The sequence below is a fragment of the Staurois parvus genome, unplaced genomic scaffold, assembly GCF_062004578.1.
Source record: "Staurois parvus isolate SC_StPar_1 unplaced genomic scaffold, SC_StPar_1.0 ptg003814l, whole genome shotgun sequence".
Taxonomy (NCBI): Eukaryota; Metazoa; Chordata; class Amphibia; order Anura; family Ranidae; genus Staurois; species Staurois parvus.
The window spans coordinates 1-51,937 of record NW_028321610.1 but is presented as its reverse complement, the minus strand read 5'-3'; the positions used below and the strand labels follow the sequence as shown (position 1 = coordinate 51,937).

Sequence of the window (51,937 nt, the reverse complement as noted above, 5' to 3'; positions counted from 1 at the left end):
AGTTGTCAGTCCGCCCTTGGACACCACGGATCCTCCTTTAAACTAAAATGTTCCAAAGCCAACATCGGTCATTTCTTAAATATTCTATTATTTTCTCCTAAATATTTTCTTATAATATAGGCAAAGAGAAGAAGAAGCAACCAGCAATCACTGCCCCCCGCAGAGTCCGAGTGCCTCCCCCGTGTTCAGGGGGTTACAGACCGCTCAGATCTCAGCCATGGACTGGAACCCCCAGGATTACATCGCCATTATTACTCCATCTTTAACATTGCCAGAGAAAACCCAACAGACCGTCTGTATGAGATCCGCAGCTCATTATCCCTCAGCCATACCTCACATTGGTGTCCTGTATGATGTTTATTGATCCCCCAACATGTTCCTCATCCATCTCTGAAATCTCTTCCCAACCACATCCTCATTTATCACACCAGCCTGGCTTGCAGTGGCCGTACCGGGGGCTACGGAGTGCGGTCAGCAAGAAAGACGAATGTTAAACTAGCAGCTTATCATCTGTCCTTTAATACATCGACATTTATCATGTGGATCATACAAATCCAACTGGCTTAACCACTTCCAGTCCGGACGCTTTCACCCCCTTCCAGTCCGGACGCTTTCACCCCCTTCCAGTCCGGACGCTTTCACCCCTTCCAGTCCGGACACTTTCACCCCCTTCCAGTCCGGACACTTTCACCCCCTTCCAGTCCGGACACTTTCCCCTCCTTCCAGTCTGGACACTTTCACCCCTTTCCAGTCCGGACACTTTCACCCCTTACAGTCCGGACACTTTCACCCCTTACAGTCCGGACACTTTCACCCCTTACAGTCCGGACACTTTCACCCCCTTCCAGTCCGGACACTTTCACCCCTTACAGTCCGGACACTTTCACCCCTTTCCAGTCCGGACACTTTCACCCCTTACAGTCCGGACACTTTCACCCCCTTCCAGTCCGGACACTTTCCCCCCATTTCAGTCCAGACACTTTCACCCCTTCCAGTCCGGACACTTTCACCCCTTCCAGTCCGGACACTTTCACCCACTTCCAGTCCGGACACTTTCACCCCTTCCAGTCCGGACACTTTCACCCACTTCCAGTCCGGACACTTTCACCCCCTTCCAGTCCGGACACTTTCACCCCCTTCCAGTCCGGACACTTTCACCCCCTTCCAGTCCGGACACTTTCACCCACTTCCAGTCCGGACACTTTCACCCACTTCCAGTCCGGACACTTTCACCCCCTTCCAGTCCGGACACTTTCACCCCCTTCCTGTCCGGACACTTTCACCCCCTTCCAGTTCGGACACTTTCACCCACTTCCAGTCCGGACACTTTCACCCCCTTCCAGTCCGGCCAATTTTCAGCTTTCAGCGCTATCACACTTTGAATGACAATTACGCGGTCATTGTTTAGCATTTTTTTGAGACAGATAAAGCTTTATTTTGGTGGTATTTATTCACCACTGGGAGTTTTATTTTTTTTGCTATATAAATAAAAAGGTCCAAAAATTTTGAAAAAAAGTGTTTTTCTTATAAACTTTGCAAATAAATAGTATTTTATCATAAATCTTGGCCAAAATGTATTCCGTTATCTTTTTAGTAAAAAAATAACCCAAATTAGTTTATAACCAAAAATTATAATTTTTAAACTTTTTTTTAAAATTTTTATATTATTATTTATGTTTTTTTTTTACATACTGTCACCCTAGCAGTACAGGGTCACCATGGTGACACTGTACTACTTGTGGGGGGTGATGAAGATTTTTTTTTTTTTTTTACACCGATTGCTTTTACACCCATAAAGGCTGTAAAAGCAATAATTTCTCCTTCTCTCTGGCTGCATTCCTGCAGCCATTGAGAACTACTGTGTGAGCTGTGATTGGTCACAGCTTGTCACATGGTACAAGGCTGTTGTGAATAGCCCTGTACCATGTGATCTCTGTGATCATTCACAGGATTTCACACGTAGTAAGCAATGACGACAGAAGTGACATCTTGCTTTCTACTCTGCATGTGATCACTGATTGGCCAATCAGTGATCACATGATCGGGACCTCACACAGAGGTCCCATCCGATGATCGGTGTTCCACTGTGTCCAGAGGACACAGTGGACACCGGATTGCGGTGCTGCGCTCCCAGGGAGATTGTATGCCCCTTGAGGGTTAGGACCCAGAGGCAGACTGACAACTCATGGGGCCCCCAAGCAATAGGGGATCATGGGGCCCCTGTGTCCTTGCCCAAACTCAAAAAAGCCTATGAAATAGGTACCAGGGGCATCTCATGGGGCCCCCTACTGACCCTAGGCCCTCGGCAGTGCCCGAGTTTCCAAATGGTCAGTCCGCCCCTTTTAACCCATTGTGCCATACAAAGTTCCACTTGAGGTCCATGCACAAAGGTCATGAAGAAACTTTATATAGCTACAGTGAAGGAAATGCGTATTTGCTCCCCTGCTGATTTTTAATGTTTGCTCACTCACAAAGAAATGATCGATCTAAAAATCGAATGTTCGGTGTCAGGGGTGGACTGACAACTCATGGGCCCCTTAGCAATAGAGGATCATGGGGCCCCTGTGTCCTTGCTCAAAATTAAAAAAAAGCCTATGAAAAAGGTACCAGGGGCATCTCATGGGGCCCCCTACTGACCTCGGGCAGTGCCCGAGTTTCCAAATGGTCAGTCCGCCCCTGTTCGGTGTATTGTAACACTGAGAGACAGAATAGCAACAAAAAATTCAGCAGTATTTGATCCCCTATCATTCTGCAGGATTTCTGGCTACCAGGTGTCTTTCATACAGGTAACAAGCTGAGATTAGAAGCAGTCTCTTAAAGGGAGTGCTGCTAATCTCATTGTTACCTGTATAAAAGACACCTGTCCACAGGAGCAATCAAACAATCAGATTCCAAACTCTCCACTAGAGAGAGCGATGCTGACCAATTAGAACCTCTCTGGTCTGTTCTGTCGTCCCTAGGGAAAGAAGAGAATGAGCAGCAGGCTTCCAAACCCCAAGACCGCTGCACTGGGCTGCATGGATGGTGAAAATTAATCACCCATGGGCAGGGGTGGACTGGAAACTCAGGCACTGCCCGAGGGCCCGGGATCAGTAGGGGGCCCTATGAGATATCTCTGATACTTTTTCATAGGCTTTTTTGAGTTTGAGCAAGGACACAGGGGCCCCATGATCCCCTATTGCCTGGGGGCCCCATGAGTTGTCAGTCCGCCCCTGCCCATGGGGGTAAGTGCAGTAGGGACCAGGGGGTTGGGTGTAGGATGTAAATTTAGTTTCTCTCTTTTTCTGAAAAGGCGAACACACACTTTAAAGGAAAACCAGTTAAAGAAACATGAGAGCCATCTATGGCTGGGCCGATGTCGCAAATGCAAGTCGCCTATTACTTCCATCTCACAACTTTTATATCTTCTTAGGAAAAGGCGCACCAATGCATGTAACGTGCATTACCATGCAGCACAGCGATGCCCAAAATCTCAGATAATAAGAAATATTCACAGATAATAAGAAATGAGGTAAAAAATGAGCAACAAAACCAGGGCCTGGTGGTGGGAGTTGGGAAGACCTGGTCTGGTAGCAGTTGAATGATTACAAAACTAGGTCTGTTAGCAGTGCAAGTTGGTAAATTAAATCTGGCAGATCAATACTTCTCTAGGTTACAAGGCATCAGGCTGTTCATTCATCGATCGGAAGTAGAAGTCATTCCTGAAAAGTGACAGGCGGCACAAAATGGATGAATCCAGGCCAAGATCACATGACCCCCGAGGCCAAGAAGTGGGTATAATGCTTATCCCATTCCAAAATCAATGATCGCACTGCGATACAAGCCCCTAGTTACGAGTATTCTCCGACCCGTTTACGTGGAATATAAACAATGGATTGAAGAACAAAGAAGGTTGTATAAGGATTTGCAACATAAAATGTCAACTTACCTACGTCAGTCATTTGGAGGACAGTTTTGCTGGTGCTGCTTGAAGGATTCCTTTCTTATATGGAAGCAGGCGGACTCTGCTTTGCATACTGTTCCCCTTCTAGCAGATGCACATGCTCAAAGACAGAGGGCTGTGCAAGATGGTAAGGGGAGGAAGGGTTAAGATTGGCTCTACATTGCCATATGCTAGGGTGTGAGGGTCCTGTCCACGGCAAACGTTCTGGCATTTCTGCCAGTACTCTACATGACCGCAGAAGTACACATCAGCCTCAGTTTGGTGCCAGTCGGCCTTAATAAGGAGGCGCATCATTTCCTCAAGTTGCTGGATGATCTCTAGCTCCCCGTGCCCTGTTCTTGACCTGCGACTTCCTGTTACCGACTCGGCTTGCTCCTGGACCTGTCTACTCTACTTTACCCCTGATCTGACCTCAGCTTGGCTTACGGATACTCTCTCTCTCTCGCTCCTCTGTGTATGACCTCGGCTATCCCATCTGACTACGTCTGCTCTGATTCCCACCTGGTACCTGACCTTGGCTTGAACCGACTACCCAGTAAACATCTAAATCCCGGAAGGGCTTGCATACCATGCACAGGCGCCTCCTGTCTGCAGACCTATCTCCGTGCACCAGCTGTGCTTCTGAGTGGACCACCAACCAGCACTCCTACAGGTGACCTGTGCAACTTTGGGCCAGACTCCCGCTGTCCCACTCTCAGGGGAGTCCAGAACCTAGTCGCAAGGGAAGCCCTCTCTCCATTGGCCTCCATCACCAGGAACGTGATATAGGGATCTGCAACTTTTAAAACAAAGGGCCAGTTTAGTGGCCTTCAAAGTTTAGGGGGGCCGAATTGTGGCAAGTGGGAGTAGAAAATGCCCTGGCATCAGTGGGAATAAACCATGGCACAGGCTTCGAGGTCAGTGGGAGTAAAAAAAAAAAAAATTAAATTTGGTGCCAGTGGAAACAGCGCCTCATCATTGGTGTCAGTTGGAGAAATAAATCCCCACCATTGGCTTCAGGCAGGAACAGCGTCTTGTAGAGGCTGAAGGAAAAATGCCCCAAGGAAGCAAAGTGCCACACCCGGCCCACAGGCAGCAGTTTGGAGACCACTGCCATATGCCTTTAATTTTACATACTTTCATATCCATGCTTTTAGCACCAGTTGACTATATACATGACAACATTCAATTTCTCCTCCATCCGTCTTTCCATCGGGAACCTGACACCAATGTTTTGAGCTGCCTATACATGGGGCACTTTGGTAGAGTCTTTCGATTCCATTTTTTGTTGAAATTGCAAGGCAATCGAAGACTTGCAATGGTGGTTTTGGTCAACTACAAAGAGATGGGATAAAATTGTGTCCATGTGTTTCATTTGCATTGACTAATGAAGACATTTTTGGGAAGGTGGGCGACCTTGCCTGCATTCCCAAATATATTCCCCTCTCACCTCCCTTGCTTCATCCACACAGCCCTTGAACTGATTATTCTTGCCTCCACCTCTTGACTACTCATTGGTCTGACGCACACCTTTCGCAGAACAGGAGTCCCCCTCTACCCCCATAGACACCCCTCATGATTACTGTGACGGGAGTGACTTTGGGTGGGGGGGCCCATGGAACACAGCTCACTTTGGAGAGGTGGGGAGACCCCTGTCTCAGCTCCCCATATCCCTCCTATGTGTAAGTCACCCTGTGCCTGTTAGGGGTGCAGGGTGAATTGTCCTGATATTGTGTAGACATGTATAGGAAAGAGGTGGGGGTTGTGGATTGTTTGATGTTATGTGATTGCTTCCCATTGTTCTCTTGTGTGTCTTGCTTGGGAGAAAACTATTATGGGATGTATGTGTTTGTGTATTGGCTTGGTTGGGGTGTCTGTTAATGTGCTTCTTGTTGCTAGATTTGGTTTGCTCCGCCCTGTGTCCTTAGGCAGGGAGGGGAGAATTGTTCCCTTGAATGTATATATCTTGTGTCTGTGTTAAAATAAAGCAGTCTATTTCCTGGTTTAATACAAGACTAGTGTTGTCTCGTCTTGTATGGTCAGCGGTGGTGTCCGTGGATCTGTGTTCGGACAGGGAAGCGGGAGGATAACGGAAATACCCAAGTGCAGTCGGGGTCCGGGTCCATTACAATTATCATTTCTTTGTGCCTATTTGACAGTATATCCACTATGCCTAGATTACGGATTGTTTTGATGTGGCCACTTAATCCACCCCCAATAGTGACTACTCATGCTTTGACCCGGCAGTTCCTGCGCCCGTCCTGAGACTATTGGCCATGATTTTACACTACGTTCACTAAAACCCAAAATTTCCGCATCAAACCAGGCAGGACAAAAACAAAAAATATGACTGTTTTCAATTAAGTTGTCTTTTTTTTCCCTTTCTGAATTTGGACTTGAAAGTAAACGATTGAACCCACCCATTATCTATTACAGGCATTTACATAGAGATGACAGTTTTCGCATTGCTTTACATACTGTACATTCACATCGATCGCTGCCCTCGAGGAGCTTACAATCTAAAGTCCCTATTTGAAACACATATGCTGGGGGGCCAATTTAGACAAAAGCCAATTAGCCTACCAACGTGTCTCTGGAGTATGGTTGGAAACCCTTGTAACCGCAAGGAGAACATGCTAACTCTATTCCGTGTACTAGCCAGGGCTGGACCCAGCCTGTCTGATGTGGGGGTACAGCAAAAAATAAATAAAAAGTCAGGGGGGTATAGTGTCCACATGCTATCATCATATCCACTCATCTCCTCTCTTAGTTCCCTACATCTCTATGTGGCTACAATGAAAAGCACATGTACAGTTGTGGCCAAAATTATTCAACCCCCACTGAAATTGAGTGTTTTGGCCAGTTTGACATTGCTTTTGATCATTCAGTCATCTTGCTTACATTTACATTAAAGAGGCACTTGTAGGTCAGACAAATATAACATAACAGTTATAATGAAATAACCACAAATGTCTTTTCTGTGCTCACAGCATTATCAGTTTTATTCAACCCCCAAGTGACATTCAATCTTAGTACTTAGTACAGCATCCTTTTACAGTTATAACAGCTTTTAAACGTGAAGCATAGCTTGACACAAGTGTCTTGCAGCGATCTACGGGTATCTTCGCCCATTCTTCATGGGCAAAGGCCTCCAGTTCAGTCACATTCTTAGGCTTGCGCACTGCAACTGCTTTCTTTAAGTCCCACCAGAGGTTCTCAATCGGATTTAAGTCTGGTGACTGCGATGGCCACTCCAAAATGTTCCAGCCTTTCCTCTGCAACCATGCTCTAGTGGACTTGGAGGTATGCTTGGGATCATTGTCCTGTTGAAAGGTCCAACGTCTCCCAAGCCTCAGGTGTGTGACGGACTGCATCACGTTTCCATCCAATATCTCCTGGTACTGAAGAGAATTCATGGTACCTTGCACACGCTGAAGCTTCCCTGTACCTGCAGAAGCAAAACAGCCCCAAAGCATGATTGACCCTCCACCATGCTTCACAGTAGGCAAGGTGTTCTTTTCATCATAGGCCTTGTTCTTCCTCCTCCAAACATAGCGTTGATCCATGGGCCCAAACAGTTCTAATTTTGTTTCATCAGTCCACAGAACACTATCCCACAACTTTTGTGGTTTGTCCACATGGCTTTTGGCATACTGCAGTCGACTCTTCTTATTCTTTGGAGACAGCAAGGGGGTACGCCTGGGAGTTCTGGCACGGAGGCCTTCATTACGCAGTGTGCGTCTTATTGTCTGGGCTGAAACTTCTGTACCCACATCTGACAAATCTTTTCTCAGTTCCTCAGCAGTCACACGGGGACTTCTCTCCACTCTACGCTTCAGGTAGCGCACAGCAGTCGAAGTCAGCATCTTCTTTCTGCCACGACCAGGTAGCGTTTCAACAGTGCCCTTTGCCTTGAATTTGCGAATGATGCTTCCTAAGGTGTCTCTTGGTATGTTTAACATCTTTGCAATCTTCTTATAGCCATTGCCCTTCCTGTGAAGAGAAATCACCTCTTCTCTTGTCTTCCTGGACCATTCTCTTGCCTTCACCATGTTTGTAACCACACCAGTAAATGTCTAGAAGGAGCTGAGTATCACAGTCATTTTAAAGCTGCCTAATTGGTGCTTATTATGCTTGATTGCTGCTCGGTGACATCCACAGGTGTTTTCAATACCTGATGGAAAGCACCTGTATGAACCTCTGTTCTTCAGAGTGGTAGTCTTTAAGGGGTTGAATAATTGTGGCAATGAAGAAACCACATAAGAACCATTTACTACTGTATTACATAAACAATTGATGTCATTTTAGTTGCATTTGGGTAGTTACAACGTCCTTGTAGGATTTGATTCTGAATACAATTCCAAATGTACACTATAGTCCCTAAACCCCTTTACAGCATTGGGGGTTGAATAATTTTGGCCACAACTGTATTAGGGAGGAGTTTCTCAACCTGTTTTTTTAGTCATGGCAACTTTTAAAGGTACATAAGATCCCGAGACCTGCCCCCCCCCCATAATGAACTGGGTGATAGGCACTGAATGATGCCACCCTCTTGTTGAGGGCCATAGAGGAGTTCACCCTTCATATCAGATTCCACCTATTACTTCAGGATCAATCCCATTTACATTACAGTCCTGTCCCCCCCATTACATCGCCTCCTTCAAATCAGAGTCGCCCCTATCACATCAGAACTCCTCCCTCCCCCCCATCACAACAGAGCTCCTCCATCACAACAGAGCTCTTCACATCACAGCCCCTCTTTTACAAACAGCAATGAATGATGCCTTGCATCCTGGTCCGCCCCCCTGCACCATGCAAACGACATGCAACATGAGGTGCATTGGAAAGGGGTAGGGCATTGTATAGCCGAGTGCCGCCAAAGCTGTGCATGCTGCCCCAAGCCCCTCTATTTCATGATGATGTCACTCCTCTTGGGGGGGAGCCACTGAAATCTGGGGGGCCAAGCCCATTCCAGCCCCCCCTCCCCCTCTAGACCCAGCCCTGGCCATGATTTGAACTGAGTACTACAGGGCAGAAGTGCTAACCACTAATCCCCTATGCTGCCACATATAACTGCCCATTTCTGACTTCACCATCGATGGCTTCTCGGCCTTTTGGCTAAGATCAAGTGTAGTATCTGTTCTTATCAGTGTCCAGTAGGGGTGCTCCACGGTCGTTCTAGCTTTGCCGGGATGACTGGTTGTATAGTACCCCTGCTGGTATGATGGGGATCCTGATGGTTATTACGGGGGGAACAGAAACCGTGGTGCCCACGAGTAGTAGCTAGGGCCCGGGAGTAATTCCCCTTTGGAACGTCAGAGGGACCCAGTACCTTCTGATTCGAGCGGATCTACCTCAAAATGGCCAGGGGCCAGGAAGGCAGAACGTCCGCAAACCAGTGCCCCCTGAGTGGTCGCCTCAGGGGTGCTCTTAGTAACACCTGGGTGTGGGACCCCACAGTGTGAACAGGCACATGGTCACTGTGTTTTCAACTTTATCTGCACAGCGCCCTCAGGACCAGGCCTTATGGCTAAGTTCGGGGCAATTTTTGCTACAGGCCTCAGGGCCTGGTCTGTGCACTATTTGGCACGACCACTTTTTTATTTTCTATTTATTTAATTTATTCACCTCCACGTTTTGTCACTTTTTCCTTACTTATGTGTGTGTTTTTCTCACAGGATGGAGGGTGTGGGTCCTCGGGCCTGCCCTGAAGTCTAGGGGGAGGATGTGTGGCCTTTTGGTTCCTTCCTCCCCTGTCCTGGGGGGGGTTTTCTTCGTGAGAGCCCCCTGACCAAGTACTGAGTGGCTGGCTTCGGCTGGCCACAAGGAACGGTGGTCCACCAGGCCTTTTGGCCAAGAGGACCAGATGGGAACCTTGTCTCTGTCAGGAGCTTCGTGCCCCGGGGGATCAGGGTAGAGGTCCATCCCCTTCGGGGGAAGGACAAAGCACACCCCTAAGTGCACTTTTTCATGTGGTGTTTTGCACTTGCACTTTTTTTGTGAACACTTACAGGTTTTTCATTTTTCGCACGTTTGCGGACTTAAAAAAAAAAAAAGAAATATCGATGGCTGATCCAGCTGGGGGTGGTGTATCGCTTAGTTTCTGGGGATAACTTGTGATTTGCACGTGCGAATCTTGGTGGATGGAAAGTGGTTGAAATGAACTGAATATATGTAGAGGAGAGAGACGGCAGCGCCACTCTCAGTGTAGACGGTTAAAATCAGGCAGATTTAATGGTAAAATTGCACTCACAAAGCATGGCCAAAGGACCTGCTGCTCCCACTGGACCTCCATTACTGCAACTTTACCATCAAATCTGCCAGATTTTAACCATCTACACTTAGAGTGGCGCTGCCGTCTCTCTTCCCTACCTGCATTAGGAGTATCTACAAGATCTTACAGCCAGCTGCCTCCTCGAACAAGTCCATACTACTACAAGCCCCCCACTACAGATGGACTTGGACACCACCTCCACATGGACCTTCTACTAACCCCATTGCTGATGGTCCATCCCCAAACGCACACAGGGTAGATGCATCTTAGCACTTCCTCCCCTCACTCACCCATATACTGAATATATAGCTAGCTTTACAGTTCCTGGTTTTCTGCCTTAAAGGAGAGCTCCACCCAAAAATGGGAAGTTCTGCTTTAAAGGCTGGCCCCCCCGCTCCCCATTAAGCATCAGCACCTTTGGGGAGCGGGTATCTGAAATGGACAGGTACCCGCTCCCACTTCCACTGCGATTGAACTAGCTTGCTACCTAACCTTCAGCTCCAGTTTGGGATTGATGAATAGAGTTTTTAAAGGGATTGCTCGCTAAATTCAGTATAAAGCGGAGTTCCACTCAACCTATCAAAAAATAAAAGTCAGCAGCTACAAAAACTGTAGCTGCTGACTTTTAAAAAACAGCCACTTACCTGTCCCTCGGTCCTGTGGTGTGTCCCCTGCAGCCCGTTTCACCAGCCGTCCTGTATTCCAGGTGGCCGGCATCTGCAGTGTGGGCACCCGGCTGTGACAGCTTGCGGCTTCACAGCCGGGTACCCACTGCACATGCGCAAGAAGCGCTGCACTTCATGAATGGTCCTGTAGTCTTCTGGGACCTGTCACGTCGTAAAGACTACAGGGAGGGAGGGAGAGAGGACACCTTCCACTTCTGATCGCCTAGGCCAGGGGTAGGCAACCTGCAGCTCTCTAGCTGTTTTGGAACTACATTTCCCATGAGGCATTGCAACATTACAAAACTGACAGTTACAGCTATAACTTGCAGAGGCATGATGGAACTTGTAGTCCTGCAACAGCTGGAGAGCCGCAGGTTGCCTACCCCTGGCCTAGGCGATCGGACCGAAAGTGGGAGCGGGTACCTGTCAAATTCGGGTACCAGCTCCCCTCCCCCACTCCCCAAAGGTGCCAATCCTTAATGGGGAGCGGGGGAGCAGTCCTTAAAGCGGAACTTCCCCTTTTGGGCGGAGCTCCTCTTAAAGAAGCTCCGGCAGGCATTATACAAACTGTGGCGACTACCAAGCTGCAACTTACAGATTCTTAAAAAAATTACTCAAGAAGCTTGCTTCAAGTGATTCTAAAGTCTTGTTTTTTTTTAAGAAAAAAATAACAAATAAGTTATACTTACCTGACCTCTGCAGTGGTTTTGTACAGAGCAGCCCTGATCCTCCTCTTCTGGGGTCCCTTCTCTTCTCGCCCCCCCCCCGCAGGCTCTCCTGGCCCCTCCCTCCTGTCGGGTGCCGTCACAGCAAGCAGCTTGCTATGGGGGCACCTGCTGCTCCGTGTGTCCAATCACACACGGAGCCGTGGCTCAGCCTTGCCCCCTCTTTCTTCTCATTGGCTCACTGACTGACAGCAATTGGAGCCAATGGTCCCGCTTCTGTCTGAGCGAATGAGAAGAGGGAGTCCCGGGATAGCCGAGACTCCAGTGCACATCGCTGGATTGAGAGGGGGGCTTAGGTGAGTATTAGGGGGGCTTAGGTGAGTATTGGGGGGGCTGGGTGGTCCACAGAACACAGGTTTCTACCTTCATGCATACATGAAGGTAAAAAAGCCTTGAGACTTTAGATCTTCTTTAATTCCGATTAAAACTAAAATAAAAAACAAAAAAAAAAACAAAAGGGATGGCTTTGTGTACTTATCCTAAGCATGACATTACCCATTTTAAATAATATCCAGGTTTAGAGCGGATCCCTAGACAGATAAAAGGCAAACATTAGTGCAGCTCTGTAATCACTGATAAATCGAGTCATTTTTTTTAAATGCGGGCAGTTTAAGTACTCGTGTTAGATTTGGAGTCAGCCTCTTGCAGATCTTGTGTACAGCAGAGCTCAGACCGAGAGAGGGAGAAGCACCCAAGGGCATCAGGTGTGCTGCAGTGCAAGAAGCAGGCTGGTAGGAGAAGAGATCAGAGTGATGGAGATGAGCTCATTGTTGTGCTTCTTCTCCTTTCACTGTCCAATCACACGGGTAGGGGGTGATGAGGAGGCCTGTAAGTGAAAGTGCAACCGCAGCATAAAAAGATCAGGTCCCCTTCCCTACTCGATGGGACTGTAGTGTGTGGAAGAGCTGTGTAAACCTTGTGAATGGATGGACAGAAATATAAAACCTTTGACGGGGGGCGGGGGGACGACGACGACAAGGTCCCCCCATTCCCTCATCACAACATAGCCTCCTCTTTCACAAATAGCAAGGAATGATCCTGGTCCACGCCCCTGCACCACGGAAACAACTAATGAGGTGCAGTGGAAAGGGCAATGGCACTGCGTAGCAGGAGGCCTCTCTCTCTCTGCCCCCAGCCCCTCTATTTCCTGATACCAATGGTCTCATATGTATTCCATCTGTGTATTAAGCCCTCTGTCTGGAGTTTAGCTTAACCCTTTCACGTTGGCGCCTCCCGGCCCTTTAAGGGGTTTCTGACGCCGGGAGATGAGGTGGGGTTTAGGGTCATGTGACCGCAGTGACACGACGTCACGGCGGTCACATGATCGGGAAAGGTCCCGATCGAAAGAGGAGATCGGGACCTTTCCGTGAGTACCGGACGTGTGCTGGGAGCACGCAGGGCGCGCGGTCTCAGCGCGTCTTTTTTTAATAGAACGCAAATGTGCGGCCGCTCGGCGTCTAGGCCGAGACGCCGGGCGGCCGCACATTTGCGTGCGGCCGGCGTGAAGAGGTTAAAGGACAGCTCCACCTTTGTGGGGGAAAAACAGCAAATAAAAAAAAATGAATTTAGCATATACAATTACTACACACGTCATACTGTAACTGAATGTTATTCAAAGCCGCCTCTCCTTTTCAATCTGCAGCCGCTGTCATTTCTGTAAAATACAATATGGCCGCCTGGAGGTATTCAGGACAGAGATGCTGTAAGGAACGCCCCCAGAAAGGTCATTTCCTGCTTGTGCGATTGGCTCACTGATATTCCCAGAAGTCTGCACTAAGATACAAGTCAGATTTTGGGCATCCCCTGGAACAAAAATGTAATTTTGGTGAGATACGCCCAAAAGGAAAATCTCACCTAAAAAGAGATGCAGACTCTGCCACTTTCCTCATTAGAACCCTGTAAGTGCAGCTGCTGACTGATCAATATAAAGTCGCTCCAATCAGAACCACTTTGCACACGGACACAGATAAACAGCTACTTCTGAAGAACAACAAAAAGGTGGAAATCTTCAACAAAGGTTGTTACAATCCTTGCAATGTATAGAAAAGAATCACCTCCCTTTAAAATTAATCACATTTTGTTGCTTTGCAGCCTGAAATGAAGACAGACACAGTTTTTGTTTTATCCAGCTGTGCAACTTATTACATCCAAGTGAAAGATAAAACATCAGCATTTCAGAAATGAAAACTTTTTTTCGTAAAACAGAATCCGAGTTGGAAACAGGCCCCCCCCCCCCCGTGTCAATATTTTGTTGAACCCCCTTTTAATTCTAGCTTTTAGTCTATTGGGATAGGCCTCTACTAACTTTGCACATCTAGACTTTGTAATATTTGCTTGCTCTTCTTTGCAGAACTACTTGAGTTCAGTTCAATTTGATGGTGACCGTTTGTGGCCTGCAGTGATTCCACAGAATTTTAATGGGGTTCGAGTCTGGGCCATGCAAGGACATTCACCTTCTTCTCCTCCAACCACTATGAGGTCATTGTCGCCATGTGCTTTGGCTCATTGTCATGTTGGAAGGTAAACCGTAGATTGTACGCCCCTTGAGGGTTAGGGACCAGAGGCGGGACTGACAACTCATGGGGCCCCCGGGCAATAGGGGATCATGGGGCCCCTGTGTCCTCACCCACACCCAAAATAGCCTATGAAAGGTACTAGGGGCATCTCATGGGGCCCCCTACTGACCCTGGGCCCTCGGGCAGTGCCCGAGTGCACAAATGGTCAGTCCGCCCCTGTTATGGACTGATGTGAATGTATAATATATATATAAAGCTCTGCGGAAACTGACGGCGCTATATAAGTACCTGAAATAAATAAATAATAAATTCAATGCTTCCACTACGGGCTGCTAGGATCTAAGGGCCACACAAAGTACCAGAGGGCTGCATTTGGCCCTCGGACTGCAGCTTGGGCATCAGGGTCCTAGGGTGACAACACTCACTCACTGCACTGTCGTCACCCTAGGTGGTGATGGTGCTATATAAGTACCTGAAATAAATAAAAAATAAATAAATAAACCTTCTTCCCATTGACAACTTTCTGGCAGAAGGTAGAATATTTTCCTCCAGAATGTGACGGGATTTTGCCCCATCCATTTTTCCTTCTATCCTGACAAGTGCGCCAGTCCGTGTTGCAGAGAACCCCCCCATAACAGGATATTCCCCCCCCCCCCCATAACAGGATATCCCCACCCCTCCCATAACAGGATATTCCCTCCTCCATGCTCTACGGTAGGAATGGTGGGATTTGGACGGTGAGCTGGATTGGATCTCCACCAGACATATCATTTAGTGTGGAGGCCAAATCATTCCATTTTCGTCTCATCTGACCAGAACACCTTCTTCCATGTGGCCTCAGAATTTTCCAGGTGCGTCATGGCAAAGCTCAGCGGTGACGGCATGTGGCCTTTCTTGAGGAGCGGCTTTTTCCTTGTACCCCTCCCATACAAGCCACGTTTGTGGAGGATTCGTGATATTGGTGTCACATGCACACAATGACCACCCTTTGCCATCATTTACGGCTTCAGAGTTGCTGGAGGCCTCTTGGTAGCCTCTCTGACCAGTTTCCTCCTGGCTCTTTCATCCAGGTTGGAGCGACGTCATGACCAAGGAGGCTCTGTGTTGTACCAAATACCTTTCACTTTTTAACAATAGACTTCACTCTGCTTCTAGGCATTAAAAAAACCTTTGAAATGTTTTTGTATCCATCTCCTGACTCGTGACGGTCCACAACTTTATCCCGGAGACGGTGCCTTGCCACCTATAGTTTGTTTGCTTCAGTTGCACTACCAGGGACTGAAATGCTCCAGGAAAGCTCTCTTCATGCTGAGCTAATCAAAATGACCCCAGCTGATCACAATTATTATTATTATTATGCAGGATTTATATAGCACCAACAGTTTGCTCAGAGCTTTACAATATAACGGGGCGGACTGACCATTAGGAAACTCGGGCACTGCCCGAGGGCCCGGGGTCAGTAGGGGGCCCCATGAGATGCCCCTGGTACCTTTTTCATAGGCTTTTTTGAGTTTGGGCAAGGACACAGGGGCCCCATGATAACCTATTGCCCGGGGGCCCCATGAGTTGTCATTCCGCCCCTGATAACGGGAGACAATACAGCAATACAAGAGGGATAGGAAGGCCCTGATCCTGGGAGCTTACAATCTAGGAGTTGAAAGCAAAAAGGCTTTGTGTGCTATTGAGATGGTGATTAGCTACACCTGATTGAGTCATTTTTAGGAGGGGGGGGGTGTTACTTTTTCCAAATGTTGGTGTTATATCTTTCACTTGGATGTTAAAAGTTGCACTGAATAAATACAGCTGGATAAAACAAAAACTGTGTCTGTCTTCATCTGAGGCTGCAAAGAAAAAAAAATTTGATTATTTAAAATTTTGCCCTAGAACAACAATATGCTGCCCATTCATACCAGTTTCGGAACATAACAAGGTACAAGGAAAAACAAAATTTATTCCTATAAGGTCATTTCATCATCATGACAATTTACAAATAATTAAAAAAAAGCCTCTCGATAAAACCACGCCGTTCTAGTACTCCTTTAATGTCAATAATATTTACAAACAGGACAGGTATAAACAAGGTGCACAAGGAAAGAGACCGAGATCCGAAAAACATCTGCAACAGTCTGGATGTTTGGCGATTCGATGGTGAACTTTCCAAAAGTCAGTGCGGCGTAGGGGGTGCTGGGATATGTAACAGCCGAGTCGATGGGGTGGAGAAAAAAAAAAATAAACATCTGGCAGCTGCAAAGTGGGCAGTATAGTGTCTTGGCACAAAGTTGCTATTAGAAAAAAAAAAAACAGAAAGTCCCAAAAACTGAACACTTTGGGGTGGGGTGGAGGGGTGTTCTGCTTCTTCCACAGCTTTGTAAAGGTCCAAGAAAGAACGTGAAGCTTCCTGTTCCATTGTGAGATGAAGAACGGACTTTAAATAAAGTTTTATAGAAAAAGTATTTTACAAAAATAGTCAGGAGTTTGAGGCTTTCCCCGAATCACAGAGACCGCTCAGGCGAGGAGTCTGTTGTGGTTCCTGTGTGTGGGATGGTGACGGAGGTCGCTCAGTTGTTCTGGTGGAGCCGTCTAAAGCGGTGGTGTCCTTCTTCTCCTCAGGGGTGTTGCTTGCAGTGGCTCCATTCTCACAAGCGATACATCCCTGTTGGGAAACATGACAACCTTGAGCTCAACTATATTCTTTCTACTTTTATTTTTTGACTAAGGGAAGCCTGAACAGGAATGGCACGGATACAACTAGCCAGAAACAATACATTTTAAAAGTTGCCCTTTGTGGCAAGAAATCCGGCGCTCTCTTAGCACTTTATAGCATATCTATTTAAAGCCCAACTCCGGACAAAAAAACAACAACAAATGCACGGGTCAACAGCTCATTTTTGTCTAGAGGATTGGAGAAAGCTTATACTCAGCCGATCCCCTGCTCCACCTGCAAATGGCACTCCCCCACAATCCAGCGATGGACTGTTCCCAACATTCCCAAGCCCAGAGCTGGTCTATGGGCTTGATGGCATCAGGAACAGTCCACCACACAGGACTGCTAGACCATGGGGGGAAGGGGGCATGGGAATATTTTTTTTATTTCTTTTTAAAGAACAACTCTCAGGTCAACGGTTTCAACATTTTGATCTCCAGGGAACAAAGTACATGTAGTAATTTGCCCCATGTTTCCACAAGCTTTGTAAGCCTAGCTATGAAGATGGGCAGGGCTTCACCCTCACGGGTAGCCAACAACGTAGCTAGCAAGGAGATCATTGCTAGATAATTGGCGCTTGTCCTGCCTCTTGTAAGCACTTTTCTGATACAAGCAGGGGCAAGAGGAATGCAGAGGAAGGGCACTTGCTTGGGACAAGAGGAAGGGCACTTACTTGGGACAAGAGGAATGCAGAGGAAGGGCACTTGCTTGGGACAAGAGGAATGCAGAGGAAGGGCACTTACCTGGGACAAGAGGAATGCAGAGGAAGGGCACTTACTTGGGACAAGAGGAATGCAGAGGAAGGGCACTTACCTGGGACAAGAGGAATGCAGAGGAAGGGCACTTGCTTGGGACAAGAGGAATGCAGAGGAAGGGCACTTACCTGGGACAAGAGGAATGCAGAGGAAGGGCACTTGCTTGGGACAAGAGGAATGCAGAGGAAGGGCACTTACTTGGGACAAGAGGAATGCAGAGGAAGGGCACTTACCTGGGACAAGAGGAATGCAGAGGAAGGGCACTTACTTGGGACAAGAGGAATGCAGAGGAAGGGCACTTTCCTGAGACAAGAGGAATGCAGAGGAAGGGCACTTACCTGGGACAAGAGGAATGCAGAGGAAGGGCACTTGCTTGGGACAAGAGGAATGCAGAGGAAGGGCACTTACCTGGGACAAGAGGAATGCAGAGGAAGGGCACTTGCTTGGGACAAGAGGAATGCAGAGGAAGGGCACTTACTTGGGACAAGAGGAATGCAGAGGAAGGGCACTTACTTGGGACAAGAGGAATGCAGAGGAAGGGCACTTACTTGGGACAAGAGGAATGCAGAGGAAGGGCACTTACCTGGGACAAGAGGAATGCAGAGGAAAGGGATAAGCAGCAGAAAGAGGAATGCAGAGGAAGGGCACTTACTTGGGACAAGAGGAATGCAGAGGAAAGGCACTTGCCTATTTAATATTTGCTGCTGAATTGATCATTCATTTGATACAATACATGAACTTTTCAATTCCATTCCTATCCTGAGAGGGACCCACTGGCAGACCTCCATATTACTATACATTACGCATAACCATTGCGCGTCTGGTGAGTGCGCACTTTATCCGTACCTTGCCTCTTACCTATCCCTTAAAGGAGTGATGTACTGAGATATTTTAAGTCACACGGAGCTCTTTATACCCTTTACGAACTTATATCATATACATGTGTTCCGTATTATATATCGAGGACTATTCATACGATTAGCGCTGCGCTTATTAATTCATACGTGAAAACACTGGGATTTAGATGAACAGTTTGCTATGGGACTTTCAAAAAAATCATGCAGCAAACCAGAGGCAGCGGTGTTGCCCCGCCAATCATTTTCTCAGCCTTGCAAGAAAAAGGGACAGCTGGAAAGTGGTCATTACTGGCAGCAAACACATTTTCCTCGTTTTTGGACACAATCCCCTATTGTGACTGGAGTAATTATAGTAGTCCTTTCTAAAAGTATTAAAGCGGTATTAAACCTAAAACCAAAAATGCATTATATTGCAGCTTACCAATCACTAGATGTGGTGTCTGCATTAGTTTTCTTTTCTTTGGCTTTTCCCCCTCTGTGTTCACCTGGTGATCAGGCTAGTAACACACCTCCTGTATTAGAGTGTCCTCACTCTGGATGAAGGAGCACAGGGGGCATATTTTGGCAGCAGCATTGGCAGTCTGGGGGGAGGGGAGCGTTAAACGTATTAGCAGATTTAAAACGCACTAAAACTGAAGCTAAATTCCAGCTCACACTTTATATGCAGTTACAGCAAACAGGTTTTTTCCTTCCTTTTGGGATAAAGGTTTTACAGGAATAAAAAAAAAGCTGATCATTTATACATCCGTCAGTGTTAAATGGTTTGTCTCATCCATGTAAACGGATACATTCTGCTGGAGAGCTTGCGCCATTGAACAGACTTGCTTGCTGGATCACCAGATGAAAAGAAAAAAAAAAAAAAAAGAAAGCCACGCGACTCCTCCGCTTATGGACTATTGCAATTTTGTTGGTTTCCGTTACTCCAGTCCATCATGAATGCTGCTGCCAGACTCATTCACCTTACTAACCGCTCTGTATCTGCCACCCCTCTCTGCCAATCCCTCCACTGGCCTCCACTCAGTGTCCTCCACCCCTCTCTGCTAATCCCTCCACTGGCCTCCATTCAGTGTCCTCCATCCCTCTCTGCCAATCCCTCCACTGGCCTCCACTCAGTGTCCTCCATTCCTCTCTGCCAATCCCTCCACTGGCCTCCACTCAGTGTCCTCCACCCCTCTCTGCCAATCCCTCCACTGGCCTCCACTCAGTGTCCTCCACCCCTCACTGCCAATCCCTCCACTGGCCTCCACTCAGTGTCCTCCACCCCTCTCTGCCAATCCCTCCACTGGCCTCCACTCAGTGTCCTCCACCCCTCTCTGCCAATCCCTCCACTGGCCTCCACTCAGTGTCCTCCACCCCTCACTGCCAATCCCTCCACTGGCCTCCACTCAGTGTCCTCCATCCCTCTCTGCTAATCCCTCCACTGGCCTCCACTCAGTGTCCTCCACCCCTCTCTGCCAATCCCTCCACTGGCTTCCAATTGCCCAACGGATAAAAATTAAAACACGAACAATAACGTATAAAGCCGTTCATAACTCTGCCTTAAATTACATCACCAATCTTGTCTCTAAATATCACCCAAACCGTACTCTCCGCTCCTCGCAAGACCTCCTACTCTCTAGCTCCCTTGTCTCCTCCTCCCATGCTCGTCTCCAGGACTTCTCCAGAGCCTCCCCCATCCTCTGGAACTCCCTACCCCAATCTATCAGGCTATCGCCTACTCTGCTCACTTTTAGGCGATCACTGATAACCTCTCTCTTCAGGGAAGCCTACCCCGACCCCAGCTAATACTGTAAATCCTCTACTCTTCCTACCAGTCCATCCCCCACAGATAATTTCCTCTTGTACCACTATACCCTCCCTCCTAGATTGTAAGCTCCGAGGATCAGGGCCCTCTAATCCCTCTTGTATTGAACTGTATTGTTACTGTATTGTCTCCCTCCATGTAAAGCGCTGAGCAAACTGTCGGCGCTATATAAGTCCTGTATAATAATAATAATATTTTTGATGCCAGTATAGGGGCGGTTACAACCCATCTTTCTGCAATCTCGCGATGTTTTTGTAGTCCATTCTTGTAAAACTGCAAAAACTTTTAATAAAAAAATTTATTGAAGAGACGAAAGGAAAAAAAAGGAAACTAACCACCACTAGCCACCACATGTAAGAATTGGTAAGCCGCAGTAGAATAAAAGTTTGCTTTTGGGTTGAATACCGCTTTAAAAGTTGGTGAACCCTGACCAGGCAGATGCTGCGTTTCCGTACCTGGGTGTCGATCTCTTGCGGGATCGTGCGGTTTCGGATCCAAGAATGCACTTCCGCCAGCTCCTCCTTTTGTTCCTCTGTGAACCAGGGCTGCTTGCTGCGCATAGCCGTTAGCTTTTCCAGATCTTCTTTCAACAAGGTGTCCTTATCCCTGCAAAAGGAACAACAAGATTCCAGGAATAATATAAGGAGAAGGGTCTAGGTGCCTGCTGCCGAAAAAGAGCCAACCGAGGAGACCATTACGGCAGAGCAGCAAGGCACCCGTAATTCATACAATCGAATCAGGAAAATATATATAATGTGTGAAAGCAAAAATAAAAAAACAAAAACACACAAACCATCATAAAAATAATAACAGTGCAGCGCTCAAAATGAATTCAAAGGTAATATGAAGTCAATGCGATATCCGCGGTGCTGTCTGGATTTGATGAAAACTTCCAGAATTTTACTGCTTCAAATAATAGCAATGCGCACTCACCAGAAACGCATGGATTATGCGCATGTAGGAATAATCATTCCAGATGTCAGATCCATCGAAGACCAGGTGGTGGGCATCCTTCTCACGGTGGGTCATCAAGGACTCCACATCAGGTCCAGAGGTCCCCCTTAAGGTCAGTCAGGTAATCCACACTGATGGTAATGATCCCTCCTCCTGAGGAGCTGTGCAGAGCGTGACGTCATTTCACCGCCGGAGCCACGAGGAGGCCCGGCGGCCATCTTTATTGGGGTCAGTACTGCTGTTTTTCACTTTCAATCAATTTTGTGATATGCATACTAACCTGTTCTGTTACTGACCAATAAAATGTATTCAAGAACATACTACACTATCTCTGGCACCTGTTTTCTGGGGCTCCTATGTGGAGCTATTACCCCCACAGAAAAGGTGCCTATACCATCCAGAGGAGGGATCATTACCATCAGTGTGGATTACCTGACTGACCTTAAGGGGGACCTCTGGACCTGATGTGGAGTCCTTGATGACCCACCGTGAGAAGGATGCCCACCACCTGGTCTTCGATGGATCTGACATCTGGAATGAATATTCCTACATGCGCGTAATCCATGCGTTTCTGGTTAGTGCGCATTGCTATTATTTGAAGCAGTAAAATTCTGGAAGTTTTCATCAAATCCAGACAGCACCGCGGATATCGCATTGACTTCATATTACCTTTAAATTCATTTTGAGCGCTGCACTGTTATTATTTACATTTATATATACATATTTTAAAGGTATTGTGGTTACCTAGAGTGCAAGCTGCTGCATGTATCTAAGAGCGCTCACTACAATTTGTTTTAACATAAAAATCAGCAGTCACACTGTTATAAAAGATCATCAAATGAAATTCATTCTAGATTACCGCTAGTTTACCAAAAAGCTCTCAGGAACGCACGCCGGGCCCTTCCGCCTGTTCCCTGTTAACCCCTTGGTGCCGGCACCTCCCGGCCCTCTAAGGGTTTCAGAAGCCGGGAGGCGGGGCGGGGTCTGATTATGTCAGTATTTCCGTGCTCAAAGCGGTACATTTTTTTGCATGGAAATATGTATTTTTTTTATTGTAGGCCTGTAATTCTTAGGAATAACTCACTGAAATCTGTCCGAACAAGAGTCTAGTAAACATCCCGGGGATGATAAAATTTGAAACACGAAATCATAAAATATAATTTAATAAATAATCCTAAAAAAATAATAATATAATAAATTTAATTCAATAATATAATCAAACCAAAAACACTGAAATGTGAAATAGAGCGCCAAATTCGCACATCGCTGAGCAAAGTCGCAGAATCGTTTTCAATGTCTGATGAGGAATTTGAGCACCATGGGGTACCACCATATGCGTCTTACTCTCAGCAGACTTCAGAGCACATCAGCAGCATTGAGAGGGGAGTTTTTACTCTCTTCTCTTGCAAGGACAGTTTTGTGGCTAATTTTATTTCCTGACAAGATTGCTTTACAAGTAGACTTTAGCAAATAACTACATAGAATTCTGTTTAGAGCTGGAGAGCTAGAGGTGGTTTTGCTCTAATATTGAGAACAAATTACTCCTCAGTGCTTGAAGCTAAAGAGGTCAGTAAAGGGTTGTTTTAAAACTTATTTACAGCTAGTTAAAACTGAGTCTTTCAAAACTCACTTCTTCAGGGAAGCCTATCCCACCTCCACCTAAAAACTGTACTTGAATCACTTCCGCCAGATCATCCCCCGCAGCTATCACCTTTTGTATCCCCTCCCCCTTCCTTTAGATTGTAAGCTCCACGATTCCTTCTGTACTGAAATGTATTGTTGCTGTATTGTCTCCCTGTATATTGTACAGCGCTGCGCAAACTGTTGGCGCTATATAAATCCTGTATAATAATAATAATGTAAACATTTAAGTGTCCAATAGCCTGGACACAGTTCTACATTAGGACAGCACTTAAAAATCAGACAAACCTTTGTGGACTCACCTCTCAGGTACCTGATATGTCATCATGATAGGGGTAGGTGTACGCTCTATAATAGTCCATATAGAGTCTCCAGCAGCTTTGGGGAAGGAAGCAGATTCTGTAGCTTCCTGGCGTTTGTGACCCTTCTTGGAAGTGTCGGAGGACTTGCTAGCAAAATAGTTGCTGCTGTTACTGCTCCCTTTAGGGTGTTAGGGGGAAAAAAAAGAGAAAGAAATAAGCACTCAAAAGAAGCAATATAACATTTATAAAGAACTACTGTGCACAAAAACTAACAACGGCAACTAAAGAAAGCTCATCTAACTCCATCTGCTAGTGAAATTTCAGCACCTCCTCAGAGATAGATAGATATATATGGGGGAGAGAGAGAGAGAGAGAGGGGGGGGGGGGGGGTAGATGTGAGAGAGAGAGAGAGAGAGAGAGAGAGAGAGAGGATAGATGTGAGAGAGAGAGAGAGAGAGAGAGAGAGAGAGGATAGATGTGAGAGAGAGAGAGAGAGAGAGAGAGAGAGAGAGAGATGGGATGGATAGATAGATAGATATGGGATGGAGAGAGAGAGAGAGATGGGATGGATAGAGAGAGAGAGAGGGGGGGTGGATAGATAGATATGGGAGAGAGAGAGAGAGAGATATGGGATAGATAGATAGACAGATAGATAGATAGATAGATAGATAGATAGATAGATAGATAGATAGATATGGGATGGAGAGAGAGAGAGAGAGAGAGAGAGATGGGATAGATAGATATATTGATCGATCGATAGATATGGGATAGATAGATATGGGATAGATAGACAGATAGATATGGGATAGATAGATAGATAGATAGATAGATAGATAGATAGATAGATAGATAGATAGATAGATAGCCAGACCGACAGAGAGAGATAGATATGGGATGGATAGATAGATATGGGATGGATAGAGCGAGAGAGAGAGAGAGAGAGATGGGATAGATAGATATATCGATCGATCGATATGGGATAGATAGATAGATCGAGAGATAGATAGATATGGGATGGATAGATAGATAGATATGGGATAGATAGATAGATAGATAGATAGATAGATATGGGATAGATAGATAGATAGATAGCCAGACAGACAGAGATAGATATGGGATGGAGAGAGAGAGAGAGAGAGAGAGATGGGATAGATAGATAGACAGATAGATAGATAGATAGATAGATAGATAGATAGATAGATAGATAGATAGCCAGACAGACAGATAGATATGGGATGGAGAGAGAGAGAGAGAGAGAGATGGGATAGATAGATATATTGATCGATCGATAGATATGGGATAGATAGATATGGGATAGATAGACAGATAGATATGGGATAGATAGATAGATAGATAGATAAATAGATAGATAGATAGATAGATAGATAGCCAGACCGACAGAGAGAGATAGATATGGGATGGATAGATAGATATGGGATGGATAGAGCGAGAGAGAGAGAGAGAGAGAGAGATGGGATAGATAGATATATCGATCGATCGATATGGGATAGATAGATAGATCGAGAGATAGATAGATATGGGATGGATAGATAGATAGATAGATAGATATGGGATAGATAGATAGATAGATAGATATGGGATGGATAGATAGATAATAGATAGATATGGGATAGATAGATAGATAGATAGATATGGGATAGATAGATTGATAGATGATAGATAGATAGATAGATAGATAGATATGGGATGGATAGATAATAGATAGATAGATAGATAATAGATAGATAGATAGATAGATAGATAGAACAGATCTATGGACCAGCTAATACATGTGTCGTAACATTAGCAGGACAACTATCCCGCTATGGGACTGGAGTTGGAGGACCAACCAGGGCAATATGAAGGCAGCTTAAAAAAAAAAATTATAAAATTGAAAAATGTTACAAATACAAAGTTTTCACAATGCCCTTACTACAATATCATGCCTCTTGTACATCATTTGTTATTTTTAATGGGTCCATCACGATCATACCATGAGAACATGTCCAGTCTGCTTTCTGTAACCTCATCGATCGTTCCAGCACAGTCTCTTCCAAAACCCTGGAGTGCAGTTGTATGACTGTTCCTCAGAACCAGTCCAGTTTGCTTTGCTCATGTGCAGAGCAAAGTCAAATAATTGTCTGGCCTCCGTCTTTCCTCCGCGCCCCCGTTAGTTCTATCAGATGGCCTTTCACATAGAAGGGAAATTAGCCAAGTGACATCAAGACCAGTGCAGCCCAGGAGACGGCCTTAGCTAGCTGCATGGGTTTGCAGTGCACATATGGGGTACAATTAGCAGCTAACACGAAGCACCTCAAGTCTGGAGAGGCATGCTCTTGGCTCAAACTTTTTTTATATTGCAGTCTGCCTCCTGATTCCATAGATTCGCTCTCACCGCTTGTCCTGGCAAGTGTGGTCAATGGAGCAGAAAGCAAGGGGACGTTTCATTTTACAGTTGTCACAAGAACAGCAGTAGAGAGGAAATCTCCCAAAAGTGCTCTTCTGGTGACAATGATTAAAGACAAAATTTACTCCTCATTTTGGGGAGATTTCATCTCTAATTTTGTTGTGTTTTTTTTTGGACAGTAAAATGAGGGAAAATCTAATTGGGACACAGACAGCAAATAAGAAAAAAAAAAAATCTTTTTTCAGGAATACAGACTTTTGTGAAAGTCCAGTAAGAGTTCCATACCAATGAACTAGGAGTCAACTTTTTTTTAATATTCGTGTTCGTTTACCACAATATAAACAGCCAATGTGTTTGGGGAAAGGGGGGGGGGGCATCCAAGGATCTCCCGTACTCCTATAGCACCTCCTAGTAAAGAGTAGGCTGCTAGGTACATTTAGTTTAGCTCGATTGTAATCAGTGGAGAGGGGTTGATTGCTTAGGGCTGCTCAGGCTGCTGTTCTGTTACTTTCCCGTATTATAGAGAATTCCAGAAGTATATTGGGAGGGAGAACAGAACAGGCAGCCTAAATATTTATGGAACTCCAGCCAATCCCTGGGGAGGTGTGCCTAGAAGGTGGAGAGAGAGCCCATGAATACTCTGAGGCCTGGGTGGCAAAGTGCAGTGTTCCTGGGTTCAGTCCTGCAGGAGTAGACCCCCCTGGTGCAAAGTGCAGTGTTCCTGGGTTCAGTCCTGCAGGAGTAGACCCCCCTGGTGCAAAGTGCAGTGTTCCTGGGTTCAGTCCTGCAGGAGTAAACCCCCTTGTGCAAAATCCTTGAGAAAGCATTGAGGAAGACTCGGAGGTCCCAGCTAGGCTTTCCTGGGGGCCTATTCGCAGATCCGTGTCCAGGGATCACGTTTTGGAGCTGGGTTCAGTCCTGCAGGAGTAGACCCCCTGGTGCAAAGTGCAGTGTTCCTGGGTTCAGTCCTGCAGGAGTAGACCCCCTGGTGCAAAGTGCAGTGTTCCTGGGTTCAGTCCTGCAGAAGTAGACCCCCTAGTGCAAAGTGCAGTGTTCCTGGGTTCAGTCCTGCAGGAGCTGACCCCATGGTGCAAAGTGCAGTGTTCCTGGGTTCAGTCCTGCAGGAGTAGATCCCCTGGTGCAAAATCTTTGAGGAAGACACAGAGGTCCCAGCTAGGCTTACCTGGGGGTCTATTCGCAGATCCGTGTCCAGGGATCAAGTTTTGGAGGAAGGTTCAGGAGGGATCTCACTGGAAAGAGCCAGGGGGAAGCTGGTGTAAAAGAGTCCAACTGTCTTATGGTGATGTGAGTCTACATCTCCCTCAGTGGAAACAGCCTGGTGGATATCGACGCCAAGCGGCCGCACATTTGCGTTCTATTAAAAAAGGACATATGTGCCGAGAGCGCGCGCCCTGCACGCTCCCAGCACACATGTCCGGTACTCACGGAAAGGTCCCAATCTCCTCTTTCGATCGGGACCTTTCCCGATCATGTGACCGCTGTGATGGCATGTCACGGCAGTCACATGACCCTAAACCCAGCCCCCCGAAACTCTTAAAGGGCCCAGGAGGCACCGGCATGAAGGGGTTAATAAACATATTTTTAAAGGTCATGCACAAGGCCGGTGCGCCCTCTGTTTTGTTTTTCTCTATATGAATTTGTTTGATTTTCTACAACTAAAAGCCATCAAGAAGTTGAATACAGCTTCTCCGTTATGCATGGAAAACCCCTCTCCAAAATTCACACTAAACCTTGATAAAGAGGATGCACTGACTCGTGAGAAGTGTCGGCTTTATTTCCAGACCAGGGGCGGACTGACCATTCGAGCACTGCCCCGAGGGCCCGGGGTCAGTAGGGGGCCCCATGAAATGCCCCTGGTACCTTTTTATAGGCTTTTTTGGGTGTGCTTTGAGTGTGGGCAAGGACACAGGGGCCCCATGATCCCCTATTGCCCAGGGGCCTCATGAATTGTCAGTCCGCCCCTGTTCCAGACAATGCTGGAGAGACTGTGCGGAAAGAGGAGAGGCAAACATTATGCAAATCAATGTTCTGCATGTAATGCACAAAAACGCTTGAAATAAATCTAAAATGGACTCGCTGCAATCAGGTTTCAAACTGAAAAGGAGTAAATACACACAAAGAAAAGTATACAGTAAGTAAATAAATGTATCCGTATATTTCCTTGCATGGTGAAGGTAAAAGCATTGTGAAAACAGATGAAATTTATGAGTGGAATGACAAGCGGCAAACCTGGCTGCTTGTACACCACAAAAAGTGATCGTGGACATAGGAGGGGGCCTGGGTTGGCTCTCTCCGCGGGCGCTGACTATAGGAACGGTTGGAAACACACTGGAATATCTATGGTAGTGATCAATTATCCATTAATAGGCTCCACGCACGCGGGGCGCTTTAATAAGGCTGGTAGCGTTAGCTGAGTAAAGTCACGTAAAAAACGTGATTTTTTTTTCAGATTTTGTAGTGTTTTTGCATTAGCGTTTATTAGCTTTTTTTGACCCAAAAAAACCAAACCATTTTTTTGGTCAAAAAACATCCAAAAACGCCAGTTTGTGGCATTTTACAGCGGTAGAGCATTTTTACACCTAAAAAAAATCCTCTAGAAACCCGCTAGTCCTAGGTTTTTCTCCCAGCCAAAAAATGCCCCCGTCAAAAAATGTTGATTCCAGTCTGTGTGCGCATGTACAATCTCCTAGATTGTAAGCTCCCAGGATCAGGGAGCTCCTATCCCTCTTGTATTGATCTGTATTGTCTCCTGTTATACTGTAAAGTGCTGGGCAAACTGTTGGCGCCATATAAATCCTGTATAATAATAATAATAATAATGGACACCTAGGATAACATGCTGGGGGGTTTACTGGCTGTAGAAAATACAATGTCAAAAGCCAAAAACAGCCGCTGTAAAAACGTCCCGTGTGCATGAGGACTCATGGCAAGAATTACATGCAAGAGCACACACTGGAGGCCTAAAGGGGCACATCTTTTTCTATTACCATTCGTCATTTATTATTATTATACAGTATTTATAAAGTGCCGATAGTTCGCTCAGCGCTGTACATTACAATGGGGGACAGAACATGTGACAGAACAATACCAATACAATGCAAAACATGAGGGGATTGAGGGCCCTGCTCCTTGGAGCTTACAATCTAGGAATCATTTAGAAATTATATTCCCATTATATAAAACATCCTGCGCATCCTTAGAGTCTCTTTATATATTTATGGAGGCAGATATTTTATTTCATTCAGATATACAAGTTAACAACGTCTTACAATTTACGGTATTTTAACCAATCGCCTACAGGGCACTTCTACCTCCTTCCTGCCTACCGGGCACTTATACCCCCTTCCTGCCTACACGGCACTTCTACCCCCTTCCTGCCTACACGGCACTTCTACCCCCTTCCTGCCTACAGGGCACTTCTACCCCCTTCCTGCCTACAGGGCACTTCTACCCCCTTCCTGCCTACACGGCACTTCTACCCCCTTCCTGCCTACCGGGCACTTATACCCCCTTCCTGCCTACACGGCACTTCTACCCCCTTCCTGCCTACACGGCACTTCTACCCCCTTCCTGCCTACACGGCACTTCTACTCCCTTCCTGCCTACAGGGCACTTCTACCCCCTTCCTGCCTACAGGACACTTCTACCCCCTTCCTGCCTACAGGACACTTCTACCCCCTTCCTGCCTACAGGGCACTTCTACCCCCTTCCTGCCTACAGGACACTTCTACCCCCTTCCTGCCTACAGGGCACTTCTACCCCCTTCCTGCCTACAGGGCACTTCTACCCCCTTCCTGCCTACAGGGCACTTCTACCCCCTTCCTGCCCAGGCCAGTTTTCAGCTTTCAGCGCTGTCACACTTTGAATGACAATTGTGCAGTCATGCAACACTGTACCCATATGAAGTTTTTATCATTTTTTTGAGACAGATAGAGCTTTCTATTGGTGGTATTTAATCACCTCGGGGTTTTTTATTTTTTTGCTAAACAAACCAAAAACAACCGAAAATTTTGAAAAAAACCTGTTTTTTCTTAGTTTTTGTTATAAAATGTTGTAAATAAGTGATTTTTCTCCTTCACTGATGTGCGCTAATGAGGCTGCAGTGATGGCCACTGACAGGCTGCACTGATGGGCACTGATGAGGAGGCACTAGTAAGTGGCACTGATGGGCACTGACAGGCATCACTGATGGGCTCTGAAAGGCAGCACTCATATATGGCACTGATAGGCAGCACTGACTGGCACTGTTAGTCAGCACTCATAGGCAGCACTGATGAGCACTGATAGGTGGTACCGACTGGCAGTGATAGGCGGCAATGATTGGCAGCACTGATAGGTGGCACTGACTGGCATTAATAGGTGGCACTGATAGGTGACACTGAAAGGCATCTCACATGGGCACTGATATGTGGCATTGATGTGCACTGGTAGGCACTGATATGTGGCATTGATGTGCACTGGTAGGCACTGATATGTGGCATTGATGAGGCACTGGTAGGCACTGATATGTGGCATTGATGGGCACTGATATGTGGCATTGATGTGCACTGGTAGACACTGATATGTGGCATTGATGTGGCACTGGTGGGCACTGTCAGGTGGCATTGATGAGCATTGACAGCTGGCATTGATGGGCACTGGTAGACACTGATATGTGGCATTGATGTGGCACTGGTGGGCACTGGCAGGTGGCATTGATGGGCACTTGCAGGTGGCACTGCTGGGGCTACACTGATCATCAGGGCACACTGATCAACAGTGCCCTGATGATCAGTGTACATGTCCCCTCTGAGTAATGACGATTACCGGCTCTTCTCTCCTCTGTCAGCGTGACAGGTCATGCCGATAACCGGCATTTCCCTATTTACATGCGATCAGCTGTGATTGGACACAGCTGATCACATGACCAAGCCAACATCTTTGGCTCTTTCCGTTGATCCGCTGTGTCCGAGGACCACAGCGCACCACCGATCGCCGTGTGCTGTGCGCACCCGGAGCCGGTTAGAGTGGGAGGACGTCATATGACATCCTCCCAGAACGACAGAACCGCCTTGCGCCCGTCATTACCTTATACGGCGGGTGGGAGGCGGTTAAGCATAGCCACTATGGCTACATAAGCTATAGAGAGGGGAGGAGAAAACATACTCCATGCGATCTTGTCCCAAACCTTTTCCCTAAAAACTCAACTGTGTCAAATTTCGGATGATGGTCTACTGGGTGGCACCCCGGTCCCAACTGTAACTGCAGATTTAACCCTCTGCATTCATTTCGCTGCCCGTCTCTTTTTGCATTACGACAGTCAAAAGAGCCGGCAACTCAAAAAGTTCAAATTCAATGTTCTTTATTGAAAACGATGTTGGAGTAAAAATCCAATTGATGTCTAGGGTTGGATTTTAACCTGTCGAGTTGCCGGCTCTTTTGACTGTCGTATACCAATGGCTTGCAAAGGTCTTGAGAGAGGCACAGATAAGTTCTCCAATAGACATGTGCACGCCAGAAATGTTCGTTTTGTTTAGGATGCATTCGGTCATTGAAGAATTTCCTTTCATCATATTTGTTACGTTGAACCGATTCATTTTCAGAATGAATTCTGTATCTTTGGTACTCGTTTCATATACTCGTTGATCTGGGTCTCTAAGTACCACCCAAACCGTCCTCTCCGCTCCTCGCACAACCTCCTACTCTCTAGCTCCCTTGTCTCTTCCTCCCATGCTCATCTCCGGGATTTCTCCAGGGCTTCCCCCATCCTCCGGAACTCCCTACTCCAATCTATCAGACTATCGCCTACTCTGCTCACTTTTAGGCGCACTCTGAAAACCTCTCTCTTCAGGGAAGCCTACCCCGACCCCAGCTAATACTGGAATCCTCAACTCTTCCAACCACTCCATCCCCCACAGTTATTACCTTTTGTACCACTAGCCCCTCCCTTCTAGATTGTAAGCTCCCAGGGGCAGGGCCCTCAAATCCCTCTTGTATTGAACTGTATTGTTACGGTATTGTCTCCCACCATAATGTAAAGCGCTGAGCAAACTGTTGGCGCTATATAAATCCAGTATAATAATAATAATCTGGGTGTCTTCGAAAAACGTTGCCATTTTTCCAGAAGACTGCTATATATTCAGATTCGCTATTTTCAGATGCTGGTCCAACCCACCAAGAGAAATGGCATGAGCTGAGTGGACAATATTGACTGTGTAACTGAACAAATGGAACGAAACTCTGATCCTTTCACTATCTGAATTGGAATTATCAAAAAATTTTTTTAAAGTTGAATTAATTTTCCCATGGGCCCGAACTACTATCACACCATGTGACACCCTCCAAATGAAACAAATACATTTGTTAATTTCATGATAACTTTTTTTTCGGTTTTGTTGACATTAGTTACTTGTCCATTGGAGATTCATATACATCTGAATCCCGAAAATTTAAATTTTCGTCTGAAAAACGAATTGAAATGAAACTCACATGTCTAGTATCTAACCTCATTTGAAAATGGGATTACAGGGTGGCTCTCAGTCTTTGTTATTGTCCTTTTTCGCATGATCACTACTGGCTTTTGGTTGGATCTGAAGAACTCACTAAAGACAGCGGTTTTGGAAATGGACAGAATTGGACCACTGGGTGCGGGGAGATGCAGGGGCCTTGACCCTGGGAGCAAAAGTTGGAAGAAAACCGTGCTACCCAGTTAAAGTGGAGTTCCACTCATGCTGTCAAAAAATAAAAGTCAGCAGCTACAAAAACTGTAGCTGCTGACTTTTAAAAAAACAGCCACTTACCTGTCCCTCGGTCCCGCGGTGTGTCCCCCGCAGCTCGTTTCACCGGCCGTCCTGGATTCCTGGAGGCCGGCATCTCCAGTGTGGGCACCCGGCTGTGATAGCTTGCGGCTTCACCCACCGCGCATGCACGAGTAGCGCTTCACTTCATGAATGGTTCTGTAGTCTTCTGGGACCTGTCCCAGAAGACTACGGGGAGGGGGGGAGGGAAGGAGGGAGGACACCTTCCGTTTCCGATCGCCTAGGCGGTCCGACCGCAATTGGGAGCCGGTACCTGTCAAATTCGGGTACCCGCTCCCCAAAGGTGTCAATCCTTAATGGGGAGTGGGGGAACAGTCCTTAAAGTGGAACTTCCCCTTTTGGGTGGAGCTCCGCTTTAAGTCCTTAGGTCGTTTTTTTTCCTTTTAGGATTCAAGTCCATAAAACCCCTGGTACCTCTGGGAAACCCCATTTGGACAACTCAGCTGATGAATCGGCATAAACGCTCACCAAATACATTTTTTTTTCTAGAAGAACATAAAAAATCCTCTATTGCAGTCATTAAACATTACTCTCAGCCATAAAAAGTTACATTCATGGACACACAGGACTTCTGACATACATTTAAAGAGGATCAGAGCACAAAAACTCAACAAACATGTTTAGATAGAGTGACCCTCTTTAAAGTTAACCAAACGTAAAAGTACAACTGTATAGTCCTCCTGCGCTCAGAATGTAAAACTCTAAATAAAGCTGCCAACACCCTACTACATACCACAATGGACAATAAAAAGATATAATAATGTGGTGCTGCGCTTATACATAAAACATCACAGAAAGAACATATGAATAAAAATGCGTAAAAATGAAATCTACGTCAATAAATATATACCGGAACCCCCCCAAAATGTAATATCTAGGTGTACTTATATGTGACTATAAATCACACAATTAATAAAAACACATGAAATAATAAATACCAATGAACTCACAAAATGGTATTAGGAATAAACTCCCCACTTCTGTGCTAAATTGCACAAAAAAAAGGGATTGTGACAAATAATATGTGCCAAACTGATATAATCACAGGCTATCCCCCTTCAGTCTATTATGAATTCTGCTGCTAGACTCATACGCCTTACCGACCGATCAGCGACTGCTGCTAGACTCATACGCCTTTCCCACCGATCAGCGACTGCTGCTAGACTCATACGCCTTTCCCACCGATCAGCGACTGCTGCTAGACTCATACGCCTTTCCCACCGATCAGCGACTGCTGCTAGACTCATACACCTTACCCACCAATCAGGGGACTGCTGCTAGACTCATACGCCTTGCCTTACCGACCGATCAGCGACTGCTGCTAGACTCATATGCCTTACCAACCGATCAGCAACTGCTGCTAGACTTGTACGCCTTACCGACCGATCAGCGACTGCTGCTAGACTCATCCACCTTACCGACCGATCAGCGACTGCTGCTGGACTCATACACCTTACCAACTGATCAGCGACTGCTGCTAGACTCATACGCCTTACCGACTGATCAGCGACTGCTGCTAGACTCATACGCCTTACCAACCGATCAGTGACTGCTGCTAGACTCATCCGCCTTACCGACCGATCAGCGACTGCTGCTAGACTCATCCGCCTTACCGACCGATCAGCGACTGCTGCTAGACTCATCCACCTTACCGACCGATCAGCGACTGCTGCTGGACTCATACGCCTTACAGACCGACCAGTGACTGCTGCTAGACTCATACGCCTTACCGACCAGCGACTGCTGCTAGACTCATACGCCTTACCGACCGATCAGCGACTGCTGCTAGACTTATACACCTTACCAACCGATCAGCGACTGCTGCCCCTCTCTGCCAATCCCTCCACTGGCTTCCACTAACCCAATGTATAAAATGAAAAAACACTAACCACAGCTTACAAAGCCATCCACAACACTGCACCTAGCTACATCGCCAACCTCATCCTCAGATACCGCCCAAATCGCCCACTCCGCTCCTCCCATGATATCCTCCTCTCTAGCTCCCTCATCACCTCCTCCCGCGCTCGCCTCCAGGACTTCTCCAGAGCCTCTCCCATCCTCTGGAACTCCCTACCACAGCATGTCCGGTCAGCCCACACCCTGTCTGCCTTTAGGCGATCTTTGAAAACTCACTTCTTCAGGGAACCCTACCCCACCCCCACCTAAGAACTGTACTTGAATCACCTCCACCAGATCATCCCCCGCAGCCATCACCTTTTGTATCCCCTCCCCCTTCCTTTAGATTGTAAGCTCCACGAGCCGGGCCCTCCTATTCCTTCTGTACTGAAATGTATTGTAATTGTACTGTCTCCCTTACATTGTAAAGCGCTGGCAAACTGTTGGCGCGATATAAATCCTGTATTATAATAATAATGATCAGAAAGAAGAAAGACGTGAAATAATAAACTATATAAATCAGTGAAACAAAAAAAAAAAATTGGTGATAAACAGGAACCCCCTACTGTTGTGCTGAATAGCACGAATAAATAAGTGATGTGAGAATATATCCACTGATCTATAGGTGCCAACCTGGCACAATCCGGAAAACTACCAAAAAAAAGACACTCAAAGTGCCCATAAGTGAATAATGAGGTGATTATACCTGAAAAACCACACATTTACCACAAATGAATATAAATCAACACAAACCAACTGATGTAAAACTAAAGAAAAAATATGAACCATATAATAGTGATCCCAAATGGGGATAAAGAGAAATAAAGTGACTAAGCGACACCAATATAAACTGTATATGGTGAAAAAAAGAATATAAGCTGCACCGCCTATAAATATATGGAAGAAAAAATACTAATAATACGTGGCCCCAATAGCGGGGATAGGAAAGTGATGTGCACGTGAACCCATGACACAATCAATATAGGGAGAAAAAACAAAGGCTGCACCGCCTATAAAAAAAGAAATGATACGTGACCCCGATTGCGTGGATAAAAAAAATGGCGTACACGTGAATCCGTGACACAATCAATGGATCAAAATTCCCCCAAAAGTATGCATAAATCAATATATAAAGTGTATCTAACTCAAAAAAAAAAAAAAAAAGTCCAAAACCACCTGAATGGTGGAGGTGTTCTGTAGTCCTTTAAAAGTATATATATATATATGCAGAGCTAGATATCGGGAGTCCAGCACTAGATGAAATGGCCCCTCACCTCCATGAAGCGACCCCACAGGGTCAAAACGCCTTTTAGAAAAAATACCGCACCGATCGGGAAATTGGACCCCCTCCTGCAGGTATAGGGTCCAACGTAGTGTCGATTCCCCCTCACTGGTGGGCAAAAGGTACCGTAAGCAGCCTCCTCAAAGATGTCCCAGAAATGATCACTTGGAGGGCAGCAGGTAGGTGAACATGAACAGCACCAGCTCAAACAGGGGTCTCGCTGCAGACTGGAGCTCCACTTTTGACAGGCAACATGTGACTTCCATTCCACCTAGTCACATACAGTGAAGGAAATGCGTATTTGCTCCCCGGCTGATGTTGAATGTTCGCCCCTCACACAGAAATGATTGGTCTAACAATGGAATGTTCGGTGTAACACTGAGAGACAGAATAGCAACAAAAAATTCAGCAGAAATGCATATCTAACAAATGATGACTGATCTGCATGTTCATGAGGGAAATAAGGATTTGATCCCCTATCATTCAGCAGGATTTCTGGCTACCAGGTGTCTTTCATACAGGTAACAAGCTGAGATTAGAAGCAGTCTCTTAAAGGGAGTGCTGCTAATCTCATTGTGTTACCTGTATAAAAGACACCTGTCCACAGGAGCAACCAAAGCATCAGATTCCAAACTCTCCACCATGGCAAAGACCAAAGAGCTGTCCAAGGATGTCAGGGACAAGATTGTAGACCTACACAAGGCTGGACTGGGCTACCAAACTATGGCCAAGCAGCTTGGTGAGAAGGTGACAACAGTCGGTGCAATCATTCACAAATGGAAGAAACACAAAACAAGTGTCAGTCTCCCTAGGTCTGGTGCACCATGCAAGATCTCACCTCGTGGAGTGTCAATGATCATGAGAACAGTGAGGAATCATCCCAGAACTACACGTGAGGATCTTGTCAATGATCTCCAGGCAGCTGGGACCACAGTCACCAAGAAAACAATTGGTAACACACTACGCCGACAAGGACTGAAATCCTGCAGTGCCCGCAAGGTCCCTCTGCTCAAGAAAGCACATGTCCAGGCCCGTCTGAAGTCTGCCACTGAACATCTGAATGATGTAGAGGAGGACTGGTGGAAAGTGTTGTGGTCAGATGAGACCAAAATCCAGCTCTTTGGCATCAACTCAACTCGCTGTATTTGGAGGAGGAGGAATGCTGCCTATGACCCCAAGAACACCATCCCAACTGTGAAACATGGTGGTGGAAACATTCTGCTTTGGGGGTGTTTTTCTGCTAAGGGGACAGGACAACTGCACTGCATCAAAGGGACGATGGACGAGGCAATGTACCGTCAAATCCTGGGTGAGAACCTTCTTCCCTCAGCCAGGGCATTGAAAATGGGTGGTGGATGGGTGTTCCAGCATGACAATGACCCAAAACACATGGCTAAGGCAACAAAGGAGCGGCTCAAGAAGAAGCACATTAAGGTCCTGGAGTGGCCTAGCCAGTCTCCAGACCTTAATCCGATTGAAAATCTGTGGAGGAAGCTGAAAGTTTGAGTTGCCAAACGTCAGCCACCAAACCTTAATGACTTGGAGAGGATCTGCCAAGAGGAGTGGGCCAAAATCCCTCCTGAGATGTGTGCAAACCTGGGGGCCAACTCCAGGAAACGTCTGACCTCTATGATTGCCAACAAGGGATTTGCTACCAAGTACTAAGTCATGTTTTGTGAAGGGGATCAAATCCTTATTTCCCTCATGAACATGCAGATCAGTCATCATTTGTTAGACGCATTTCTGCTGAATTTGTTGTTGTATTCTGTCTCTCAGTGTTACAATACACCGAACATTCGATTTTTAGACCGATCAGTTCTTTGTGAGGGGTGAACATTCAACATCAGCAGGGGATCAAATACCTATTTCCTTCACTGTATAAGTACACCTAGATATTACATTTTAGGGGGTTCTGGTATATATTTATTCATGTAGATTTCATTTTTATGCAAACTTAAACTTAACAATTTAAACCAATAAGAAGGTGTTGTACCCCTTTCCACAAATATCCGGAGCATATTACTCCTTGAGTGAATACAAACCAAACAACAGACATATACTCGATTTAAAACTCATGGGGTCACTCTGGGCAAGTGAAAGTGGAGCAAAGCACACAAAAGTTACCTGTAAAACACATCAGAAACATGGTCTTTAGTAACATACCCAAACAATGGTTAAAACGGTTAATAAAAAGAAAAATATATATATATAGAAGGCTGAAAAAAATAATTTAGGTTTAAAAAGTTGATTAAATGTTAGTACGAATTGTTATGTATATCAAGAGTGAACAGAGACAACACTTAAAGTTAGTTTCTGTATAGAGAGAAGGACTGACAGTTATAAAAGAATTAAAATGAACCCATCCCAGAGTTTTTACTTACCCCACATATAGCTATATGGTGATAGTAACTAAGACGTCCAAGCCCTGAAACCACCTAGAACGTATGTGCTTCATTCAGCTATCCACTGATCAAACACAGAAGTCAGGTGTACAGCTCAAATGTTACTAAAAGGACCTCATGTAAAAAAACTGAACAAAAGGACTGGTGGAAATGCTGCCTACAGCAACCGATCAGATCCTGTTAATAAACACAACGCAAGTAGTTGGTCACATTTGCCTAGGCTTGTTCTATAATGTAGAGGACATTGGTGGTTTGTCCCACCCAACCCTTCAGTTCAAGAGGCCATCTCTGTCAAATTGGAAAAACCATCTCTGAAAAGAGGAAGAGGCCTTCAAAGCCATCTCTGAACAGAGGAGGAGGCCTTCAAAGCCATCTCTGAACAGAGGAGGAGGCCTTCAAAGCCATCTCTGAACAGAGGAGGAGGCCTTCAAAGCCATCTCTGAACAGAGGAGGAGGCCTTCAAAGCCATCTCTGAACAGAGGAGGAGGCCTTCAAAGCCATCTCTGAACAGAGGAGGAGGCCTTCAAAGCCATCTCTGAACAGAGGAGGAGGCCTTCAAAGCCATCTCTGAACAGAGGAGGAGGCCTTCAAAGCCATCTCTGAACAGAGGAGGAGGCCTTCAAAGCCATCTCTGAACAGAGAAATAGGCCTTCAAAACCATCTCTGAACAGAGAAATAGGCCTTCAAAACCATCTCTGAACAGAGGAAGAGACCTTCAAAACCATCTCTGAACAGAGAAGGCGGCCTTCAAAACCATCTCTGAACAGAGGAGGATGCCTTCAAAACCATCTCTGAACAGAGGAGGAGGCCTTCAAAACCATCTCTGAACAGAGGAAGAGGCCTTCAAAATCATCTGGCTTCCGCATGCAACGTGGGTTTAACATCCCTACCCCAGCAATTTGACAACACTTCACACTAGATGTGTGCCATTCGTTCCGAATCAAAATTCAGAAGAAATTTCATTATTTGGAGATTCTGATGTATCCGAATCACAATAGTAACAAACGTAAACAAATTATAAATACATATTGCAATAAATACAACAAAGTAATAGAATAGAATGGAAGAGAAGAGAATAAACCAGAATAGAAAATAAAGGAACATAATAGAATAAAAAAAAATAAAAGAATAGAATATAAAAAAGAATAGAATAAAATAGAACAAATAGAGCTATCTTCCAAGATTCGAATCGATTTGAAAATAATGAATATACGAAACAAATCCAAATATATGAAATGAATTACGAAAACAAATCATTGTGACAAAATGAATATAACAAAACAAAATGATTAACTTAAATCAGAAAGGAAACAAATGTTTCCGTCGTGCACATTTCTACTTCACACCTTCAGCCATGTAAATCCAAGGATTAACACCTATGCAGACTTCCTAATACCAAGGGTGGGTAGTAGGAAGGCCTAATACATGGTGGTTCCACAACTTTCACATCTTCCATTCTGTTCTTAGCTACTCAACATCTGCCTTGACCCATTCCGTGGTGATTGTATTAAGGCACAGGTGTCAAACTGGTGGCCCTCCAGCTGTTGCCAAACTACAAGTCCCATGAGGAATTGCAAGATTGACAATTACAAGCATGACTCCCAAAGGTAGAGGCATGATAGGACCCTGTAGTTTCGCAACAGCTGGAGGGCCGCCAGTTTGACACCCCTGTATGAAGGTATCTGTGCTACCCGTGTGGATAGAACTGCTGGGGTATGTTCTGGTACCTCTGAAGAAGTGGATTGGAGAAGCTACGAAACTTCCTCATCACCACAGCACAAGTCTAGTTCTATGTGACCAACTACTACTAGATATACCATGACCTGGATGAAGAAAAACCTTCACAGACAATGCAGACCAGCTGTGCCCCAAAGGGGAGATTTAGCTCTACTTCCTGTCAAGCAGACATAACAGGAAGTAAAAGGAAACGTCAACCTTCAGCCATGTAAATCCAATGATTAACACCCTTTACAGATTTGCCGACACAGAGGGATGGGATTATGTCATTTGAGAAGGTGGTTCCATAGTTTGCACACCCCCTTTTCCTTTTCTTCAACAATCAACATTTGCCTTGACACATTCCATAGTGATTGGATCAAGGCGTCTGTGCTGCCGGGAGTAGGTATAAATCCAGGGCTGCGTTCCTGACACTCATTAGAACAGAAGAAGCAGCTTGGAAAAGCTATGAAACATCTTCACCATTATGGAATAATTCCAGTTGAATGTGATGAACGACTTACTAGCTTCTTCTATACAAGGTAACTGGTCATGGTAAGATTTCCCCTCTGTGCCTGGTCTGGCGATGACTTAAAATGTTGGATTTTCCCTCACTTTTAGTTCCAGTGACAAAGCTCACAGAAGAAATGAAGAGGATGAATCACCCCACAGGGGACACAGGCAGGATCTGACAAAGGTTCTAGCACAATGTCCCTTTAACAGGATCTCAATGCCCAGGGGGCAGGAATGAATGCCCAATCTAGTGAGCACTGTGATTGGCTATCACAGTGGTCACATGATTAGCAACCGATCCCTCTGGCTCCCAACCATTACTAGAAGCCAGGAGCTGTCTGACCGTCGTGCTGGGAGCGTGCAGTGAGTGCACTCTCCGCACAGCAACTTCAGCCATCCATGGATACACATGGACATGCGGGGTGTGGACATCAGGGCCGGTGCTAGACTACTTTGCGCCCCAGGCAAGGCCAGCTACTTGCACCCCCCCCCCCCCCCCCCAATAGAACTGTACACACTGCTCCCCTTCCTGCACACACTGCCCGCCCTCTTTCTCCTGCACACACTGCCCCCTCTATTGCTACACCCCCTTCCTGCAAACACTGCCCCCTCTATTGCTACACCCCCTTCCTGCAAACACTGCCCCCTCTATTGCTACACCCCCTTCCTGCAAACACTGCCCATTCTATTGCTACACCCCCTTCCTGCAAACACTGCCCCCTCTATTGCTACACCCCCTTCCTGCAAACACTGCCCATTCTATTGCTACACCCCCTTCTTGCACACACTGCCCCCTCTATTGCCACACCCCCTTCCTGCACACACTGCCCCCTCTATTGCCACACCCCCTTCCTGCACACACTGCCCCCTCTATTGCTACACCCCCTTCCTGCACACACTGCCCCCTCTATTGCTACACCCCCTTCCTGCACACACTGCCCTCCTTTAATGCTACACCCCCCCTCTTGAACACACTGTGACCTTTAACCCTACACCCCCCATTCCTGCAAACACTGAGCCCTTTAACCCTACACCCCCCTTCCTGCACACACTGTGCCCTTTAATTCTACACCCCCCCCCCTCCTGCACACACTGTGCACTTTAACCCTACACCCCCCTTCCTGCACACACTGTGCCCTTTAATTCAACACCCCCCCCCCTTCCTGCACACACTGTGCACTTTAACCCGTCCCCCCTTCCTGTACACACTGCCCTGTACAGACCATAAATCCGTCAGATATAACTCCCCCCCCCCCCCCCCCACAAAAGAGCTAAGTTCAGGAGATGACTGCTTAAAGTGGTTGTTAAACTCAGTCAAGAAATATTAAAGCATATCCCTCGTTAGTGTATACTTGTTTCAATCCAGGGCACTCTCAGTGTCATTTCTGTGACAATCAGCACTGAATAGAACAAAAAATAAAAATAAATCAAACAAGTGCTCACATGCGAAGGCTGAATTACTGAGATTGCATTTAATTTACCGTATTCTGAGGGGGGGGGGAAACAGATCACCCAGGGAAACGCCAAACAAAATAGAGAATATACACCATACATAATCTACATAGATAGAGCCATCATACCAATTACTGTACTCCTTCTACAAAGGCATTGTTTTTTTCCACTTTGCATTCTAATGCTAGATGAAGTTTACTATGGGATGCACCTGCTGTCAGCTCTATAGAAGGAAATGGCTCATTTGGGCCAGCTTGGCCAAAACAAACCATTAGGCTAGGTTCACATATGTGCGGGTGGAGTCGCTGTGGATCCGCACGAAAATCCGTGCAGCCGCACCACCCGCACAGAGGAATGCAGACACACAGGCAGGTACCATTAGTTCTAATGGCACGCCGTCCACACTGGAAAACGCAACCGTACTGGGAACCTCGGCTGCGTTTTCAGAGGAAGTGCAGGGACTTCTTCCCTACGTGTCACGGGAGTCCATTCACATGAATGGGCTCTCGTGCCCACGCAAAACGCGGCCCACCCGGCCGCATATATGTGAACCAGGGCTTAAAGTGAAAGTAAACCTGGACTTCAAGGGACTGAGATCGAGCTCTGCAGTCACTTTTGCAGCAGTTGTTTTCTTATTCCGGGTCACAATCCTGCGCAATGTCTCTTTCGGTCAGTTGACCAAGTCGACCGCGCTTATCAGCAGGGGTGGACTGACCATATGGAAACTCGGGCATTGCCCGAGGGCCCGGGGTCAGTAAGGGGCCCCATGAGATGGGACTGGTACCTTTTATAGGCTTTTTTGGGTGTGTTTTGAGTGTAGGCAAGGACACAGGGGCCCCATGATCCCCAATTGCCTGGGGGCCCCATGAGTTGTCAGTCTGCCCCTGTTCCTAACCCTCTTGTATTGAACTGTATTGTTGCTGTATTGTCTCCTGTTAAATTGTAAAGCGCTGAGCAAACTGTTGGCGCCATAAATCCTGTATAATATAAAAAAAAAAAATAGGGTACAGGGGCCCCATGATCCCCAAATGATGTTTGCCCAGAAACTTTTGATACTGTACCTCGCGACGCGACAAAAAAAATTGGCAACTTCAGTCACAGAGGCGCCAGCTAATCATCACCAACAATTTGCCCTCTTTGAAGCTCAGGAAGCTCTGATATGAACGTGAGGCTTCCCACCGGTGAGCTAGGGGTCTCATCACACAGCGAAAGCAAAAGAATGTTACATCACTTTCGCTTTCAACGTGAAACATGTTGTCACTTTCAAATCTGCAAATCCTATAGTGTTTCAGTTTCTTTTGTCTAACCCCTGTATGAGGTCCAAATCGTCTTGGTCAGAATGTTCGGTATTCATCATTGGGAACCCAATCCTGTCAGCTGACCTCGGGACAATGAGACATGGAGACAAAGTACCCTCTGACCAAGGGAATATAAAATCGTGGGGTTAGGGGATATTGAAGGAAAAAAAAGGGAGGGGGTGGGGTGAGGGAATGAGGGTTTGCATAGCCATGAGGAAAGGCCAAGAGAATTGGAGGGCTAAGAAGGGTGAGAAGGGCGCTGGCCTTTCCCTTCAGATCACATCCTCCCTCCCCCAGGGGCAGAACGCTGTAGTGGGCCCCCAGGAACAAGGTGCTCACATCAAGGGGAAGGAAGTGCTGGACCTGGAGTTAGGTTTTAAATATGTGCTTGTGTTCTGCTTTTGGCACCTTTCCCCTTGTTTGCCCAATTGTTACTCGAACAAAGAGCTGACCTTCAGCAACCACTATGAATAATCAATTCCCTCTACACTGCTGAAGACCAGACAGGGAACACCTAAAGATTTACAAGATCCAGCACCCCACACCTTTCTTCTATGTTTACTTTTCGAGTCAGGGAGTCACCAGAGGAGAGCCAGTTGCTTCCTTGTCAACAGCCTGACCTCACGCAATCTCCCAGCACTTGAAAGAGCACCACAGAGTGAAACATCAGAGCTCTGAAGCTCAATGGAAGAACAATTTCTGGATTCTGTTACTACGGTTATGCAAACCAGGAAGCTAAAAGACGGCATGAAAAGTTAGGCATTTGAAAGGGCAACAGGTTTCAGACCTTGGGTGCCTGCCGATTCTCAAGCTGTAGAGTTAACGTGACAGGGAGCAGAATGATGGCTTTCAGAGATAAGCCCGCACAAACCGAACGACAAAATTTAAATGAGCAGAATTTGAATGAGACAGGTTCTCTTTAAAGGAAGCACAGTTGGAATTTGCAATGAATAAATATGGCTGCCCCCATAAACATATAAGATTACAAACAGCAACGAGGTAATTCAAACGTTACCGAAGATAAATGAGGTAATTTATCATAGACAAATCACACTCATATAGATTGTAAGCTCCAAGGAGGAGGGCCCTCCTAAACAGGGGCGGACTGACCATTCGAGCACTCGGGCACTGCCCGAGGGCCTGGGGTCAGTAGGGGGACCCATAACATGCCCCTGGTACCTTTTATAGGCTTTTTTGGGTGTGTTTTGAGTGTAGGCAAGGACACAGGGGCCCCATGATCCCCAATTGCCTGGGGGCCCCATGAGTTGTCAGTCTGCTCCTAACCCTCTTGTATTGAACTGTATTGTCTCCCGTTATATTGTAAAGCGCTGAGCAAACTGTTGGCTATATAAATCCTGTATAATAATAATATAAACTATAAAAAAAAAAAATAGAATAAAAATGAGCGGCATCTGATTGGTTGCTATGGGCAACACAAACCCTTTCCTTTTCCTTCCTCCCGCTATTATACGTGAGGTCCGGTGTATTTGGAAGTCCATTGTTTGAGCATGGTTAGACTAGGATAATGGATACTTACTATGGCAAAACTACTATTTAGGTCACCAAGGTAGGAAGTGCCCAATGGATTCATTACCTATGCCGCTTCCTGACGTCCCGTTTGAGGTAGAACCGTTGGAACCAATCCCCAAGGAGCTGGAATTGGCGGATACGCTTCCTGAAGCTGCTGACCCAGTACCAGACTGGGAATCCTCTTGCAGCAAGAGATCAAAAAGTTCACTAGAAGCAGAGTGGCTGTCATTGTTCCCGCTGTCCACCGCCGCGTCCGTCTGTTGAGGAAGACACAAAGCAGATGTGTAGCACGTTTAATCGCTGTATTAGCTTCTTGTGGGAGAAGGAACACAGCATTGAGAACATTCAATGTTCTAAAGGTTGGACAACTAAGTTGGTTTTTGGTTTTGGTAGATCTCACAAAGTCAATAAAAACCAAATCATTACATATACAGCTTTCATTAAAACATTCCTGGTGATCCAGCCTATGAAGGTCTTTCTTAAGGCACTTCCGGTTACAGGAGACAAAGCTCTATCCCCGTCTCCCAATGGTGCTTCTACATTGTCGTCATGTCACATGGGCTGTCAATGAAAACTAAAAGTGACCATGTACCACACAATACAAGAACGGTCCAAGGTTTCTGCTACATTAGTCCTTTTGATATCTCCTTTGGTCGTGAATTACAAAGCCAACCATAAATCATTATCAGGCCTCGTTTACACTTGCTTCAAAATGTTGCATTGGACACGCTTTTTTTTTAAAGCGCTCTAAATGCCAATCAAAGCCACGGTCACTAAATAAAATAGTATGCTTACAGTCCTGTTCACACTGTTATGTTTGCTTTGCTTCAAAAATTATACACCATGTCGCCTTCTTGGTGCTTCAAAGCATCTCCAAGGCCTCCGCAGAAGTCTATGACAACACTGGCTAAAGGCACGTGCAGCTTTTGAAGGGCATGTGTTCAAGGTTAGCTTAGCTTTGTTTTGGAGGTATTGCAGGTATGAGATATCCCAGGTTGCACTGGGAAACCAACAAGCAGAAGGCGAGCGGGGTGCAGACTGGAGTGGAGCAACTAGCAGATGGCAAGCGTATTGTGCAACATGGGAATGCTATAGTGGAAGGTGAATGGGACTGAAGAGTGAGGATTGATCAGCGGAGGCTCAGGAAAGCTGGGGGACCGGAGCAGGAGAAAATAGCAGATGTCACATGTGGCTTGCAGAGAGGAGGGTCAGAAAGCCAGGGGTCATCAGAGCTGATGGTTACTACTGAGTGGGCAATGAACAGAGCTGATGGTTACTACTGAGCGGGGAATGAGCAGAGCTGATGGTTACTACTGAGCGGGGGATGAGCAGAGCTGATGGTTACTACTGAGCGGGGGATGAGCAGAGCTGATGGTTACTACTGAGCGGGGGATGAGCAGAGCTGATGGTTACTACTGAGCAGGGGACCAGCAGAGCTTTTGGTTACTACTGAGCAGGGGACCAGGAGAGCCGATGGTTACTACTGAGCAGGGGGATGAGCAGAGCTGATGGTTACTACTGAGCAGGGGATGAGCAGAGCTGATAGCTACTACTGAGCAGGGGATGAACAGAGCTGATGGTTACTACTGAGCAGGGGAATGAGCAGAGCTTATGGTTACTACTGAGCAGGGGACCAGCAGAGCCAATGGTTACTACTGAGTGGGGGATGAGCAGAGCTGATGGTTACTACTGAGCAGGGGATGAAGAGAGCTGAGGGTTACTACTGAGTGGGGAATGAACAGAGCTGATGGTTACTACTGAGCAGGGGATGAACAGAGCTGAGGGTTACTAGTGAGTGGGGAATGAACAGAGCTGAGGGTTACTACTGAGCAGGGAATGAGCAGAACGGATGGCTACTACTAAGTGGAGGATCAGCAAAGCTAGGTGGTTTCTACAGAGCAGGAAATCAGCAGAGCTGGGGGTTACTAAGGAGTGGAAGATCAGGAGAGCTAGAGGTTACTACCGAGCTGGGGATCTGCTGAACGATGGTACTAATGAGCTGAGGTTCTACCGGGCCACTTTAAAACAAATAGAAAATCAACACAAACAGGGCATTTGCCAAGATTTATTAAAACTTTAAAAGAGTATCACAAAAGCATCAAAAACACATTAAAAAAAAGCATGACAAAGAGGTAGGAGCTTTGAAGTGTTACTAAACCCAGGACCTTGCATTTAGTATATCTGGTCTCCCACAGTACACAGAACATGGGAATTCAAGTATTTTAGTAAATATAAACTGTTATATACCCATTATTATCAGCAGTTAGAGCAGTCTTGTGACTTTATCAGTGTCCAGCAGAGCACGGGTTAAAGCTTGTAGGAGAAGCGTTCATTCTCCTGATTGTCCTATGAGGCTGCATAACCCCTGACCCTCTGTCTGGACAGTGCTGATTGGCCCTGTGCTAATCAGATGCACTCTCTCAAGAAAAAAGCAAAACAAAAAACAACTCTCTAGCAATATACACTGAGCATGTATAATATATAACTGAGCATGTGCAGCTTACTCCCACGGCTCTGCTCTATCAGCAGATGGTTTGGGGACAGTAGAAGAGTAGGATCAAGAGAAGACAGGATCAAACAGCCTTTTTACACAATGTAGAGGATTAACCTCTTAGGTTCCACAGTGAGTATAACAAGCATGTTTTACTGCATCTACAGACTGATTGTACTGTGGTGGGTTTAGTAACACTTGTTAAAATGTGTGTTAAAATCGAAGCAAGTGTAAACAAGGCTTTATGGACAAAACATAAAACTCACACATTTAATATCCGACTGGTTCTCAGTGTTGGCTCCCTCTTGAGGCTCTGCCGGCTTGGGTAATTCCTCCTGAAGGAGGACCAATTGCAGGGGAGAGCTGCTTCTAGAGTTACTGAAGAGGTGTGGATCTTCGGTTTGTGCTTCCTGCTGTCCTTCAGCAGACATGGGGGATGAAGCTCGAGAAGCTGGGTCCACAAAGTCTGTAGGGATCTGGGATGGAACATTCTGAGGGGTGCTGGGCATTCCAGTATACGGATAAGCTGGTGGGCAAGGGTACTGAGAAGGGAAGAAAGGCTGAGGTATCTGTGGGTTCATGGGTGGGTACATATTGTAGTTGGGGAGGAAAACAGCCATGAGGGTACCCATGTAAGGTGAGGGGAATCCTGGGAAGGTCTGCATGTTGTAGGAAATGTTGGACTGCGGTATGGACTCGGGAGCCACGGTTGAGGTGGTACAGTCCCCTGCCACCGTGGTAGTCATGTGCGGCATCTGAAAACCCGGCATAGAGTAGGCCGGTTGGATTGGGATCATCACAGGAGGGGGGAAAGCCATATTCGAAGGGCTTGGATGAGAAACTTCAGATGGCGGCCAAGACTGTGGCAAAGGACCTGGCCTCCTTGGCCGTGGTGGCAGATTGGGATGAGAACCATTACTGTCCGAAGATTCCATGGGTTTCTGCCGTTTGTGCTTACCCTGTTTTTTACCTTTCTTCCAAGCAGCTGGAGAGGTCAGCTGAGAAGAGTGTTCACCTGCATAAATAAAGAACATCCAATCAACAAAAAAAAAAACCTCTTAGGAAAAAGAGCACATATTGACCTAAAGCCATCTTAAACTCTATTTTAATTTAGAGTGTTGAATGTTAAGATTTTAGAAATACGATGGTAAGTTGTTCATTCATGGAAAAACGTGAAGTGAACATGTGGTAGAAGTCCAGACTCTGATGGCGACAAATACCTTGGATACCTTGTTCATGGGAGCATGCCTTGCTGTGGCTGTCCTCTTGCAGATAGCTGCTGTACGGAGACTGCAGGAGCCTCTGCCGGAACTGGTCCACGTAATTCTGTTCCTCTTTCTGCGTGTGAGCAGAAAGAACTTCCTTCGTCAACCCAACCTGCTTAAACTCCTCCGGTGCCATCGTGGAACCGGCTGCTTGTGAAGACCTCATCTCAATCTGGTCAATGCCACCAGTGGCATCTTCTAGGGCCGTCACCTCTGAATACACAACACATCACGGCAGTAAATAAACTGTGCAAGAACAGTAAACAAAGGCAGTAATACAGTAAAGTGGGGAAAAAAAGACAATCAAGCCCTTCTCTAATTTTAAACTGTACAAATTCTATTCATCCCAAAGGAAAAAAAAAACAAGACCCCAGCGAGGCGACAATGAGTGTCTCTCTAGCCAAAATTTATTCTTTTTTTTCCCTTTTTTTTTAAAATGGACAGTGTAGGAAATATTTAGAACCCCTGCTGGCTTTTGTTTCATGTCTGTGGTTCTGTACAGGAGATTTTCCCCGACTTCCTGCCCTGGGGACATCACCAGGACAAGAAATGAGGGAGAAACCTCCAACAGGGATACAATAGTAATAAACAACTTATTAATTGAGTGGGGAAGGCTAGAACCTGTGTTAGCATTTTACTGACCCCATTGGGGTTTCCCTTTACTTCCTGCCTCAGTGACTGTGGTGTCACCAGGACAGGATGTGAAGGAAAATTTCCTGAACAGGACCACAGACAGAAAAAAAACAACCTTGACAGAGGTTCTATTTCCTACTCTAGCCAAAAACCTAAAGAGAAAAAAACATTTTGGCTAAAGTTATACTATAAAAAAAAAATTGGGGTCTTGTGTATTAAAAGTAACTCAAAACAGTCCCCTTGTTGCCTTTACCAACCAATCAAATGCAAACTTATAATAAATAATAATAAGAATAAATACAATAAGCAAAAAGGAACACCCTCCTCGAGAAAGCTTTTCATACACAAGCTAATGAAATGATGGTGGTAGTAAAAAAAAAAATAAAAAAAACCAATTCTAGGTAAAAAATGTTAGAAAAAAAAAATTAAAAAAATTTAGATGGCCAAGTTTTCATCCAAATTAGATGATATGAAAAATAAAACTAATGCAACACACAATATGACAGCTGTTTTGTAATTAATTTCATTTTGCAAAAGCTAATTTTGTAAAATTACAGTAAAAAATTGAAAAAATGACACATTTAACACTGTAGTCAAAGACCTAACCAAAGTTTTTAAAAGTTTTAGATACCAAAATGTCACAGTGTCTTGTGGCGTATGCAAAGACCTCAAAAAGAATTTATTCAGGTAGTCGTAGCAAATTTGCGTAAATTTTATCAGACGAAAAAAAAAAAGGCAAAAAAAAAAAAGACCAAAAAAAAAAAAAAAGTTTTAAAATAAAGCTAGTTGGAGCTTTGTAGCTGTTGCCTTCTGTCGTGGCATATAACTCAAAATGAAGAATTGAAAAAATACTTCCAACTTGGCCAAACGTCTGATTTCGGTTGTACTGATGAAATTTGTACGTCATAAGCTCCATGTACAGAGCTGACACATCAGAGCCACCAGCATGAGATGAAAAAGACCTTCATCCTCTCCCTAATCTATTTCCACTATATACTGCAGTTGCTGGAGATGTGCTGGTATCTGTTCAAAAAAGCCAGCAAGCATTGGCGTGCAGAATCCTGCACAGCGGACTCGGAATCAGCGTGCCCATTTGTTGTAACTAGAATAATGGAGATTTGTGGCAGTACAAAAATAGAATAGGAGAAAGTAACAATAGGTTCTAGCTAGAGACTGATCGACAAATCTATACGAAGCACTAGTTTAATGGAGGGGGGAGAGGGAGGGAAGGGAAGGGAGGGAAGGGAAGGGAGGGAAGGGAGGGGAGGGAGGGGAGGGAAGGGAAGGGAGGGAAGGGAAGGGAGGGAAGGGAGGGGAGGGAAGGAAGGAAGGGAAGGAAAGGGAGGAAAGGGAGGGAGCAGGGAGAGGGAGGGAGACAAGGTGAAGGAGGAAAGAAGAAGGAGAGGAGACGAAGGAAGAGAGAAGAAGAGGAAGACGAGGCAAAGGAGGAGAGAAAAAGAAGAAGAGGAGAAGAAGGAGAGGGAGGAGAAGGAGGAGGAGAAGGAGGAGGAGAAGGAGGAGGAGGAGGAGGAGGAGAAGGAGGAGGAGAAGGAGGAGAAGGGGCGAAAAAGAAGAAGGAGATGAGGAGAAGAAGGTGAGGAGGAGGAGAAGAAGGTGAGGAGGAGGAGAAGAAGGTGAGGAGGAGGAGAAGGAGAAGGAGGAGGAGGAGGAGGAGGAGAAGGAGGAGAAGGAGGAGAAGAAGAAGGAGAAGAAGAAGGAGAAGAAGAAGGAGAAGAAGAAGGAGAAGAAGAAGAAGAGGCGAAGAAGGAGAAGAAGAAGAAGAAGACGAGGCGAAGAAGGAGGAGATGAGGCGAAGAAGGAGGAGATGAGGCGAAGAAGAAGAAGAAAGAGAAAAAGACAAGGTGGAGGAGGAGAGAAGAGGAAGGAGACAATGCGAAGGAGGAGGGTGAAGGAGAACAGAAGAAGAATGAGACATGGCAAAGGAGGAAAGAAGGAGACATGGCAAAGGAGGACAGAAGAAGAAGGAGACAAGGCGAAGGAGGACAGAAGAAGAAGAAGGAGACATGGCGAAGGAGGAAAGAATAAGGAGATATGGCAAAGGAGGAAAGGAGGAGATGAGGTAAAGCAGAAATAAAGAAGGAGAGAAGGTGTAGGAGGAAAGAAAAAGAAGACGAAAGATGGAGAGAAGGCAGGAAGGAGGAGGAAAGAAGGAAGGAGAGAAGATAAAGCAGGGAAGAAAGAGAAGACTAAGGAAGGAAGATGGAGAGAAGGCAAGATGGAGAGAAGGCAAGATGGAGAGAAGGCAAGATGGAGAGAAGGCAAGATGGAGAGATGGCAAGATGGAGAGATGGCAAGATGGAGCGAAGGGAAGATGGAGCGAAGGGAAGATGGAGCGAAGGGAAGATGGAGCGAAGGGAAGATGGAGCGAAGGGAAGATGGAGCGAAGGGAAGATGGAGCGAAGGGAAGATGGAGCGAAGGGAAGATGGAGCGAAGGGAAGATGGAGCGAAGGGAAGATGGAGCGAAGGCGAAGGATGGAAAAGGTAGAAAAGGTAAAGGAGCAAAGGAGGAGGAAGAAGAGAAGAAAAGACAAAGGAGGGACAGAAAGTGAAAGAGAAAAGAAGCACAGAAAACAAAAAGGAGGGAAGAGGGAAGGAAAGGAAAAAAAAAATTAAGAGATAAGACAGAAAGGAAAAAATAATTAGGAAAGGGAGGGAACAATAAATGACAGAAAAAGCTCAGTTGGCAGGACAAGCTGGCTGGCATATGTTAACATCTTCAGGAAATAGATAAGACGATGAATCCTCCAGGATATGGAAAGATGAGAAGTACCTGACTCAGGCTGTGGAACATGCACAATGGTACTGCTGTAGCTACACTGGCTGGTGACGGACACAACACTCATGGCCTTGATGGACAGTGTGAGATCGGTCAGTGGAGCTCCCACCACGGCTGCTGTTGTCTGAGCGTCGGTTGTAACCATGGACTCCGCTGATAACTGGCTTGTAGGCGCTGCTAGCTCAGGAACATCTTGCAACGATACAATAAATTCGAGGACAGTGTTGAAGTGGAAGTCATCAAGGTCTCTCAAGTTAATCAATCAACTCCATAGAGAATTGCCTACCAAAAAAGCTTTGCAAACTAAAAGTAATGGA

General features: G+C 46.1%; 1 protein-coding gene and 1 pseudogene across 1 annotated transcript; one reads left to right on the top strand and one right to left on the bottom strand.

Annotated features, from left to right (window-relative positions):
* Window positions 1-9,020: 9,020 nt before the first annotated feature.
* On the top strand, window positions 9,021-9,182 carry LOC149427368 (U2 spliceosomal RNA; annotated as a pseudogene).
* A 6,942-nt stretch (window positions 9,183-16,124) lies between these two features.
* LOC149427367 (period circadian protein homolog 3-like) lies at window positions 16,125-51,851 on the bottom strand. The gene is made up of 7 exons (XM_089668087.1): window positions 51,615-51,851; window positions 48,154-48,402; window positions 47,191-47,939; window positions 44,498-44,690; window positions 23,120-23,297; window positions 20,678-20,828; window positions 16,125-16,755 (listed from the first exon to the last, which is right to left on the bottom strand). The coding sequence occupies exons 1-7, from the start codon at window positions 51,763-51,765 to the stop codon at window positions 16,570-16,572; spliced, it is 1,857 nt and encodes a 618-aa protein (XP_089524213.1). The 5' UTR covers window positions 51,766-51,851; the 3' UTR covers window positions 16,125-16,569.
* Window positions 51,852-51,937: the final 86 nt, after the last annotated feature.

Bases quoted from the DNA above. Each gene is read 5' to 3' on its own strand.
- LOC149427367 (XM_089668087.1), bottom strand. From the start codon at position 51,765: ATGGTTACAACCGACGCTCAGACAACAGCAGCCGTGGTGGGAGCTCCA. The intron at 47,940-48,153 runs GTATCCAAGGTA...TTATTTATGCAG, and splicing joins GGCATGCTCCCATGAACAAG to GTGAACACTCTTCTCAGCTG. The intron at 16,756-20,677 runs GTACGGAAACGC...GTTTCCCAACAG, and splicing joins CGCAAGAGATCGACACCCAG to GGATGTATCGCTTGTGAGAA.